Source organism: Ictidomys tridecemlineatus, chromosome 6 (assembly GCF_052094955.1).
Source record: "Ictidomys tridecemlineatus isolate mIctTri1 chromosome 6, mIctTri1.hap1, whole genome shotgun sequence".
NCBI classification, from domain to species: domain Eukaryota; kingdom Metazoa; phylum Chordata; class Mammalia; order Rodentia; family Sciuridae; genus Ictidomys; species Ictidomys tridecemlineatus.
This window is the reverse complement of record NC_135482.1, coordinates 59,651,762-59,706,149: the sequence shown is the minus strand read 5'-3', so window position 1 is coordinate 59,706,149 and position 54,388 is coordinate 59,651,762. Positions and strand designations below refer to the sequence as shown.

At 34.1% G+C, this 54,388-nt stretch overlaps 4 protein-coding genes across 4 annotated transcripts; all 4 read left to right on the top strand.

Moving 5' to 3' along the window:
* The first annotated feature begins 11,203 nt into the window (after window positions 1-11,203).
* On the top strand, window positions 11,204-12,166 carry LOC101962172 (olfactory receptor 10C1). The gene has a single exon (XM_005341704.2). It carries the CDS (start codon window positions 11,204-11,206, stop codon window positions 12,164-12,166), a length of 963 nt encoding a protein of 320 aa, XP_005341761.2.
* A 13,404-nt stretch (window positions 12,167-25,570) lies between these two features.
* On the top strand, window positions 25,571-26,509 carry LOC101961893 (olfactory receptor 6C74). Its single transcript, XM_005341703.2, has one exon. It carries the CDS (start codon window positions 25,571-25,573, stop codon window positions 26,507-26,509), a length of 939 nt encoding a protein of 312 aa, XP_005341760.2.
* A 10,411-nt stretch (window positions 26,510-36,920) lies between these two features.
* Window positions 36,921-37,859, top strand: LOC101959314 (olfactory receptor 6C74). Its single transcript, XM_005341696.2, has one exon. It carries the CDS (start codon window positions 36,921-36,923, stop codon window positions 37,857-37,859), a length of 939 nt encoding a protein of 312 aa, XP_005341753.1.
* A 13,340-nt stretch (window positions 37,860-51,199) lies between these two features.
* On the top strand, window positions 51,200-52,156 carry LOC101959023 (olfactory receptor 6C6). Its single transcript, XM_005341695.3, has one exon. The coding sequence runs from the start codon at window positions 51,203-51,205 to the stop codon at window positions 52,154-52,156; it is 954 nt and encodes a 317-aa protein (XP_005341752.2). The 5' UTR covers window positions 51,200-51,202.
* Window positions 52,157-54,388: the final 2,232 nt, after the last annotated feature.

The window sequence follows — 54,388 nt, the reverse complement described above, 5'->3', positions numbered from 1 at the left end:
TAATAATCCCTAGTGCTCTTTGCACCCAAAGTAGCTGCTTTCCTGGTATCTAATCCTGTATGTCAGTAATCCATGTTTTAAATTTACACAAATGAAGCAACATTGTGTTAATATGTTGTAAGATTATTTTGATGTCATTGCATGAAGTAGTAGGTAATTTATCCTCATAGTGGTAAAACAACAGTTCTTAAGGATCTCTTTGCATTCTTAAAAATTGGTGAGGACTCTAAATGGCTTTTGTCTATTAGATTATATCCATTGATATTTACCATAATAGAAATAAAGGCAGAATTGAAAAAATGCAAATATTAATTCACTTTAAAATAATGATAATAAACCCATTATTTGTAAAGCATAATAGACATTTTAAATAAATATGTTTTTCAAAACCAAAAATTGGGATAAGAGTGGCATTATTTTATGTTTTTTCAAATCTCTTAAATTCAATTCTGCTTCCTTATTCAATCTTCTGTAATATTCCTGCTATTCCACTTTGGTTGAATTATATAGTATGTCTCCCATCGATATGTAGTTTGGAAAGGAAAGAGAATTTGGATAGACTTTTGGGAAATTTACAGATATTATTTTTGGTACTATCCCCAACTCAAAAAATATTCATTTATTTTTTATTTTTAGAATAAATAAGTGAATTTAAACATTGTCAGTTATTTTTTCTAAAATTTTATTAGGTCATTTTAGTTTTAAAAATACTAAAGTCAGCATCATGATGAATAAGAAAAATCTGAAAGCATTTTCTTTAAAATCTGGACCAAGATAAGGTTGTCCACTCTTACCACTGCTATTTAATATAGTACTAGAAATTCTTAGCAGAGCAATCAGGCAAGAGAAGGAAAAGAAAGGGATACAAATCACAAAAGAAGAGGTCAATGTTTGCAAATGATATGATCCTATACCTAGAAGATCCAAACAGTTCCACCAAAAACTGTTAAAAAGTAATAAACAAATGTAAAGTAGCAATTTACAAAATCAATATAAAAATATCAATAGTTTTTCTATAAGTTAATCCATTAAGATATAAATCAGAATAGCAATTCTATTCTCAATTGCTTTGAAATTAAAACAAAATACCTAGAAATAAATCTAGCTAAGGAGGTGAAAGTTCTCCACAATGAAAATTATAGAACATTGAATAAAGAAATTGAAGAAGACACTAGAACATGTCCCATGATCATGAACAGCATTTTAGTGAGCTTTTGTATTGCTGTGACTAAAATAACCAGAATAAACAATTTTAATGAAAAAAAAGTCTATTTGGGGGCTCACCGTTTCAAAGGCTTCAGTCCATAGACAGCCAACTTCATTATTCAAGGATTGAGGTGAGGCAGAACATCATGGCAGTAGAGTTTGGTGGAGGAAACAGCTCAAAATATCATATCAAGAAGCAGAGAGAAATTCACCACATTAAAAAAAATTATACCCCAAAGGCACCTCTCCACCACACCCACATCCTCCAGCCATATCTCAACTATCTTTAGTTACCACCCAGTTAATACCATCAGTGGTTTAATTCTTGGACTAGTTTAAGGCTCTCATAACATAATCACTTCACCTCTGAATGTTCTTACATTTTCTCACACATGATTTTTCTGGGGGGAAACCCAATATGTAAAGCATAATAAGCAGAATTAATATTGTGAGAATGGTCATGCTACCAAAAGCAATATATAGATTCAATACAATCCTCCAAAAATGCCAGTGACATTCTTCAGAGACTAGAATAAAACTTCTAAAATTCATGTAGAAAAAATAAAAGACCTAGAAAATCCAAAGCAATTATAAGCCAAAAAACTAATGCTAATGGTGCTGGGAAATCTGGTCAGCCATATGTGGAAGAATTAACTAGACTCTCCCACCTTTACAAAAATCAACTCAAAATGGATCAAAGACCTCAGAATTAGAAAAGACAAGAAACTATGCAACTTCTAGAAGAAAATATAGTGCCAACACTCCAACATAGAGTCACACGCAATGAAAAATAGTTGCTTAACAAACAACAGCAATGAAACCCAAAGAAGCAATGTATATAACTGAAAGTAATAAAATAAATAGTCTGAAAGAGATAAACAAAATTGACATTGCCATTCCCAATAGGACCTGTAAAACTCAGGAAATAAGGGCAAGAACTAACAAATGGGATGATCTCAAATTAAAAACAAACAAAACAAAACAAAAAAACCAAAACCAAAAACTTCTGCACAGCAAAGGCAAGAGAGAGGAAGAGGGTAAAAAGAGAACTTATGGACTGGGATAAAATCTTTGCTAGCTACTCTTCTGACAAAGGATTAATATATAGAATACATAAAGAACTCAAAACGACTTCCGCAGTCTGACTGGGCACAAATCACGAGCCACTGAAGCAGGAACAAACTTTATTTCTGAACTCCACCAGCATGCTCCACGCACGCTCCACACATGCTCCCGGGAACTCCTCCTGAACGCCATGCGGCTCATCCAGGAACCAGTAGCCAGAAATATCCTCCAGAAATCCCTCCTTCTGCACTTCCCCAACCAATGGGAACTCTCCAGGAATCCTTGGGAATCCCCACAAGAACTCCAAAGTAGCGTGAGACCTGCAAAGTCGCGGCCAAGGCGGATAGTAATGCCTTGCCTGTCAATCAATATTATTGGCAAAATGCCAGAGGCCATTCCATCTCAGCTGTGGCTCTCAGCATCTCCCCCCCTCTGTTTAATTAAACAACAAGTAATGTGGCTTAGGGACCGTGCTTGTTAGGTTGTTCAATACAACATATGGTCCCTACCCGTCATCAGATGAGCTGACCTCTAGGCGTCAGCCTCCTGTCTTAGGTTGGTACCACTGCAATTGGATCATGCCCGTCACTGACTACCAGTGCAGTATACAGCCATACTTGTGGATAGGCCTATGCACCAGTGGGGGGCGCGTGAGGTTCTTTGCCTCACCTCTGTTGGCCCCCAAATTTGGCCTTGGTGCCAGTGGGGGAGTGAGGTTTTTTGCCTCACCTCTGTTGGCCCCCAAATTTTAGACCATCACTAGCAGAAGGGAGGAGGATACAGAAATGCCACAACACTAAGCCAATTGACGGCTCCTTTGAAAAATAGTACCACTGGTGACACCATCAGCAAAGATACTCCAGCATTACCACAATTTGCTGCACCAACAGATAGTTCACAATATATACAAGTGATACAGAGTCCAGGCAAGTTCTGCAAGCAGTTCAAAGCGGAGGAATCTATCAATATGTCCATTTCCTCCCAAAGTAAATTGACTCATTGATTGAGCATTACTTGTTGAGTTATTATTCATTGATGCATCAGTTTATGCAGTTTACTGTGATAGCTATCAAAGAAGCTGTAGTTTGGTTTTATCTTTGTCTTCACTGGCACTAGGATGAAGATAGAAATTCTGGCAATGATGGCTAAAAAAAAAATTATGTAACATTCTAACAGGCACTAAGAAAACAATTTTCTGAACAATTTACATTATCCTGAACAGAATTATTAAATATAATGAAAAGGAAATGTGAAAGTAAACAAACAGATCTGTAAACCTCCTTATTTGTTCACATATTAAAACAATCCTCAACAGCTGTTTACCCAATTTAAATTAAACCATTTAAATCGGGTGAATAAAAAAATTCAGATCCATTTTTTCATGAGCACTCCTCGTATATGAATATATGAACATATGCACATACAGACATACAACACAAAACAGAAGTGTGCACACATAACATAATATACACAACACATAACATAATAGTAAAGACCTTGTAGTTTTTCACAGGTGAAATCTCCATTGCAATGTTTAAAAACTCCACAGTCAAAAAATAAAACTGATTAGAAAAACATTAACCTAGGTCTGTATGAGCTCAAGAAATAAAATAGAACTTTATGATGTGGGAAAAGGCAATAATAAAATAGATATTGACAAAAGCATCCTGGTTAATCACTGTTGCAGATGTAAGAATAGCCAAGCTGGAGCTCTGGATATCAGCTGTTATGGATTTGAGCCAAATCATCTTCTTTTTGGTCTTTAGAAATCGCTTTGGTTAGTCTCTCTGGAATCCAAATCATCTGCTATTCTCCCTGTGGAAACACACAAACAGAACTCCAACTCCAGACAATCACTGGGTCAGGACCTTTCCATTGTCCTGTTAGAATATCCTTCCAAAGTACCTTAGGCTTATGTACATTTTTTGGATGCATATGCCTTTCCGCAGCACTAATCCCTGATGAGTCCAAATTTAAAAAGTTTAGAGTAAAAAGGGTTATTTTAAGTTTATCTTTGGGGATATATACCTCTTTTCAATTCCCTCTTTTTGATTTAATAAGTACATTTTAATAGTTTGATGAGTTCTTTCAACTATGCCTTGTCCCTTGGATTGTATGGGATTCCTATTATGTGAGTAATGCCAAATGATGAGAAAAATTGTTTAAAAGAGTTAGAGGTATAGCCAGGACCATTATCTGTTTTTAACTGTTTTGGAACACCCACAGTGGCAAAATTTTGTAAGCAATGAGCTATAATATCTTTAGTTTTTTCTCCAGAATGAAGGGAGCCCATCAAAAATCCAGAAGAAGTATCAACTGTAAATTGCAAATATTTTAACTTTCCAAATTCTGGCAAAAGTGTGACGTCCATCTGCCAAATATGGTTAGGTATAAGTCCTCTAGGATTGACTCCAAGATTAACTTGTGGTAAAAAGGTCACACAATTTTGACATTGTTTTATTATTTGTCTAGCTTGTTCCTTAGTTATTTTAAAATGCTTTTGTAAAGTATTAGCATTGACATGGAACCATTTATGAAAATTTGTAGCTTCTTCTAGTGTAGAGAAAATATGTATGTCATGTGTAGTTTCAACTGCTAAATCATTGCCCAAACTAAGGGCTCCAGGCAATCCTGTATGTACTCTGATATGTCCTATAAAGAATGGATCTTTTCTGTCCCAGATTAAACTTTGTATAGTGGAAAACAAAGAGAAAACAGTAGAGGAAGGGGAAATCCTACCAACATTTTCAAGAGATACTATAGCATTAACTATATACTGACTATCAGAAAATAAATTAAATACAGAATCTTTAAACATCATAAAAGCTTGTAAAGCTGCATTAAGCTCTACCTTTTGAGCTGATTGTTTGGGTACTAAAAATGTAAAAGTTTGATCAGGGGTAACTACTGCTGCTGTACCATTATTTGACCCATCAGTGAATACATTTGGAGCATTCATGATAGGGGTTTTTCTTGTCATTTTTGGAAAAACTACAGGATGCAAAGACCGAAAAGACAACAAAGGATTAGATGGTAAGTGATTATCAAATGAAACATTAGATTTACACATGATTATTGCACAAGTATTTAACTCATTAGCTAACTCATCAATTTGATCCATAGTATATGGAGTAATAATTTTATTGGGAGAAATTCCAAACACTCCCTTTGCTGCTTTTGTTCCTTTGAGTATTAATTGTCCTAAAGCCTCAGGATACCTAGTAAGAATAGTGTTAGGAGAATAAGATAAATGTATCCACAATAATGGACCTTCTTGCCAAAATACTCCTGTAGGAATATTTTTTGTTGGTATTACAATAAATAATAAAGGCAAACTTATATCAATTCTATCCAAATGCATATTTTCCATATATGTTTCAATAATTTTTAATGCATTTCTTGCTTCAGGAGTTAACATGCGGGGTGAATTTGGATCTGATGGACCTTTTAGGATATCAAATAAAGGTCCCAACTCTCCTGTTGGTATGCCTAGATAAGGTCTTATCCAATTTATGTCTCTTAATAACTTTTGAAAGTCATTAAGTGATTTGAGTTGATCTACTCATATTTGAATTTTTGGTGGATGGACCATGGTTGAGGATAATAGAACTCCTAAATAATTAATTGGAAAATTTAATTGTACTTTATCTATTGCTATCTCTAGATTATATTTTTTTAATAAATTTGTAAGTGTGGCATAACATTCTAGCAATGTGTTTTTATCTTTGTGTGCTAACAATACATCATCCATATAGTGAAATATTTGTAGTTTAGGATTTTGATTTCTAAGTGGCTGGATTGCTTTGTTAACATAAATTTGACACCTAGTTGGTCTGTTAGCCATCCCTTGAGGGAGTACTTTCCATTCATATCTCTGATCAGGACCTTCATAATTCAGTGCAGGGATAGTAAATGCAAAACGTGGACTATCCTCAGGATGTATTGGAATTGAAAAAAAAATCTTTAATATCTATAGCTAAAATGTACCAGGTTTTTGGTAAAGCAGACAATTGAGGAATCCCTGACTGAGCAGGTCCCATAATAACCATCTCATTATTAATGGCTTTTAAATCTTGCAATAATCTTTATTTACCAGATTTCTTTTTAATGACAAAAATGGGAGTATTATAGGGAGATACGCAAGGTTGTATATGTCCCTCCGCTAATTGTTGTTTGACCAGGTCATGGGCTACTTGTATCTTTTCTTTAGTCAGGGGCTACTGAGGAACCCATACTGCTGTTTCTGATTTCCAAGTAATTTTTAATGCTTCAGTGACCCCTTCTGAAAACCCAATCCATGTCTATTTATTCATTGATCTATTTGAATTAGTGCTGCTATACCTTTTTCTTGTTCTCCTAATCTTTTTTCTTTCCTGAAACCTTGTCTAGCCCTAATAGTGGGAGCATTTGGATTGATGTTATTTGTTAATGTCAAACCTAATTGATCTAGGACATCTCGTTCCCATAAATTTATAGGAAGATGATCCAATACATATGGCTGTATAGTTCCTTCACATCCTTCAGGATCCTTCCAATCTAATACCATTGCACTTCTATGGGGATTAGTTGCCACTCCTAGGCCTGGAAGCATTTGAGTGGCTTTTTGTAATGGCCAATGTTTTGGCCATTCTTAATGAGAGATGATTCTAAGGTCTGCACCTGTATCCAGTAGCCCATTAAATTCATATCCTTGAATATTTAGTTTTAGATTTGGGAGAGAATCTAAAAAATTTAAAGACAGCATAGCCCAATCTACACCTGTGGAGCCTAATCCCCTGGAACCTCTTACTATACTACTACTGGAAAATTTATCATGTAGGCTGGGTATTATTAATAACTGTGCTATTCTATCTCCTGGTGAAAGTACTGATATACCCTTTGGAGAACTAGATATAATTTTTATTTCACCTTCATAATCGGTATCAATTACCCCAGGACTTATCATAAGTCCTTTTAGAATAGAAGAACTGCGTCCTAACAATAAGCCTACTGTTCCTTGGGGAAGAGGTCCTTTTACTCCTGTGGGAATGATTTGAACTCCTATCTCTGGAGTTAGTACTGCTCTGGCGGAGGCACAGATGTCCAACCCTGCACTCCTCTGGTTTGTCTGATGAGAGATCTGATGGATAATGTGTCCTGGGCACTACCCTGATGGTGTTGCTGGGTTCCTCCATGGTGTTTCTGAGTTCCTCCAGTGCCTTGTACATTTGTGGTCATGGGCCCCGGAGCATTGGGCCCCCCTGTCCATTTTATTGACAATAAAGCCCGATGACTTTCTCCACGATATTGTGGGTAAACACCTGATCCTTGTCCGTTTTTTGATAAGGGAGTACCCTCTATGGTGGTTTGAGAATGACATTCATTAGCCCAATGTCTCCCTCTACAGCATCATGGGCAAATACCCGGTATTCTACTCCTTTGATACTTAGCTTTGTTAAACCCTCCTACTATGGGGCAATTCCTTTTAAAATGTCCTGTTTGTTCACAATTGTTGCATGTTTTTGGCCTGGCAAGAAAGGCTGTTATACTGCAGCTGCCAAGACTTGCCCTTGTTCATAAATGTCTCTATATAATTTAATATATGTGTTTAAATCTCCATGTTTCCATGGTCTAATGACTTCTCTGCACCAACGATGTGCTTGGTCATAAGTAGGTGTTTGAATAAGCCTATCTACAAATTCAGCATAAGGTTCATTAGCTTCCTGTATTACCTTAGATAATTGACCTTGTAAATCTCCATGTCCTTGTAAAGTCTTCCATGCCTTAACTGCGTCTGAAGCAATTTGTGCATATATAGCAGGATCATATTCAGTTTGTTGCCGTTGACCCTCATAAGGTCCTTTTCCTAACAACATATCTAGATTTCTTTGAGGGTAACTGGCTGCTGCATTTCACCTAGCCGTCTCCATGCAAAATTCCTCATTGGCAACCTTCTATAACAAATATTGTCCTCCATTTAGCACAGATTTACATATGCTAGCTCAATCTGCTGGCATCATGTCCAAGCTGGTAATGGATTCAACCATGCTTACAGTGAAGGGTCCTTGAGGACCATAGGTTGTTACAGCCTCCTTTAACTGCTTCACTGTTTTGAAATCTAAAGCACGGTGAATTCGCTGCCCTCCTGCCTGCTCAAGTACAGGGCATGCTAATCTTTGAGGTCCTATCTCAGGATCCCATCTATCAACTATGGGGGTTGAGGGCCACTCAACTGTCTCCATCGGTGGAGCTGTTGGTTGAATTACACCCTCTGGTGATAGAATGGTGTTGGTAGCAGCCTCCTATTGTAGCTTTTTCCTTAATAGCTGTTTCTTCTCTAAGCTTTCTTCCTTTAAATTTTCTTCCACTATCTGACTAGCTTGAGAGACCTTCTCTTTTACTTGATCTAAAATGTCTTTCTCCATGGTCTGAACCTCTAACAATTTACTTAACACTCTTTGGTTTGTTTTTTACTAATTTCTAATACACTATAAAGATAAGCAACCCAATAAGATAACAAAACAAAACCGAAACAGAATGAAACAAAAATGGAACAAAAAATCGTTGTATCAATTTTCCTATTTTCTTGACATGTGTATTTGTGGTCTATTTCTATCTCTTCCTCGGGGTGAACAACTTCAAACCTTGAGCCAACCATTTTTCCCAGTTTGCCTGAGAAAGTTCTAGGGATAGGCAGCTTAAAACAAAAACAAAAACAAATCAAAACAAGAACACATTGTTTTTTGAAATGGTCACCCATTCTCTTGCCTTCCCTTAGGGGCGAGCAATTTTACTTACCTCCGATCTTCAGGGATTCCCCACAGGAGCCACCAAATGCCTCAGTCTGGCTGGGCACAAATCATGAGCCACTGAAGCAGGAACAAACTTTATTTCTGAACTCCACAAGAACGCTCCACACACGCTCCCTGGAACTCCTCCCGAATGCCACGCGGCTCGTCCAGGAACCAGCAGCCAGAAATATCCTCCCAAAATCCCTCCTCTTGCACTTCCCCAACCAATAGGAACTCTCTTGGAATCCCCAGGAATCACCACAAGAACACCAAAGTAGCATGAGAACTGCAAAGTAGCGGCCGAGGTGGATAGTAATGCCTTGCCTGTCAATCAATACTATTGGCAAAATGTCAGGGGCCATTCCAACTCAGCTGTGGCTCTCAGCAACAACAACAAGAACAACAACAACAAAACCACAAAAAACAAACCAATCACTAAATGGGCAGAGATGAACTAAACATTTCTCAAAAGAATAAATACAAATGATCAACAAATATATGAAAACATGTACAACATCATTAACAATTAGGGAAACGAAAATCAAAACTACTGTGAAATTTCATCTAATTCCAGTTAGAATGGCAACAATCAAGATAGAATACAAATAAGTGTAAATGCTGGCAAGAATGTGGAGAAAAATGAACACTTTATACTGCTGGCAGGATTGTAAATTAGTATAGCCACTATGGCAATCAGAAGTAGGTCTTCTCCCAAGGCTAGATATAGATCCATCCTATGACCCACTTAGACCATTCCTTGATATTTATTCTGAAGAACTGAAGTCATCATACTCTAGAGGAACATGCATACCCATTTATTTTTAGCAGCACAATTCACAATAGTCAAACTATGGCACCAGCCTGAGTGTCCATTAATAAATAAGTGGATAAAGAAAGCATGGTATTTATATACAAAATAGAGTTTCATTCAATCAAAAAGAAAAATGAAATGATGTCATTTGCAGGAAAATGAACAGAATCTGAGTCCTTTATGTTAAGTAAAATAAGCCAAAGTCAAAGGTCAAGAGTCATATATTTTGTCTCATGTGAAAGCTAGAGAGAAAAAAAGAAAAAGAAGGGTGGGAGGATGAGTAGATTAGAGGACATTGACCAGAGAGAGAGAAGGGAAAGGAAATGAGAAGTACTGGTGATTTTTTTGACCAAATTATATTGTTCTAATGTGTGCATGTACGCATATGTAACAAAAATCCCACCATTATTTATATCTGTAAGGCACCAATTAAAACATGAATAAATGGGGGAAAATAGTTGCTAAACAAACAACAGCAACAAAAACCAAAAAAAAAGCAACTTATATAACTGTCAGTAATAAAAGAAATAGTTTCAAGAGAAAACAAAATGACATTGAGCATTTATTATTTTAAACATATTCCCCTTGAGACTAACTTAATTAAGCCATTCGGTACATATAATCCCTAAGGTCTCTAGTAAGAATAAAAATACTGCCTATGTCATTATCATGCTATGACTTGGAATCACAGAAGATCCAGAAATTCAACAAGGAGAGGAAAGATTAACTGTGGTTCTAGGTATATCCTCCTACTTAAAATTTCCTGTAAAATAACATTAAGGTTTTGAGAAACAGATTCTGTGGTTTTGGTTTTCTTTTGACCATAGATACCTCATTGGCTTCTTCAGTTCAAATCAAGAAAGTGAAACTAGGTACGTGAAAGTATAAATAAGTGACTGAAAATATACTCCTTTTCAGGCTTTTAAGTTTAGCTTTGAGGAAGTTTGTAGAATTCAGATGAGAATACAACCCTTTGATCTTTTCTTTCACATGTATGTTTATATGTTTATATCCAATAAAACATACTATTACATCTCTATGTTTAATTACAATACAGTTTTATATATAATTAAGATATTGATAAGATAAACTAAAAAAAAAATCAGAATATGTAACTTAAAGGTGTTTTTTTCCTCTAAATTTCTGTGAAAATAGCATAACTTCCCCATTCAAATGTGGAGGGAATATGCATCCCTTTTAATAGGGCAGTAATTTAGATAGATTTACCAAAGGGAATCCAGGTGTGTATGTTCTCAGGCCACTGATTCCAGAGAGCTCTTTGCTGAGGTTTGGTAGATGACTGTTACATGATTGGAGTCCTAAGTACTATCTGCCTTCTTTGTTTTCACAGATGTCTGGCTCTGAGCCCACAATGAGTGGAAACCAGTCTCTCTGCACTAAATTCACATTGGTGGCTTTTTCCTCTCTAGCAGAGTTACAACCTGTCCTCTTTGTTGTGTTCCTAATTGTCTACTTATTTACCATGTGTGGAAACCTCCTCATCATCTGCCTGATCTGGGTCACCCCTTTCCTGCACACCCCCATGTATTTCTTCCTGGTGAATCTCTCCATTTTGGAGATGTGTTATATCACCAGTGTGGTGCCTCAGATGCTGGTGCACCTGCTGGTGGAGACCAAGACCATAAGTGTGGGAGGCTGTGCAGCCCAGATGTATGTATTTGCCATTTTGGGACTGACAGAATGCTGTCTGCTAGCAGCCATGGCTTATGACCGCTTTGTGGCTATTTGTCACCCACTACATTACACTATCCTGATGAGCCCTTCTGTCTGTTTGAAATTGGCTGCAGTGTCTTGGATCACTGGGGTGGTGGTGGAGTCAGCTCAGATCACTTGGATCTTCACTCTGCCCTTCTGTGGAACAGGAGAGATTCAGCACTTTTTTTGTGACATCATGCCTGTTGTGAAGCTGGCTTGTGTTGATACCTCCCACAATGAGATTGTGATATTTGCAATTTCTGTGCTCTTTATTATGAGTCCTTGTCTCCTCATCCTGTGCTCCTATCTGCGCATTCTTGGAACCATCTTGAGAATCCCTTCAGCAACTGGCAGACGCAAAGCTTTCTCCACGTGTTCCTCTCACATCCTGGTTGTTTCTCTGTTTTATGGCACTGCCTTGTTCACTTATCTCCAACCCAAGAGTGCACATACTCCAGACACAGACAAGACAACTGCCCTCATGTACACAGTGGTCACACCTGCTCTGAATCCTGTTATCTACACTTTGAGAAATAAGGAAGTGAAGGAAGCCTTTCAAAGGGTGACACACAGGAACCCTCTTAGGCAAGTGGACTAATCCAGCTTTCATGGCTGAATCTGTTACTACCATGCAGGGAAGTTACCTAATACTTTGTGACTCTTCTGCCACCATTTATTGGCATCCTGGCATGTTAATCTGATATCCATACAATGCTTGAATTTGGTTTATACTTTTCAATGCAGTGCAATCTTTCAATTGTTTAATCATGCCTCTATCCAACTATATTTACTGGGTATCTCCTATATAGTAGCTATCATCTTCTTCTCTGGTGGTATAGGATGAAGGCCAGTACGTTTCACAGTATTTTACAAAGAAAATGAAATGTCATATTCAAGGAAATTTTTTAAAAAAATACAAATTAATGCATTTTTAGTATTGAATGTAGGTGTTATGGTTTAGATATGAGCCAAAAGGCTCATGTGTGAGACAAAGGAAGAAAGTTTAGAGGTGAAATGATTGGGTTCTGAGAGCCTTGATTTAATCAGTACATTAATCCTCTAATAGGAACTAAGTAACTATGCAGGTAGGAGGTCTGGAGGAAGTACATTAACATTTTATATCTGGTGAGTAGATTTTCTTTTTGTTTCGTGTTGGCCATGTTCTGAGAAATTTTCATTGACCACACTTCCCACCTTGATGTTCTGCAACACCTTGGGCACAGAGCAATGGAGTTGGCTGTCTATGGACTGAGTCCTCTGAAACTGTGGGTCCCAAACAAAGTTTTCGTTCACCAAAAGTTGTTTTAGTTGGGTCTTTTGGTGACAGCAATGAAAAAATTGACCAAAACAATAGGCTGATAGACTTTAAGTTCATAAATGGAGTATGCTTCCTTAATTACTCTGCTTTTCACATATATTCACAATAATACATCTTAAATAATCACCTGACAGTAAATACTACTGAGTGATATAGACTATACATGACTTTAAATATTTAACTAGTATATCCAGGAGACTATACATGACTTTAAATATTTAACAAGTATATCCAGGAAGAGACATTTATTATTTTTTCAAACCTAGGTTTTTTTTTCTTTGCACTTACCTATTTTTTGTTGTTCATATGAATAATGTTTTAGATAAACTTCAATCTGTGTGACTTTCATTCATGGTACCATATTGTGAACCCTGTTTAGATGTATTGGTTTGAATATAATTTTCTTTTCGCACTGTTCATCTATTTCAGCACATTAACTACCCCACATTTGACTCTTAGATTAATGAAGAAATAGACTTTTAAAGAAAATAAAACAAATAACTTTTAAACAAATATTTCCTTCTTATGATAACTTTAGAGAAGTGACAAAAATATTGAATGTTCAGTGACATTTTATAAACACAAGAGCTAACCTTTGACATGAAAACCTTCATGGAAGTGCAATTAATTTCATTGGAAAGGATTCAGAAGTGGAAAAATGATATCAGAATGGGAAGACAACCAATAAGTGTCCACTATGATTTCAGGTAGTATAAATGGCCCCTAAATTTAATTTTGTGGGGGAAATGATATAAAACAGAATCCTACAGCTTATTGACTTCTAAGGTTAGAGGGTTGAGGAATCTATATGCCCATTCTCATGAATCATTGCTGAAACTTTGATCCTGAGGAGTGTTGGCCCTGACATTAATGCTCTGTGGCTGACTGCAGCAAACATCTTGCGATGCCTTCATGGACAGATTCAGACATGTGAAAGCTGGAAAGGATCTAATATTGAACCTTGAAATTATAAGAATGTTTGAGGGATATAGATTATGTAAATAAATGTTACAAGTTTATAGAGGCATTTGGTCTACTTGTAGGTGTGATGTTGAAAAAGGATGAAGTATAGGTGTATGTGATACATAATTGGATAGGATAAAATTATATCTCTGTCGTTCTTTTCATGCCTCAGGGGATAGAAGTTTAATTTCAAAAGTTTAGACCTAGCACTATATATCACACAGACATTTTATAGGAGAAAATTATAAATCATCTATATGGATCCCATCTTACTATACCCCAAGTTTATCTTCAACAATTATTTTAGACGTCTAAAACTATAATTTTGCTCTGAGTGGCCTTCATAAATACAAATGTAATATTTTTAAATTAAGCAATGGATGAAAGACTGTCAATGAAAGTCGTAAGAACATATTCACATAGAACATGTTTAAATGTGGCTGATTTTTCAAATTTATGAGTGAAAATCTCCTCATGACCCATTAACTAAACTGAATAGCTTAGTCAATGTCACTCATTTATTTCTCTATTGTATCAACTTAATGCTGTGACTAAGTAATGAAATATACAATGATATTTTAGAGTATTTTTTCATTAGAAAAGTCAATATTTTGCTATTTTATAAGAGCTACTTATCTTGCTTTTAGGATTAAATATTCTAATTGTTTTATACACACCCACACCCCCATATATATATATATATATATATATATACACACACACATATATATAATTTTTGTTTTTAATATGCATTTATAATTTTTGTTTATATGTGTGTGTGTGTGTGTGTGTGTGTGTGTGTGTGTGTGTCTCAAATGTAACATTACATTCAAACCACTCTTGTTTTTTTCCTACTCCTATTGTTTTTGGCTGTGTAGTTTTATTGCTTAGAAGGACTTGAGTTGTGTATTAATCAACTTTTTGTTGTTATGACCAAAATGCTGACAAGAACAACTTAGATGAGAAAAGGTTTATTTTGGGCACATGGTTTCAGAGACTCAGTCAATGGTTGACTGACTGCATTGCTCTGTGTCTGAGGTGAGGAGGAACATCATGGTGAAGGGTATGTAGAGGCAAGCTGCTCAGCTCATGGCAACTGGAAAGCAGACAGAGAGAGGAGCTAGGGACAACATATGATTCCTCAAAGCCACACTCCCATGATCTACTTCCTCCATCCATGGCCTACGTGCCTAGTTGCCACCCAATAATCCATTCAGATTACTAATTCATCAAATGAATTAATCCACTGATTAGATTACAGCTCTCATAATCTAATAATATCACCCCTGAATATTCCTGCATTGCTTAACATGTAAGCTTTTCAGGAGACAACCTCATATGCAAACCACAGCATTCTGTCTTGTCCTTCCAAATTTCATGTTTATCTCACAAAGAAAAATGCACTTAATCCATCTCCAGGAGTCCCATAGTCTTAACTGTTCCATTATTTCATGGAAGTTCAAGTGCAAAGTCTCATCTGAGACTCAAGGAAAACACATGGCTCTGAACCCCTATAAAGAACATATACATATATGCAATAGACATTGACACAGACTAAATATTCCCTTCCAAAAGGGAGAATAGGGCCAGAGAAAAAAGGAATGAGATCAAAATAAAACTGAAACCCACTGGGAAAACATGTTCAGGGTGAGATGTCATGGTGAGATATGTTCTTCAATGCTGCTTTCATTTGCAGACATCATTCACTAGTTCTCAAAAAAGAAAAAAACATAGGGGTATGTGTATATACAAATGTACTTTTAGGTCTATGATAAAATATATTACTATTTATAAGTTTTTCCTTATTAATCTATTTTCAAATTAGGTAGATTTTTCTCCATTTTATTTTTTGCTTCTGTACTGACTGCAGAGTTATTGCCTTGTTAAAATTATTTCAATCAAATTGTCACTTGGGTCCTTACTTTCAGGATAGTGATTATCAGAACCTGGAGTTTTAATCAATGGAATTGCAACTAGAAAGGATATACTTGTAGATTTTAAACTCAGAGACCAAACAACCCTTAAGTGAGAAGCTGAGCATATAAATTTATTTCTGTGTTTACTAAATAATTTGAATGTGTGCTCTCTCCTATTGGGATGATGTGAGTGTTTATGATTGCACATGGAATAGTCCTTACCTAGGGTGAAGGAAAAGTTCAGAGTAGTCAGATGAATGAAGGCTCTGTAGGATTTTCCTATATAATAGCAAAACCTCATCATTTCCAAAGCTCTTTCCTAGTTGTTATTGAGATACATAGTGAGTACCATACAGGCACTCCCCCTACACACATACACAACTAGGCCAACAGCTGCCAGTCACTGTGGGGCATCTGATGTCTTATATTGTTTTGCTTTCACTTTTAAATACTTATTGCTTTGCAAAACCATTTACAGAAACTTTGCTGATTTCCCATTAAATTATTAAGAAATCAATAATCATGCCAGAAACAGTTATTGGATTTTCTCAAACCTCAATCCTCTGGCATTCCAGAATAGTACTGAATTCCCAGGAACAGAATTGAAAGAGATCTCTTTGACAAACTTGAATTAAATTTTATAAATATCCTATTGTAAAACATATGGGAGGGAAAAGATGTATGTATTTGTGGAATTAAAAAAAAGAAGTTATGGACACCAATGAGATGTTTTCCAAATATGCACCTATTTCTTTGAGAGGTGCCCAGAACTCAGTTTCTCCAAGTTAAGATGACTTGATATAACCATTTCCAAATCCAAATTAATTTTAAGAACAGAAATCTCCAGTTGTTAGAACTTCCACAAATCTCAAAAATTACAAAAATCTATTGTAATTTTTGCATGTTTTTGTAAGATATTAAAGCATTACTTTAAGAATCATAGAAATTCATGTTATATTCACTTAAACTATTGTTTAAAATATGTGATATGTGTGGAGTGAAGCTTTTCACTTATTAAGCAAAATAAGCTGGGGAAAAGGTTAAGAAGCATTTCAGGGATCATAACAGGGGCTAGAAAGAATCAAGGAGATAGGGAGAGGATGGTTAGTGAGTACTATGTTATAGACAGATAAGAGTATGAGGTTCTGGTGTGTCATTGTACAGCAGGGTGACCATAGATAACAACAAGGTTCTGTGTGTTGTGAGAAAATATTTTGATATTTTCACCATATAGAAATTTTAGGAGACAGATAGTTTACACTCATTGAACCATTATACAATGTATTCATATATGAAAACATCACATGGTACCCCATAAATATGTACTAGTTTAAAAAATGTTATGTACTGGTTTAGAAAATATTTAAAAAGGAAAACTTTAAACAAGTCTGAAAATGAACCACTAACAATTTTTTTTGAGTCTTCATTTTAATTTTTTATTAAAGTGTTAAAATATGAAAGAGTTCCAAGTCTCAAGTTCTAGGAATTTTTGTGAAGTGAATACATGTAAACAACACAGAAATCAAGAAATAGAATATTAACAAGTAGAAGATAACTTCATGCCTTTTTTCAGGCAAGGTTAACCATTTCCCTGACTTTCTTTTTTTTTTTTTTATTGGTTGTTCAAAACCTTACAAAGCTCTTGACATATCATATTTCATGCATTAGCTTCAAGTGAGTTATGAACTCTCATTTTTACCCTAAATACAGATTGCAGAATCACATCAGTTACACATTTTTACATAATGCCATACTAGTAAATGTTGTATTCTGCTACCTTTCCTATCCTCTACTATCCCCCCTCCCCTCCCTTCCCATCTTCTCTCTCTATCCCATCTACTGTAATTCATTTCTCTCCTTGTTTATTTTCCAATTCCTCTCACAACCTCTTATATGTAATTTTGTATAACAATGAGGGTCTCTCTCCATTTCCATGCAATTCCCCTTTTTTCTCCCTTTCCCTCCCACCTCATGTCTCTGTTTAATGTTAATCTTTTCTTCCTGCTCTTCCTCCCTGCTCTATTCTTAGTTGCTCTCATTATATCAAAGAAGACATTTGGTATTTGTTTTTTAGGGATTGGCTAGCTTCACTAAGCATAATCTGCTCTAGTGCCATCCATTTCCCTGCGAATTCCATGATTTTGTCATTTTTTAGTGCTGCATTATACTCCATGGTGCATAGATGCCACATTTTTTTAATCCATTCATCCATTGAAGGGCATCTGGGTTGGTTCCACAGTCTAGCTATTGTGAATTCTGCTGCTGTGAACACCGATGTGGCAGTATCCCTGTAGTATGCTCTTTTAAGGTCTTCAGGGAATAGTCTGAGAAGGGCAATAGCTGGGTCAAATGGTGGTTCCATTCCCAGCTTTCTCAGGAATCTCCATACTGCTTTCCAAATTGGCCACACCAATTTGCAGTCCCACCAGCAATGTACAACAGTACCCTTTTCGCACATCCTCGCCAGCACTTGTTGTTGTTTGACTTCATAATGGCTGCCGATCTTACTGGAGTGAGATGGTATCTTAGGGTGGTTTTGATTTGCATTTCTCTGACTGCTAGAGATGGTGAGCATTTTTTCATGTACTAACAATTAAGTTTAGTTAAAAGGTAGAAAAATTCCAGTCACTTACATAAAACTACTTCTAGACAAGGAAGACAGGGGAGGGCACAGAGCAGGCAGAACTGTGGTACTTGCAGATGTCCCGTTTCCACAAAGGGATGAGAAGGAGATGGGGATGTTATAAGTACAAAAAACTACTGAGAGGTCATCGAGGAGAATCATTTTTGAAGATTTTCATGGTTGTAAAAAGGTGAAAATGATGTATACTTCTCCACTTGGATGCCTTCTGAGTTGAGGAACCTGTGACCACTGTGGGTGCTTCCATCTGAGTAAAGTTTCAAATGACTTCTGTTTCAAGCAGAACTCACCTTGGTATTTGGGGAAATATGTAAACTTAATGATAATGACCATCTAATTATAGCTGTAAGTTTGAGATCACTAGAGGATTCTTGAAAAGCAGAGTTGAATAGGAATAAACAGTATTTTTTTTTAAACTACCAACTTAGGTCTAAATGATGAAATTATCAAGAATGATCTGAGAAAAACTACAAAACTCTGGTGAAACAATCAAGAATTAAATAAATGGAGAGGAATTACACACACACATACAGTACATTTAATATTTTTAGAGTGTTAGTCCTTCCCAAATTGATCTATGGAGTCTACATGATCTCAAGAAAATCCCATCAAGTTATTACTAGGACATTGACAAACTAACCATAACATTTATATGGAGAGGCAAAGGACCCAGAATAGCCAACAATATCTTAAAAGAGAAAAATTAATTTGGAAGACTCACTTTACTCTAAGACTTATTATAAAGCTACAGTAATCAAGTTGGTGAGGTATCAGAGAAAGAATAGAGACACAGATCAATGGAACAGAACAGAGGCCTGAAATAAGTCCCTATAAAAATAGTCAACTCATCTTTGAGGAGGGAGCAAAGGCAATACAATGGAGCAACAACAGTCTTCAAGAATGGTGCTGGAATAACTGGTGTTTTCCAGGGGTTGATGGAAGGAGAGAACTTAATGTAGTTCATGATTGCAAACATTGGGAATGTGCTCTATGCTGCAGAATGTACAATTTAAAGTGGTCAGTTAAAAAGAAGAAACTATGAGAACATCATCAAACAATATAGTCCAAAATTTAAGGAAAAACATTAGATAAAATTATAATAGTACATAAAATTTCTTTCTTTTATGACTCTAATAACTAAGTTTGCAATTTACTATCATTTGTATTCTCAGTAAAATTTATTTTTCTTCCTAATTTAGTATTTAATTTTTTTGCACTGATAAGTTTTAGTTGCTTTTTGAAAAGAATATAATCTAATATTGGAAAATTTAAGTACACTCTAGCACCTGAATCTGCGTCAAGCATACCAGGCAAGCACTCTACCACTTAGCTACACTCCTTTTGGGTTTGCAGTTTTATTTGAAATATAATCTCCACAATTATAGGAAACATAAATTTCTTGTACCAGGAGTAAAAATCAACTAATTCTGATGGCTGGGATGAAAAATTATTAAAGTTATAATAGTGCTAGCAAATTAAAAAAAAATGAAAGTGAGAGTTTATCTAATGTCTTTGAATGTAATGAGGACATATCTGTACTTTTGGGGGTTAGCTTGGGAGGCGGAAACACTGAAGAATATATAAAGAACTGTGGAATCATTTTGATGAGAAAATTAAGTCTAATGATAGCAAAAAATGTTAAATGAAGGAACAATGTAGGCAAACATATAACCCAGCGATAAATATTTGTACTGTCAAAAAAATACAGAGTACAATTTTATTTATAATTTTTATAAAAATTATTATGAAAAAGAAAATAAAATACAGAGAAAATGTATATACGTGGGCTTGGAGGTATAATAAAATCAAAAGCTCATCTTCCATATTTAAAATCCAATAATTAATCTGTAAGTGGAAAATTTAAGAGAGGGAGAAACCCATTAATAGTGAAATTCATGAGTAGCAGAATTTATGATGGGGGAGGTCCAGAGCAGAAAGTCACTAATTTTCATTAATAGTTCAGGAATCTTTGACTTTTTGAGCTTGGAATACATTATAGCTTCAATATCATAATACCACAACACAACAATAAGCCTTACTGACATAAAAATAAACAGTAAAATCATATTTTAGGAAGGAATAATTAAGTCACTTTGCTCACACACAATTCTTTAGAGTTATAATGAGGAATTTGCTGGTTAATATGCATTCAGTTTCTCTAAGATGGGGAAAGAATCTAGGGAGCAATTGAGGATCATTTTGTTTAATGGTGATGAGATTAGTGCTTTTCTGACATAAAATTTGATGCATTATTATTATTTTAAAACACTTTACCTTAATATTATTTTCAAATGCTTATAGAGTTGCATGTTTGATTTAGTAATTTTTATATCTTGTTTTGCATTTCTAATCAAATCCAGGACTTTAAGCATACCAGGCAAGCACTCTACCACTTAGCTACACTCCTTTTGTATTTGCTATTTTATTTGAAAAATTGGAAGAGCTTTATTGGAAGACTTTTTTATGTATATGACATTCTGAATTGGATGTTTAAAAATTAGCTCATCATTACTACCTCCTCCAGTTGTTCTCCATGATATCTCCCAGGCTTCTTCTTGTTATGCTTTCTTAGTCAGTGGCATTGTTTTAATTTATGTTTCATTTTGTCCAGAATTTTAGAATAACCTTCACCTGTTCTCATATCCAAATAATTATTATTTTTTGTCTTTAAACACATACATATTCACTTCCCACTTGATGCAGAGATTATTCCAGATCTTAAGTATGTAGGGATGAATAATGAAACAGGCATAGCCTCTGTCCTGAGAATTTTGTAGGAGATTCAGATTTTTTTTTAATGTGAAAAAATGACATGTAAATAAATATTGATTGTGTAAAGAGAAACAAAATTCTGAGATAAGAGATCTAAGGAAGAGGAGTGTATTCTCAAATATATTCCCCCACATAAAACATTTCTTTTTGTGTGGAAATGCTATATCATCTGAGACCTGGTATTTGAAGGTAGAGTGAGGATGAAGATAGGGAGAGAGCTAACAAAGAGTTGGAGCAGTGGAAAGCCATTGCTACAATGGATAACATAGTACATAAAGAGTTGATAGACATACTGACATGTAGTTGGAACAGTTGGAATGTTTTGCTGACCAAATAAGCTGCATTTCAAGTAGGTTTCATGACCTAATACTAGTAAAGAAGTGGCCTAATATAAATTAGATTTTTAAAAATACAATTTTAAATTCTGTAGACAATGGATTGGATCTGTGAAGAAAGTAAAGTAAGGCTACGACAGGTTATTAAATTAAGGTTGTAGGTTCAGATAGATTGCATTATGATGAATTTAATTACATTAGACACAGCAATTTATTCCCAGAACCTTTCATGCTGGACCCATTTGGACAAAATATGCTGACCATTTTGTATTAGTCTGTCTATATAACTGAGCTCTCGTCAATGGAAAATTTGAGAATTATATCCAGGTCTAGCAATAAAAACCTCCCAGGTGATTCTCCATTATTTTCCTTCATTTGCCAACTATTGATCTATATATTCAAATTTGTTAAAATTGGCAAAAATAACTTGTTTCATTGAACTTAAGGATGGTAGTTAATCTTGAAGGGCTAATGACCAGAGGAAAGTAGGAGCATGATTCTGGATTAGTGGCAAATTTCTGTTTATTCATTTGCTGATCATTGAGGTGTATTCAGTTTGTGAAAAAAGACCAAGATGCATAATTATGATAATTGCATTTTCTGTTGCGTGTTATACCTCATTAAACTGTTTTTTAAATGTCTCATGTATATTGCCACAGTAATGTTCAAACTTATCTATTATAGTACCTTGTGGTTAAGTATTTATCAGTGGAAATGAAGGTGGGCAAATGTATTTGAAATATAATTATTATGTACAACCAACAAATTTTGTCTACGAATTGGATGTGGACAGGCAAAGGACAGAGCAAATACAGGTGACTTCCATGTGCCTGTCCTCAGAAACATTGTTGTCCTAATTTTCCTTGAATCCAAATCTCTGTGATTCTCTTAAATGTTAATGTCATTGCGCTTCCTGTTTTCTTTCTAGATCCTGAATCTGATTAAATCTGTTAAATTTTTCACTCAAGAGGGTGGCTTCAGAGGCTTAATGATTGATGTGCAGTATAAGCTCTTTATTGAATTAATTGAAATTTAAAATTTTGGATAATGCCCTTCAGTATTTCTACACTATAGATGTTATTTTTGTATTTTCTTGTTTGAAATGAGCATTTGTTATGCATATGTAAACTGAATAAGGTTCTGTTACCACCACCACCCCTGTATGATTTATAGCATATAGCCACCACCAAAAAAGAGTTTTTAATTTGTTTTTAAAATTAAGCTTGTAGATTGTAGTATTTTCTCCAGTCAATAAAATAATTTTAGTCTGTTCTTAACATCCTAGTACTGTAGTCTTCAGGGAATTGATTTCTTCTTTAAAAAAAAATTTAAGTCAGTTAATCCTCTTGAGAGAAGTGGCTCTGTATACAAAAGGATCACAGTTTTTGCCATTCTAAAAACTACAAAACAATCTCATACAGGGTAGAAACATCTCAAAGTCAACAAGCTCTAAATCTCTATTCTCCACCTTTCTGGACTTAAAAAAATATGTGAAACCCAAGAAAATATTCTTCAAATTTAATATAGCATAAGTTGGAGAATATTGCCTCTTTTAATAAAAACTGAGAAGTGACAAAATCTTAAAACTTACACATTCAGAGTGAATTTTGTTGGTAGTAATGTAGTTTTGGAGACAACATCGAAATAGAAATATGGGTTAAAGTAACATAAAGACACATTGGCTGTGAAACATTCAGAAATTGCCTGTGTTCTGGACTTACATAAAAAGAAGACAATTGAGAGTGAAATTCCTGAAGAAATTAAGGTTTGAAAAAATTATATATTTTAATCTTATTAAATTTATAGCATGAATCTAAAGAAAGAAAATTATTCTTTTTTGAATCTGTAATAGTAGGGCATGAATTTAGAACTAATTTTTTTATAATGCACACATTAAGCTAACCATTTTGGAACCTAGACAGAAGGAGTCAATTATGCTAAAAGAAAACCTGGAAAACTAATTTTGTAAGAATGAAATTTTGAACAGATATACAATTGTGATAGAGCTTTGATTAGATAAATGCAATTTTCCTCCTGATATTTATAACTGCTTATGCCTCTTGTTCATTTGGTAGTTATGAATATGACACTGAAAAGACAGATTTGTCCTGCAGTTGAAAGACTTTCTCCCATATTTATTAAGAAGTTATATTTAATGCAATATAATTTTAAATTTCATATAAGATTCTGTTTTCATATCTGAAGGAATCTCTTATCTCACTAATAAATTATCTAATATGTTACACATAGCTCTGGGGTTATAATGATAATTAGAAATGCATGACTCTTTTACTATCATCTAGAGAACATTTTATTATGTGATTAAGTAGAAAGCTAATGAGGTCAATAAGTTTTTTTAAATAGTTTTATATAATCTGTAATTTAAACTTACACTAAAATTTATTCATATATGAATTTACTTCTGACTTTATACTTTTGCAACCTCTATAATTTACCTTCTGTTAAATGAGGTTTTATTATGTCTTTTCTCCTTCAATGACTGTAAGTTTGAATTTGAATAAAAATCATACTGCATATGAATTGTCCTAAAATATCCAGAATATAGAAACATTGAAATTTTTAGAAAAATGACCAACTGAAAACAATGAGAAAGGAAAGAAAACAGTGAAAAAGAAATGAAGAGGGGTTATGACAAAAACTTAGTTATTTTATAATCATTTATACTTGTTGGAAATTTCTGTACATTTTTAAACATCAAAGGTGGAATATACAACACACAATAAGGTTTAAATAAATTAATGATCCAATGTTCCTCTTAGGATAGTATTGTCATTTTTTTGTTGAAATTTGGTAATGGAGGTTGTGGTTCAGTGGTAGAGCGCTTGCCTAGCATGTGGAAGGCACTGTGTTCGATTCTCAACACCGCATATAAATAAATTAATGAAATCAAGGTACTTCAACAACTAAAAAATATTTTTAAAAAACGGTAGTAGACTTTTCAGGTGATAAAAATGTGGAACTAAGCATGATCTAGAAGAAGAAAAAAAAACAAGAAAAAAGTAAATGTTAGCCTAATTCTTAATTGTTTTTTGTTCAACCAGAAAGAAAATTGAACAGGAATGTTAAAATCCAGAAGAGGTTACAATGGCAACATAGAGAAACTCACAGAACAATGACACTTAAGAAAATTATCAGGGATGCATAGTTAACATTCTATATGTAACATTATATTTTGTTTTGTAGACCCCTCCTCTGTCACTGCAAATATTCAGTAAAATATCTTATATCATTAACACAAGCATCATATGTGAGGATATGCTTTATATCTGCTTAGGTGTGTAACAGAGGAAAGAGAACAACCACCAGGGTAAGTGAGATGTATGGGTAAGTGATAGGTATACAATTGTGATTTGTTGATCAAAAACATATCAAAGTAAACCAACAAAAGAAAATATTTATAAGGTGAAAATATGGGAAAAATGCAAGGAAGACTCAGAAAGAGAAAGAAAATAAATTCAAGTCTTCAGTAAAACCAAGAAAGCAGATCTAAAAGTATTCTTGAACATGTAAATCTTGGAGAGTTTCCACAAATTTGTTAAGGATATTAAATCTTCATTGTTTATGAGCTAGAGATGTTGAAGTCAACTGTATGTTTCTTATAAAACATTTAGCAAAGAAGCATGATGCCAGATGAAGTAAAATAATTTAATGCAAAGTAAATATGTTGAGGAAAAATTTGAAATACAGTATAGAAAATAAAAGCTTAAATACTGTGATAATATTCTGATTTACTTTGTTTTTACATTTAAATAACTTTAATCAATGCAACATATTATCCCTTTGGATTGTTGTATTTATGGACTTTGAGAAAATAAAATAATTCAGAACCTTGTATTTATTTAGTGAAATTTTGAATAAAATTTATATGAGCAAAATAGTCTAGGTTACTACAGCTAATATAATATTGAAGGAGGTTGGGTGTGGGAGCAAAATGTTTATGAAATATCTCAAGAAAAAATGTATCTCATGCAGAATTCTCTTTTTCATTTCTATTTTTTTCTTCATTATGTATTTTTTTTTAAGGTGGAAATCAGCTATGAGAAACCACACAAAGGTCACAGCCTTTATTCTTCTTGGACTAACAGATGATCCACAATTACAGGTGGTGGTTTTTCTTCTCCTTTTTTTCACTTACATGTTGAGTGTTACAGGGAACCTGACCATCATTGCCCTCACCCTATTGGATTCTCATCTCAAGACACCCATGTACTTCTTCCTCCGAAATTTCTCATTTTTAGAAATTTCGTTCACAACTGTCTGTATCCCCAAATTTCTTGTTAGTATGGCAACAGGTGATAAGACCATTTCTTACAATGATTGTGCAGCACAGCTGTTTTTCACTATTCTCTTGGGGGCCACTGAATTTTTTCTTCTGGCTGCCATGTCCTATGACCGCTATGTGGCTATCTGCAAGCCTCTGCACTACATGACCATCATGAGAAGCTCAGTCTGCAACCTGCTGGTGTTTGCTTCGTGGGTCGCTGGTTTCCTAATCATTTTTCCACCAGTTATCATGGGTCTCCAGATTGATTTCTGTGCAACCAATGCTGTAGATCATTTCTTCTGTGATGTCTCCCCTATACTTCAGCTCTCTTGCACAGACACAGATCAAATAGAATTAATGATGCTTTTCTCAGCCATTCTGACACTCCTGGTTACACTGATGTTGGTAATTCTCTCCTACACACACATCATCAGGACTATTCTGAGAATCCCTTCTTCTCAACAGAGGAAGAAAGCCTTCTCCACGTGTTCTTCTCACATGGTTGTTGTGTCCATCTCTTATGGCAGCTGCATCTTCATGTACGTGAAACCCTCTGCAAAGGAAAGAGTGTCTTTAAATAAAGGTATAGCTCTGCTCAGTACTTCCGTTGCTCCCATGTTGAATCCCTTCATCTATACACTGAGAAACAAACAAGTGAAAGATGCTTTTAAGCACATGATCAAAAACATTAAAGCTTTCTCACGGAAGTGAACCATTTTAATGATTTCTTAAGGTTATGAGTAAACTAAGAAGAGTGGAGTGTGTCACAGAACTGTTCAATATCTACATTCAAAATCTCATGATCTTTTTCTTGACTGATAATTTTTATTGTGGTCTGCCTAATCTCCAAAGCCTAATACTTATTTCTATTTTTCTTCATGCTGAGAGCACATAAGAAAGACACTTTTTGGTTTTGATTAAAATCATTTGCCTTTATTTATTTTGTTGCTGTATTTATTTCCTCTCAATATTCTGTCAGAGGGAGACAAGTAGGAATTCATTTTTTCCATATTTCTTCTCAATATACTGGAACTCAGGGATTCAATTTGTTATATTTATTTATATAGAGTCTAATATACTTTCTAGATTTAATTACCCAGTGATCTTATATATAGTAGATATAGAACATGAAATATAATTTTTTAAAATTAAGTGTTTAGTAGAAACTATAAGGAAATCAATTTAATAACATTTTTTAACTACATAGTTCGACAGTTTCAAAATTTTAGCTATCCCTAAAGAGGTTATTTATTTTCAGAAACAGATAAAGAATTGTTATAAAGATTAAAACATCGCTGCTATGGCAGTTATCCAATAAAAATTATAGAAAGCACTTATGGATTACTTATAGTCTTTCATGTTTTTTGAAATGTAGAAGTTTCATCTCAAGACTTTGTATGACAGATATTGTCATGCATGTGAATCCATAAAATATATACAGCATGTAAGGCTTAGATAATCTGCAAATGACAAAAAATAAAAAAATGTATATGAATAGAAACACACTGATTCAAAAAAATGGTCACTTACTGTTCACAAACCTCATGCATTGTTAACAAAATAAAGTTGAAATCGCTCTGGCTTTATGTCACTTAGGATGCAAAATAACAGTAACCACCTTTCAGATACTCCATAGATTTAAAATATGTCATACATAAAATTAAGTCTATATGGCTCTAATAGAGTATATTATTTTTCAAACTAAGTGAAATGAACATTAAAATTAGATAAAATGACCAGAGACATTCATGTAAAACCGAATGTTTTTACTCTTTTCCTTTGAGTGTATCATATATCAATTTGATTAAAAGAATTTTCCCTAAAAGAGTTTTATAAGTTTGTTCTATAAATATTTGTCTATGTCTTATTTTTCACAGAAGATAATGCTGATCTTACAGAAAATTTCTTACTGGCTGGATTTTTTTGACTTAACAAATTGCTAAATAGATTCTGTCCCAAAATATTTAAAAGGAAATGTAATTTGTCAGATCTCCATGCACGTAAATGAACCTGAATTTAAAAACAATACTGAAAAATTTTAAATCTATGTAGCTAGATAAATATTCATGGAGGCATTGTGTATATTCAAGTATACTTTTAAAATAGAGGGCATGCTTATTCAGGGGGTTTTCATAAAACTGCAGTGCTTTAAGGATATTTCATTTGAAATAGAAGATGATTTATTAAATAAATACCCTTCAGTTGTCACTATTTCTCTTTGTTTGCAATCAGTAACTGAATTTAAGTGGCCCAAATTTTCTACCTTATAGATAACATCTATATTCAAAAGAAATTTTATTCAAAATCTTTCACATCTGACAAAACTTCTGATGCTAGAATATCTCAGATTTTCCTGTGAACACTCTTGCATGTGTGTTAATTTTTTTGTCAAATGTAATCATGTCAAGTATTTATTTTATATACTATATTGCTTAATTACTAAACTTAGTTTTATATTTAAGCTTTAAGTATGTTTAGCTCTTCTAAAGGTCTAATATAAAAGTAAATTCAGAAATAATTTCATAGAGATCAAAGAATGTAATTTCTCCCCCTTTTCTTTATGCGAAAAGAATTATCAATAACTGTGAAATTCAGGAATATATTTACTATATTTAACTACTTAGAATGCATAAGTTTTTTTTCTATTTCTAGACTATATGTAAGGAGATAATTGGAATACAAAAGAAAAAAATTATAGACCCAATCTACAATGAGAAATGATTAGTGGAAGAAAATCCCCACTTACTTTTAAATAACTTATGAATTTGTGAATAAATATTTGTATAAGCACCAGAGATAAGACTGAGTTATTTGAGACTGTGATGTGCAAACTATCCTAGACTTTAAAAAATATTAAAATCCTTATTGTGCACAATGTCTCTCATTTCTGAAAGAAAAAGCTATAGCTAGCATTTGTTTTCCAGTTGTATATATTGAGAGTAAGTGTTAAGAAGAGCTATACTCAAAGTATATCAATTGTCTCTTAAATAGCTTGTTTGCTTTGGTCTCTAATTCATTTACCTCGTTTCTATATAAAAAAACTTCCTAATTTGCAGTCCTACCAACAATGTATATATGTTCCTGTTATGATTTACATATGAGGTGAGAAAATTTTGGGGTGAAATGATTGGGTTATGAAAGCCTTAGCCTAATCAGTGCATTAAACACTAAACAGATTAACTGGGTAAACAAGGGCAGGTACGCTGTGGGGGACTACTTGAGTAACTGGGAGCATGCCATTGTTATGTGGTTCACACTTTTTCCTGATGGTCATGTCCTGAGCTGCTTTCCTTCACCATACCCTTCTACCATGATCTGCCTCACTTTGGGCACAGTGCAATGAACTTGGTGGTTTATGGGCAGACATGAAACTATGAGCAAAATAAACATTTCCTGCTATAAAATTGTTGTGCTTGGGTCTTTTGGTCACAGCTGAGTAAAAGTTGACTAAAATAGTTCCTTTGTACCCATATCCTCACCAAGCATTTATTATTATTGATATTATGTATGGGTGCCATTTTAACTGGGGTGACATAAAATCTCAAGAGTGGTTTTGATCTTCATTTCCCTCAATTAAAGTCATTATATTTAGACCGTGGCCAGCACAAGCTTCATAAATGAAGGTTCATCTACATGAGAAACCTGAAGGGAGTTTTGAATTAAAGAGACAGGCTCTAATTACCCTTAAACCAGCTCCAGGATGGCTTTTCCTAGCTCCAGCCTCCAGCTACCTATTAGAGTAGTGAGGTTTACTGAAGAGGGAAGAGAGAGAGAGAGAGAGAGAGAGAGAGAGAGAGAGAGAGAGAGAGAGAGAGAGAGAGAGAGAACACACGAGGGAGTGGACTTTTACTGGGGAACAAAAAATTCTGGGGAAAATCCCATCTAATGAAGATTAAGGGGGGCAGTGTCCCAAGGTCAGGTGCAATGATTGAGTTTGAGTCTTCTTCTTTAGTGACCATACATGCCTCCACATGGACAAGCCCTTGGACCTGAGAAGGGTGGGGAAAGTTCTGGACACAAGGATGTGTCTAATTGCCTCTTTCCCAGTCAGGGAGGTAACTCAAATCACATGCGATAATGGCCTCCAAGATTATACTGAAGTGATACATGCATACCCATGTTTGTAGCAGCACAACTTACAGTAGCCAATTATAGAATCGGTCTAGGTATTTCCCACAGCAATCAATCAATCAATCAAATAATAAGTAAATAAATAGAATAGAATTAACATAAAGACTGTGAATGCCACACATACAGGGGATATCATTCTAGATCACTCTAGGAGTCTTTGCAAGAGAAAGCTGTGACCTAAAGAGGTCACAATGAAAGAGAAATTCATGCAAACAAATGCATAAAATCTAACACAAGGAAATGAGAATATGAAAAAAAGTTAAGACAAACACCTTCTAAAGTTCATATTTTATTAGCAAAAGATGTTAAAGTAAATTAAATATTAGATAAGGAATTCAAAATAAAGGTTATAAAAAATGAACAATGAATTCTAAGAGAACACAGAAAAACAACTGAGCAAATTAAGGCAATCAGTACAGGATATTTATGAGACATCAAGAAGGAGCTAGATGGGGCTGGGGCTGTGGCTCAATGGTAGAATGCTTGCCTCACATGTGAGAGGCACTGGGTTCAATTCTCAGTGCCGCATATAAATAAATGAATAAAATAAAGGTCTGTCAGCACTAAACAATATTTTTTTTTCAAAAAGAAGGAAATAGAGATACTGAAAAAGAACCAAACAAAAAGCATTTGCCGGTAAATGGCTGGAGTTGGAGAATATCATGCTAAGAAAAATAAGCCAAACCTCACCCCAAAAAGGCTGAATGTATTCTCTGATGTGTGGGTGCTAATTGACAATAAGGGTGGGGGCACTAGGGAAGAATAGAGTTACCTTAGATTAGGTAGAGGGAAGTGAAAGGAGGGGAGGGGATATGGGAATAGGAAGGTAGAATGAAACAGACATTATGACCTTTTGCAGGTATATACCTGCAAGACTGATGTGATTCTACAACATGTACAATCAGATAAATGAGAAATTATACCCCATCTATATGATATCAAAGTGCATAAATGCATTCTACTGCCATGTATAACTCATTTAAAATAAATTTAAAAATGAATAAGAAAATTGGAAGTGGGAAGATGAAAAAATCTTGGAAATAAAAAACAATAAATCAAGTAAAATGTTCAACTGAAAGTCTTTATAATAGAGTAGATCATTCTGAAGACAAAGTAGTAGTGAAAATAAACAGGTCAGTGTTTGCCAGGCTGTGGTGAAGGGAGCTGCACACTTGTCAATGAAAGTCATCTGAGTCATGCGTTCGGATGAGTCACATGTTCAGAACATCTAAAGTTTGACAACCATTAGCATACAAGCTGCTCAGCAAACTACTAGCCTCCACCTCAGTCATCTCTTCCTGACCCATACACTCAGGTAAGGCAATATGGTCAATGAAAAGAGCTTTCTCCAGAAAGGAATTATCTCCACTCAATTAGTTCCTGGGTAATGGTCAAGAAATAGAGGTAGGAAGTTAAATGGACTGATTTTGCAAAGTCAAGTTTCCATTTTGATCACTCCTGGGAGTTAAGTATTTTTTTCTTTCCCTTAACAGCAAACCCAGTTGGATTTGGTTAGCATAGCCTCAGGGTTGTAATCTGGACACAAGGTAGATACTATTGTTTAAGTGAGTTCCACCAAAACCCAAGTGTTGGAAACTTAATTTCTCAATTTAGCAGTGTTAAAAGGTTGAGTCTGATGGGATGGATTTGAGCCATATTGCCAGAGACCTCATGAATAGCTGAATCCCTTTATCACAGAAATAGGCTTCTTATGTGGGCACTTAATTCTCTTTCTTCTCTCCTGATTGGCCCACTTGCTTTTCTGCTTTCTGTCATAAGTTTAATGAGTATGAGTTCCTCCCCTCCAGCAGTTATTTGATCTTGGACTTCCTACACTCCAGAATCATGAGCCAAAATAAATCTCTTTCCTTTAAAAATTACTCAGTCTTCAGATACTCTGTTACAACATCAAAAAAGGTACTGTGTGAAGTGTCTAAGGGACTCACACTTTATTTTAGCTAACTTTGATCAACATGACCTTGTCATTTATTTACCTTCCAAATGAAAGTTCTGATTTACTAAAGGTATGACAGAGGAAAAACCAAACAAGCAAAATAAAAAGATATAACTTTAACACCTGGAATTAATCTCCCACATTTTGTGGAAGTGGAAATAGAGTAAAACCTGTTGTAAGGGGACAGAGAGATGAGGATCTCTTAAGAAGATGTTAAGAGAATAGTTCTATAAAATGGCATTGTACCAACCCCCCACTGGCTTTCTTTACCAAAAAAGCAATCTGCCTGCAGCCCCACTTGGCCTAATCAGGGGCAAAGGCCAGGCAGTCAGTGTAGACATTGCTGATGGGTGTAAAGAGAAAATGAGGACCTGCTACCCAACAGAGGACAATGGGTGTCAACCTCTGTGATCATGCTCCTGGGCACTCTGGGTTGCTAATGATTAATTTCCATCTCTTGCTCCTTCCTGCCCTTAGACACATAGAGGGAGAAGAAAATGAAGGGAATAATTAAAAGGGGGGTTCTGGAATCTATAAAGGAGCTGTAAAGGAGTCTATAAAAATATAACTCCTCCCATCGACATCCAGCTTTGGGGCCCCTTTTCCTCAAAGAAGTCTGTCTCTATATTTTTTTCATTAAACTTGTTTTCTGGGCTTGCTTCAGTGTTTCTCAGTGTTTAGTCTTCAACACTGGGGAACAAGGACATGTTCCTTATCTCCAAGACAGGTATCACTCCTACTTGAGGAGTAAATAATTTAGACATTAGAGGTCTTGGGGAGAAGTACTTGCAATTTTTTTTTCTTCAGAGCTATCCCCAGATTTTGAAAAGACAAGGACCTAAATCCAAGGTTCAAACAACTGCGGATCAATCAAGAGATGTTAGCTCTGACTCCCAGCAAGAAGAGGAACCTTCAAAGGATGAGGGGAAAGAAGATGGCCCAGAGACACCCAATGGTGAAGTGACCCTCATGGAAGCTGCTGAAGAATCTGAGGCTGCAGGCTGAGCAGATGATCCAGCAGCAAGGAAGACCTAAGTCTCCAGCTATGGTGCTTGTAGCTCTGTTGAGCTGCCAGGATGTCATGCCTTCAGAACAAGAATTCAGGAACTTGTGATAGTGACTCATCACCTACTTTTTCAAAGAAAGAAGGGAGTTGCTCTGGAAATACACACCTTCAAGTTCTGAGCAAGAGATACTAAACAAGTATTGCTCCCTGTACCTCCTCTTGGATAATGAGGTGTGGCACCAGGAGTTGGCATTACCCGATGGGATTGAGTTACACTAACCTGTTCCTTTGTAATCCTACTCATTTGCCCTTTTTGGGATGGAATGTTCCATGGAACCTCCCCTTGTGTGTCCCCTATATAAGAATTAAGAATTACAGTGTCTCTCTCTTTTCTCGGGCCCCTAAGATCACAGGACCATTCCTGAATTTTGAAAAGATTTAAAAAAACAACCTGTTTCTGGAGGCTTCCTCTAGAAGAAAACTTCCCATGCAGAACTATCAAACTATTTCAAGAAACTTACATTTAATTGTTGGGTTGGACTATATGATGTCAGACTTAAATTTAAGTGTCTGAAGGCTCTTTTAGGATAACAGAGACAATAGGGGGCTACTCCATCTTCTACATGTTCCCCCAACCCACCCACCCTCCAGGCCAAACAGCACAGATATCCTCCCCAACACTATTATCTTTCACTAACTGGAGATGACCATGGTACATGATGAAAGGCTTGAAGAAATAGATTCAATTAACTGCATTCACTCACTGCCCCCCAAATTCAAGATACTGAATTAGGAACTTCACGGCAACCGGTCATCAGGGAAGTGATGCTAGAGGCATGGCTAAGCTATCATCTGAATAATTATGTGCATTTAGGTGGCTTTCTGAAGAAAAAAAATAAATGTTTTCTTTCCATAAATGGATAGGCAAACACATATTAAAGCCATCTATACTGAATTCACTGGAGATATATCTTAATCTCTTTTTCATATAAATTTTGTTTTTAAAAATGTAGAGTGCTTGGGGAGACTGCTTTTATAATATAAAACCTCTAGGGAAATGGTTCTTGGATTGCTTATCATCTTGAGAATTCTTCATAGTCTAGCTATTTTCATTCAGGGCATGGAAAGTGTAAATAGTCAAGGGATCAGGATTAATTTATTTTATATGGCAGTGTGGGTGATGTGTAGAAAAGGATTCAGTACATGAATAAATAAGTAAATTACAGAGAAGGGGAGATTTAATACACTAGTGATAATGCCATAAAACAACTAATTATATCATCTCCAAGAGTGCCGTTTTCAGGTGAGAAGAAACTATCCCAGATAAGAACATGCAGAGAGAAGTGGAATGTTTGCAAGCTCAATTCAGTATGGTAAAATTGTTAAATATCAAGGCTCAGATGATTTTATCTCAATAAACTTGTGTCTTTATGGCCTTAAAATACATGTGTTTCAGCTGGGTATGGTGATGCATGCCTGTAATCCCAGTAGTTTCAGAGGCTGAGACAGAAAGATTATAAATTTGAAACCAGCCTCTGCAATTTAGTGAGACTCTCAGCAACATAGTGAGATCCTGTCTCAAAATGTAAAAAGGGCCGGAGACATAGCTCTGTGGTAAAACACCCTGGGGTTCAATCTTCAGTACCCAACCCCACCACCGCCAAAAAATTTGTGTTTTATTTTGATGTTTGCATTTTAAAGATTTTTTGGGGGGCATTGCTTTAGGATTTCAAAAGATCAAAATAATTAACATTTTTAAGAGTTAAAATGACATTTCCAATTAGAAGTGTATTTATCATTAAATCATTTGGTTCTGTTCAGTTATTTATCATTGTCATTAATCTTTTTTGTAACCCTAATCTTTAAATTTTGATATAGGGAAAAACAATGAATATAGTCCATAGAATACCATGATAATTTAGTTGAAAAGCTCTTTCTGTTTTTAAATTCATCTGTTATCATGATAGTTAAGACAACTAAAAAAAAATTACATTCAGAGGCCTGACTTCGAATATGAACTTTCTCTTTCTAGTTTATGTTAAGGGATAATTTGTGAATGAGTGTTGAAGTTGAACAATGAAATGATTTGATATGATGAAATTTTAATTTATGTGTTTTAGATGTATGGATTTTGACAACTCTTGCCATTGATTATGTCATTAATCTGCATAAATGAGAAAAGTTTTATAATAGATTGTTCCAAAATCATATGAATATGAATAAATTTCTAACAAACATAACAGTAATTGCTTTCAGTTGTTTGTGAACATTACTAACATGCATAGTTTTAGCAGCTGAATTCTTTTTCTAATATATTAAAGTGTGCCTTTTATTTTCTGTTAGCTGACCCTCTCTGCTAAGAATATTTTGTCTCATTTCTTTTTCTCCCTTTAAGACCTACTTTAGAATTCAAATTTCTCCTGTATACTTCATTAGATATTATAACAAACCAGTTTTATTTGCCCTTATATGTCTATTTTTATTTGAATATATGCTTTCCTAATCCTAATGTATGCTTTGCAGGTTGCAAGTAATTACATGCACTATCATATAATGCCATGCCTATCATGAAACTGTAAATATTTTATGCATGTGATGATGAATATGCACGAAGAAACTTTTCCCTGGAGATATCATTAACTTAAATACTAGATCTCCAATGTAGTAGCTGTACAAACACAATTTTATTTCTTAATTTCACTTTCTCAATATTTGCTAGATGTAGAAAATATTTATTAATATCTCTTTGGCTGCCTGTTAGTTGGACATTTGAATATTCTCATGACAGGAAACTGCATGCTTGCCTATAATTTGTGTCAGTGCTGTTTTGTGATTCCTTATGTTTTGGAATTTATAAACTATTGTTTTTATTTTTAGGCCAGGGATGAACTCAAAATTGTTCATGTTTTCAATATCTATTTTAGACAAAGAACAAAAATGTAACTAAAATAACTAGAAGCATATGGAGATAAATTTTATTAGTGAACCTGTCTCCTATTTATTTACTAATATTTATTTACTAATTTATATATGTCTATCTTTAATTTTTTTCCCATTATATTCACTAATTATCTTAGGATAATTAAGCTCCTTATCTTATTCCTAAAACTCTTTCTTATGTGTCTAGGTTTAAATTTAGTTTTGTTTTCACTTCTCCTGGTTTACAGAGCTTCCTAAATCCACATGTATGTATTGCTCTTTGTCTGTATAGTCAGGTGTCTCACTATTCAATTTACTTGGTCCATTCTCAGAACCACAATCCCAGAGGAGAACTGCAGTGGCTTACTACACACACTATCAGAGAGTTCCTGTTGATTTGGTATTGGGGTACAGAGCAGGAAGGTTGGGGAGACCACAGATAATGAGACAATGCCAATACTAAGAGTAAATGGAATTATTTCCTGTGCATCATTTTGAACCTGGGTCTCAACTGTGGAAGTAAATGAGAAAAGAATTATGCCCTTAAGATTGTTTGGTTGAATATAATAGTGAACATCTCCTAGTCCTGTAGATGGAACTACAGGACTGTGTGTGTCTGTGTCTCTGTGTTTGTCTTAAGTAAAAGAGTACTCTTGCATTTCATTTGGTAGGCATAACTTTATTTTATTATGCAAAATTCTTGAATTTTATTGAGGTGAACTTCTTTAATTGAATAGGAAAATGACATGCCATTCCAACTCTTGTGTGTTCTCAAGAAAGCAAAAACATTTTTCTCTCTTTAAATTCTTTTAATTTTGTTTTATAAAATTTCCTTGTGTTCACACAAACAGAATGAACAGTTACTACCCTTATATGGATTATTCTTCAGTACAATTGCAATTGATGTATTTGTTCTCTGCCTGCAATTTGAAAATACAAACTATTATTCTTCCTGACAGAATCATCTTTAATACAGCAATGAAGATTATATTTTGCTCTCCATGAAAAACCACTGTTAATGTCACCTCCACACTAATTATTGCTGTTATTTTTCTGTAGAGATTATTATTATTTGTTTTCTATTCAGAACTGGTGAATGTCAGAGCACCATAATGAGAAACCACACAAGACTGACAGTGTTCATCCTGGCAGGTTTGACTGATGACCCAGAATTGAAAGTTGTGTTATTTGTCTTCCTGCTTCTTACCTACTTGCTGAGCGTCACTGGCAATCTGACCATCATCACACTTACCCTGGTAGATACGGACCTGAAGACCCCCATGTATTTTTTCCTTCGGAATTTCTCCTTCTTAGAAATTTCCTATACTACTACATGCATCCCTAAATTGCTGGCTATTATGGCAACTGGGGACAAGACCATTTCCTATGCCAGTTGTGTTACTCAAGTGTTTTTTGCCTTCCTACTTGGAGCATCAGAATTTTACTTGTTGGCAGCTATGTCCTATGACCGCTATGTGGCCATCTGTAAGCCCCTTCATTACATGACGATCATGAACAGCAAAATCTGCATTCAGCTGGTCCTCAGTTGTTGGCTTGCTGGCTTTTTTGTCATCTTCCCACCACTCGTCATAGGTCTAAACATTGACTTCTGTGCCTCCAACATTGTGGATCATTTCTACTGTGACACTACACCCCTCATGCAGATCTCCTGCACAGACACACAGCTCCTGGAGATGATGGGATTCATCTCAGCTTTGGTGACACTCTTGGTCACATTAGTCATGGTGATAGTATCCTACACCTATATCGCACTGACCATTCTAAGAATCCCTTCAACTAGTCAGAGGAAAAAGGCTTTTTCCACATGTTCTTCTCACATGATCGTGATTTCCCTTTCCTATGGCAGCTGCATCTTCATGTATCTTAAACCTTCAATCAAACAAAGAGTATCTGTTTCCAAGGGAATTGCTGTTCTCAATACCTCAGTAGCTCCACTTTTGAACCCTTTCATCTATACCTTACGGAATCAACAAGTGAAAAAAGCCTTTTTAAATTTGATACACAGGATTGTGTCTTTTTCAAAGAAATGAATATTCTACTTCCTCATTCAAAAGATATGTATAAAGGAGGCTCAGGTAGTTTCAGCAGTTTCTAAGAGATCATTTCTCCCTTTTCTACTTATTTCATTGCTTTGATATTCATCTTTATGTCTTTCAAAAAATATTTTTTTCTCAAAACTTTGGTCTGAAATGGTAGCTTTGCTTTGAATCTCCATTAAAACTCCCTTTTGTTTTTGACTTTGTTTTCCCTGTCCTCTTAGTTTTCTTTGTATGAACATGTGAAAATAGTAAGCTTCTACTTTCAATGTCTCTTTTGTCTTTTAAGAATGACAGTTATGTAGACTATAAAATTTTGTTCCATTTGAAATTGCATTTGATATATGACCTATTAAAACCGATGTAGAAGTAAAATTTAATTTCTATGCTTCTAATTAATTGATGTATATTGTAATTAAATAAATTAAAATTTTAGTAGAGTTTTTGATGTTCATCTTTGAGCACTGTTTATCTTTGAAGTGTATATTTAAATGTTTTAGATATTTGTGTATATATATTCACACATATTCATGTATATGTGCATATACTGTAAAGTAACAATCCTTAGTTTTAGATGTAAGATGTTACGTTTATGATGATTTTCATCAAAGAAAATGTGATAATCTTACTAATTTGGTTTTGAAAATCAATATTGAAATGTAATACTTATTTGAAATTTTCAAACTCCCCAAACTTCCTCTTCTTAAGTTGGGATACATCTAAATCAAATTCTAAATGATTTGTGAATAATTTTGAAATAAGAACAATGCTAATTCTTTTTGTTTCAAATATTATTTGTTTGACATATATGTCAGATCTAGGTGTGTATATGTATAGTACAGATATGCAGATTGATATAGACATACTTCCTGCCAGTGAAACTAAGATGGTAGAAGCTTCAAGTTCTAGCTTAGGAAATTCCAAGTTTAGGGCTGAATTTATTAGTTCTAAGAAATTTAAATTTTGTGCAATAAACAACATTTTTAATGAATCAAATATAATAGTATTTTCAAAGGTATGCATCCAATTTCAGATTTACCATATATTAAAAATATTGTACGTTAGATCAGATTGTCCTTTTTTTATTCCAGTTTTTAAAACTGTGTATATTGGTTGGAACAAAATATATTTGAAAATAGCACCCAAAGGGATGGTATAAAATATATCCAGGGAGAAAAATAAACATAATATATTATTAGACAATTATAGAATTTTCTGTAGATCTGTAGAATGAGTTGAATTGTAGAAAGTATATAGGTTATAAACATGATTTCAGGACAAAATTATTTAAACAATTGATTATAAATTGTTTATAGTCCTCCTTTTTATTTATGTGTACATGTTTTTTTTCTAACTTGCCAATTTACACCTAATGATCTTTGAGCATTATTTAATGTTTACAAATATTAACAGCACACAAATTATATATGTGCGCACACACATATATATATATACATATATATACACCCGTATGTGTAAATATTTTGTGGCAATGTAATAAAAGTAAAACCTAATATACTATCAAAAGATTCACTAATTTTGATTCTGTTATGTATCAGTGAGGACAAGTTTGCTTAAAGCAATATCGTGCTATTTAAACTGCTTGGCTAGCTGTCATTTATTTTGAAATACTTCATATAATAACATTTATGAGCCCTCTAAGTAGCCAGTTCAAATATCCTTTTCTTAAGTACCTGTTTATTCATTTCAAGGTAGAGTTATCACTAAGTCCTCTGTGCTAATTCATTCATAGTTTGTATAATATATATTTTTTTAGTATCTCAGTGGCACCTGTCCCTCAAAAGTCACTCTAATTTACCAGTTGATTTACCCATAAAATTAAGTATTTGAATTAACATCTTTCAAAATAGATTCTAAGTGTTATACACTTCCATTTTGATTATGCATACAGTCATATTTTATTCACTCATCAAACTAAGCTTTCTGAATTGAAAGAAAATATTTAAAGTGAAAGAACTTTATTTGTTATTCAAAATAAAACGGTCAAATAGAGGTACTTTGAATTAGGCATAGGGAGTGAAGGGAGGGAAGGGAGTAGGGGGGTAGAAAGGACAGTAGAATGAACCAGACATTATTACCCTATTGCATATATGACCACTGACCAGTGTGATTCTGTATCATGTACAACCAGAAAAATGAGAAGTTATACTCATTTAAGTATAATGTGTCAAAATGTATTCATGTATAGCTAACTAGAACAGATTATATATATATATATATATATATGAATAAAAAAGAAAATATAGATAAAATTTTATAAGAAAATTTACATACATATATATGATATCATAACTAAAAAAAAGAAAAGTGTCAGATATTCATTATTACCTCAAAACAAATATCTTTTTTTAATTGTTGGTTGTTCAAAACATCACATAGTTCTTGATATATCATATTTCACATTTTGATTCAAGTGGCTTATGAACTCCCATTTTTACCCCATATACAGATTGCAGAATCACATCAGTTACACTTCCATTGATTTACATATTGCCATACTCTGTCTGTTGTATTCTGCTGCCTTTCCTATCCTCTACTACCCCCCTCCCCTCCCCTCCACTCCCCTCTTCTCTCTCTACCCCCTCTACTGTAATTCATTTCTCCCCCTTGTATTATTTTTCCCTTTCCCTTCACTTCCTCTTGTATGTAATTTTGTATAACCCTGAGGGTCTCCTTCCATTTCCATGCAATTTCCCTTCTCTCTCCCTTTCCCTCCCACCTCTCATCTCTGTTTAATGTTAATCTTTTTCTCATGCTCTTTGTCCCTACTCTGTTCTTAGTTACTCTCCTTATATCAAAGAAGACATTTGGCATTTGTTTTTTAGGGATTGGTTGGCTTCACTTAGCATAATCTGCTCTAATGCCATCCTCAAAACAAATATATTAAAAATTGAATCAGTAAAATAGTAATAAAAATTCCCTTATCCTTTAAATAAATAATTTTATTTGTACATTTTAATGGAAATATTTCTTCAATAATTTTACTAAGTCAATATTTAACATTATGTTGGGATTAGTCTATGATAAGACCCTTTAAAAACTCATTATTATTTACACATAAAATAAACTCTACACAAAATTTTGAAATTTTTTTATGGGTAATCCAAAAGATAATTTTCTAAATTTTACATTACCCTTACTGTTCTCTTTCCCAAAACATGTCATAATTCCTATATTTAGATATTCATACAAATTTATATTCATTTTCTAAAGTTGGTCATTACTTGAAATTTTTAGTAACAAATTCTCTGTTTACTAACTTACTTATTGAGGTAATTTTACATTCCATTCACTATATTATTTATTCAAACCTGAATTGGGATTTCTATTGTGGTCAAATACTTGAAATATTCTGGCTTTTGTATTAGAGTGATAGATATCTCAGAGATCATGAACTTGCAAGTATTCCCTGTACTTCTGTTTTTTTCAAAGAGTTAAAGAATTGGTATTAATTCTTCCTTGAGTTTTGGTATCTTTATCTTCAAAACCTTATCTTGGACCTTTCTTTTTTAGGGGAAATTTTGATCACTACTTCAGTTTTATTTGTAATTAGTCTGTTCAGGCTGTTCTTTATTCAGTCTTGGTAGAGTATATATTACTAGGAATGTGTCCATTTCCTCTAGGTTATTCAATTTTTTGGCATGAATTGTTTCATAGTAGTCTATTATGATTCTATTATTTTTGAAGCATCTGTCATAATATTTCCTCTTTCATTTCCGATTTCATTAATTTTAATTTTCTCTCCTTTTATTTTTTATTTGACTGGGCTAGTATTTGTGATTTTGTACTTTGAAGAAAATAACTTTTGTTGAATAAAGTAAAAAATCATACATATTCTCTGAAGGTAGGGAAAAAACAACAAATCTTTGTGATTCAATAGAATTATTCTTTATAAAATTATGGAGGTTCTCACTTATTTTACTAAAAGTTTAATAAAAGTTCAATAAAAATACCAACAAGATTTTCCTTATAGATATAGGTAGAACACATTTTTTTGAAGAAATAATAAAGCAACTATGGCCTAAAGAATTTGTTCAGAAAATAAAACCTACAAGAAACTACAATTATCAGGCATTAAATAGTTAATGAAAATATTAAGTTGTAGAAGTATTAATAATTACATAAAGTGGAATAGAATGAAAAGATTGATATAGACTATATTATATGTGAAATTTTGTGTACAATAAAGATAGAAGATCACAGGGAATATATGAACTTTTAAATGCGTACTACGGGGCAAATTTTTACATAACTGGAAAGATAAAAAGATAGATCATTTCTTAAATCATACCTAAAAATTAACTGCAAATGATTTATTGATCTAAATATAAAAATTGAAACAGTATTAAAAGAAAATGTGGGTGAATTTATTTTTTTAATATTTAACTGATATATATAACATTAAGATTATATTTATGGAACATTATGTGAAGTTTTGGTGTGTACATTTTGAATTATTTAAGTAAGGGTAAACTTATATCTCCTCAAATATTTTTCATTTCTTCATGATGAAAACATTCAATATCCTTTCTTTCAGCTTTTTGAAATATACAGGGCATTTTTGTCTTCTGTATTCACGATACTGTGCAACAGCAAAGAACTTCTTACTCCTATCTAAATGTATCTTAATTCCCAATGATTAAACAGTCCCCGTCTCTCCTTCTTCCTTCTTGTGCCTTGTTCTGTTAACTATCATTCTACTCTTAGTTTTCATGAAACATTTTCAGATTCTGTATGAGTGATATCATGTAGTACTTGCCTAGCTTTTTCCACTTAACATAATATTCTCCAATTCCATCCATGCTTTTTAAATGACAAGATTTCATTTTTTCCCCGTGAGGTTGTGTAGTATTCTGGTGTGAGACTGTACCTCATCTTCCCTTCCCCCCTCCCTCTTTCCTTCCTTTTTTTGTACCCAGGGATTGAACTCAAGGGCACTTAACCACTGAGCCACGTCCAGGCCTTTTTTCTTTTTTATATTTTATACACAGACATGGTGTCACCTAGTTGCTTATTAACTCTGTAAGTTTCTGAGGCTGGCCTTGGACTCTGGATCTTCCTGACTCAAACTCCTGAGCCACTGGGATTACAGGTCTGTGCCACCAGGCCCAGCTGTACCACATTTTCCTTATCATCCATCAGCTAATGAACACTTAGATTGTTTCCATCTCTTGACTAATTTGAATAGTCTGCAATAAACATAGGAGTACAGATGTTCCTTTGATATACTGATTTCATTTTCTCTGAATATGTGACTATAGTGGGATTACTGGAGGATATGACAATTCTATTTCTAATTTTTGAGGAACCTTCATACTGTTTTAAATGTTAGTTTTAATTCACATTCCCACCAACATGTGCAAGTGTAATGTTTTCTCCACATCTGCACTACCACTTGGTGTCTTTTGTCTTTATGATGATAGTCACTTTTATTGGAATGAAGTGATACTGTGTTTTTTTTTTTGCAATTCCCTGATAACTAGTCACACTGTGGATTTTCTCATATTTGTGTTGGTCTTTTACTTTCATAAATATCTTGTTAGGTTCATTGCCCATATTTAAACCAGTTTTTTTGTTTTCTTGTTTTTAATCTTTATTTTATTTTCTTTGGCTAATGAGTTCCTTATATAGTCTAGATATTAATTCCACCTCACATGTGAGCTTTGCAAAAATCTCTCATTAAAGAAAAGCCAAGGACAGGACAGTTTCACTGTTGAATTCCACCAAACACTTAAAGAAAAACTAATACTAATTATTCCAAAAAATAAAGAAAATTATATTCTCACAAAATGATTCTGAGGTCACTATTCTTCTAATATCAAAGTTAGAGAAGAACACACACACACACACACACACACACAGAGAGAGAGAGAGAGAGAGAGAGAGAGAGTAAGCACAGAAAGGTATATGCTAATGTTCTTGATAAATACAGATTCAATATTCTTGACAAAATACAAAAATTTTGAATCCAATGCTACACTCCAAAATTATTCATCATGATTGAATGTTATTCCTCCTAAAGATGCAAGAATTGTTCTACATGTGAATTGATAAATGTGATACACTATGTCATCAGAAGGAAGGACAAAAAAATGGTCATTTCAATACATACAGAAGAGATATTTGATAAAATTTATTATCCCCTTATGATGAAAACAATGAACAAATTAGGGTTTCAAGGAAAATAACCCAACATAATAAAGGTGGTGTACAAAAGTCAAGAGCTACCATCATACTGAATAGGAAAAAGCTGAAAACTTTCTAAGATCTGGAACAAAATGAAGATATCTACTTCACCAATGTTATCAACATAATACCGGAAGTTCTAGTCTGAGAATTCTGCAATGAAAGAAGTAACGTGCATGCAAATTAAAAAGGAAAAAGTAAAATTGTCTGTTTGCAGATGACATGATCTTCATAAAATTTTCACCAAGAAACAATTAGAAGTAATAAATGAATTCAGCAAAATTGCAGGATATAACCTCAATATGTAATATCATTTGTATTTCTCTAAGTCATTGGTGAATTACCTAAATATAATGGGAAAAATCCCACTTACAATAGTTTGAAAAATATAAAATGCATAGGGATAATATCACAATAATACAAACATTAAAGAAAGAAATTAAAGATGAAAGACAGAAAAAATAAGACATTCCATGTTTTTGAATTGGAAGAATCAAAAGTTAAGATGTCCATACTTCCCAATGTGATATACAGACTCAATATAATCTCTATCAAAGTACCAGTGACATGCTTCACAGAAGTAGGAAAAAAAATTCCTAAAACCCATACTCAACCACAGAAGACCCTAAATAACCCAAACACTCTAGAGTAAAAAGAATATAGCAGGAGGAATTATATTGCGTGCCTTCAAAATATACTATAAAGCTATAATAATCAAAAAGCATGGTATGAAAAGCCAAATGTTTCTCAGATAAGTGGATGCTAATACATAATTAGCATGGGGGGGATATGGGATAAGTGGAGCAACTTTGGATTGGCCAAAGAGAGGGAAAGGAGGGGTGTGAGCATGGGGATAGGAAAGATGGTAAAATAAGATGGCATCACTACTTTAGGTACATGTATGATTGCAGGAATTGTGTGATCCTACATTGTGTAAAAGCAGAGAAGCGAAAAATTGTGCTCCATTTGTATATAATGATTCAAAGAGCATTCTGCTGTCATGTACAACTAATTAAAACAAATAAATGTGAAATATTAAAAAATTAAAAGCCTGGTATTGAGATGAAAATGGACACATAGTCAAATGGAACAGAATACTAGACATAACCCCACACCTCCATAGCCACTGTTTTATGACAAAGATGCTAAGATAGGAGAAAACATAGTGTTTTCAATAAAGAGTGCTGGTAAAATTAATATACAAATGCTGAGAAATGAAGCTAGATCCCATCTCTCACTAGTTCCAAAAACTAGCTCATAAAGGAGGAAATACTTAAATGTAAAAAGTTAAATTATGAAACTACTGGAAGAAGATAGAGGGGGAATTTTTAAGTCATCAAAATAGGCAAGGATTTTTGGACAAGACCCCCAAAGCACAGGACACAAAAGCAAAAAAGAAAAAAAAATAGAATGATATTAAACAAAAAGCTATGCAACATTGAAACAGTCAATACTGTGAATTTCTTTTCATCTTTGATATGAAAAAAGGTTTCTAGATGTTAATCAAATACAAGCACAACCTCATACACAAAATCAAGTCATGGTCAAACTAGGAGGAAATATTTATAATATAGCAAAGATGAAAAATGATATTAATGATAAAAAACAACTCTTAAGAGGTATAGGAAAATAAAAACTCGATAGAGAAAATTAGCTAAGCCTGTATATAGACAATTTATAATTGTATGGGAAATGGCTGCTTGATTTGTGAAATAATATTTAATCCCATATGTAATTACAGAAATTCAAAGTAACATGATTCTCAGTTACCGTGTTTAGTCCTCACGATAGCCAACATTTTGTAACTATCAAAATCTACCCTGTTGTTAAGGTTGATGAGAAACAAGAACCCTAATAATACACTGTTGATGGGAACTGAAATACTGTATAGAAAACAATTTAACATTGCTAATTGAAAGTGGGTTTGCTGTTGATTTAGAAATCTCAAGTTTAGGAATTTATAATATATTCTATAATTTTTATTTTATTAAAAAAACTTACAAAAATACATATGCACAATTTTATTTGTTGGTGCACTCTAATTGTCAAAATTGGAAACAATTTCTTAGCCAAAATATGAGAGCAATTAAATCAACCATGACACATCCTTATAAAGAGGGATTATGCAGCCATTAAAAAATGTGAAATATTTCCTTGAGTTGATGTGGTGTGTTTCTGACAGGATGTTGTTGTTTAGTGAGGAAACCAAAAGGAAAAGAAGTGCTTGTAGTATAACTATTTAGCCTGAAGTCAGCTGGCCTATAAGATGCTATGTTTTCCACTTTGCCTGCATCCTCCCAGAGCGGTCCTATCTCCTCATACCTAGCATCCAGGGAAACACACCATGCAACCAGGCTGGGGCTGGGGCTGGGGCTGCTGCTTCTGGCACTGCTCCTACCCACGCAGATTTATTCAAACCAAACAGCTGTTGTGACACTTTCAAGTAACTCCTCACAGAGTACCTCTGCTGCTTCCAATTCAACTAATGCTACACCCAGCACAGGTGGCAGTGCCCTGCATTCAACAGCCAGTCTCCTTGTGATTTCTCTCTCTCTTCTACATCTCTACTGTTAAAGACTCAGGCCAAGAAATGTCTCTACTTCCCCATCTTCTAAATGTCTCTACTTCCCTCAATCAGAATGAGGACTAGAAGTCCAGTATGTCAAGGAAGAAGCTGGTCTGCATCAAATCTACCAATTCCACACCTGATTTTATTGGCATAGAAAACGTTGAGAATTCCAAATTGATTGGTTTGAAGGACATGTGAAGGGTTTCACAAGTGATGAATGCCAATATTCAATCTGCTGCAGTTTCCCGTACAAGATAAAAAGAGAAAACATCCAAAATTAAGACATGATTTCTTTGAAGGAAGCATAAAAAATATGGACATTTAAAACTCTATTTGAAAACAAGAATAGATTTTGTCTACAGATAAAGGATGGAATGTGGAATGGAGATTTCAGTTTTCATTTGGTTCATGAAATCTATAAGGCCATAAAACAGGTAATATAAAAAGCTTCCATGATTCTATTTATATGTACACTAGAAGGAAGTTCCAGGTGTTACTCTAAATTCTCAATGTATTGTTTCAGCTATACTAATTTAAGGCTGATATATTCTAGAAAAAGTTACACATTGTTAAGCTATTTCTGTTGCTTTGCCAACTAAATTCTTTCCTCTGTGGTTTTTGGATTTGACATTTTGTTTGAACTTTTATGTAGTAATTGACATGTGCCAGGGCAATGATAGATTGGAATTCACCCCAAATTCAGGCATCCTGAGTAAATCTTGCTTGTCCTCTGAAAGTCAAATGGTAGGCATCTCCCATCTCATGTTTTCATTCAACAAGAGTGCCAGATTCCTTTAGCTAAACTGATTCCAAAGAGTAGAATTGCATTAACATCAACCAATTTCAAAATGCTGCTTTTTATTTCTACATTTGTTGAATACTTTTCACAATTGAAAATGGTCTGCTTTGAAGGTAAAATGGCAAATCTTGAAATGAGAAAGCCAACTAACTATGTGAAGAAGCCAAATTTATAAATCAGCATTCGGGGAGTGAAGACTGGAAGCTAGCTTGCATATTAAATTCACAAAACTTTTATGCTTTTTCTGTAAATACTTTTTATAAACTGTGGATCAGAATAGCCACATTTGGAACACTTCCTGTTTATCAGTCAATATTTTTAGATAGTTAGAACCTGATTCTAAGCTTAAAAGCAGTCTTGATCCTCTAAATATTTTACAACTGCCTTGAAACACAGAAACCTTTTGAAAAATATACTCCCTGAAATCCATTGTTCACATGGTCACACACTGATGCTTACATGTTCCAGTATCTAATATGGCCACCATAGTCTTGATAACCCAAAACATTTTTTTCTCATCTTTAGAAACCTACATGGAAAAACCAGATCAAATAGATCTAAAGCTACTGTGTGTGTGAATGAACACGCCCCTTTGCTTCATATCTGAATGCTGTACATCTATTTGGATTGTATATTGTGTTTGTGAATTTATGCTTTGATTCATAGTAACTTCTATGGAATTGATTTACATTGAACACAAACTGTAAATAAAATAAATAAATGCCTGAAAGAGCAAAAAAATGGATGCTATATTTTTCCATCCTATATTCTCAAATTTTATCAACCTAAAAAATATTCTTCTTTCTCTCTACTTTTAAACCCTTAACTATGTATCTGGGACTGAGTATGTGGTAGGCAATCAACTAGTAGAGCAACGTGTTCTAACTATGCTTCTTTGAGCATAGTTAGAACATGTAGAAATGCGTGTGTGTGTGTGTGTGTGTGTAGAAAAATTTCTGTAATTTAATTTGTCAGTCCCTTAGGAAATGATATTCTTAGATGTCATTTATCCTGAGAATTCTTAGTTCTTGTTAGATTTTTTTTCCTGTAAGACAAAAGACATAAATCCTTTGTGGTATCAAGAGATGGTTAATTTTCATATTTTATTGCACATCACATTTAGCAAGGGTTACCAACACTCCAGAAAAGTGGGTATAGTAAATTTTAGAAGAGAAGGTAATTTGATAAATTTTGTAACAACAGATAATAAATTAGTCATAAATAATATTTCTAAAATGACATTTAAATTGATCATATTTTTATGTAGAATTAAGTGCTTAGGGAGAAGAACTGATCATTAGCGTTCTCTGCTTACCAGGATGATGAGTTAAGTATGAAAGTGCAGAAGTTTTGCCCAAATAAGTGTATACAAATCTGTGTTAAACTATTAAAGGTTAGTGTTTTAAATACTATCTATACTTCAGCTTGTAGATACTGGAGAAATTGATAGACAAAATAAAAAAAATTAAAACTGACAAGGCTTTTAAGTTTTAATTTTTATGTGATATTTACTATTTTCAACAAAACTGTGTATAATTGCAGTATTGCCCTGCGTTCACATGATCCTATGTTCCCTCGCAGCACGTGTTGGACAGACACATGGTATGTATGCTTGTTGAATCAGGACAAATCGATAGTTTGAGATGAGGAAATTCTAAATTCTTATATAATTAAACATTTATATCAATGATGCCATTGGGATGACTTGTGTAAATGAGACAATTTTATAATAATGATTTCACGATACTCTGAATATGGTAAAGAACTCTAGACATCAGCCACTGCTCTTTCCAGTAGTTTATGCTTTCATTAGAAATGATTAAACATGGGAACTCTAAATACTGTTTTCAACCAAATTGTGTTGGAGCCATTTCTTTTCTTTGGCTTATCCTGCTTCATCTCCTTAGCATAACTTGTCTCATCTTTTCATCTCCTTCTAAGGCCTATCTACAGATGCAAATACTCAGGATATCTCTTTCTTTAAATTCCTGTAGAGAACATTAGGGAGACCTTTTATTTTTTGGTTAACTTTTTATATGCATTCTACTGTTTTAAGAATAAATTATGCTTTAGAGGTAAAAAATAATTCTGTAAATATTCTCAATGCAAAACACAAGATTTTACCTAGCAACCATTTATAATAGGTTTAAATATTTTGTTATGATTGTAAAAACACCTAAGAAAAAATTGTTTAGGGGTATCACTAATTCTTTTTAGAAGCATATTTTCACAATTAAGCTTCTAGTTAAAACTTATAAAAAAATTAAATAAAGCTTTTAGAAAACTGTGCAAATGTAAATCCAGGACTTCTGAAAATAACCTCTATTAACCTGACATCTTGCTCTGAATGCAAGCCTGAGCACATATTTTTTAAATGTTTAATTTCATTTTGTTCCACATAACATATGCAGAGCACCAAGAATAGTAATTGTTGCATATAGAGTTCTCAATAGGCACAATATTATGGTTATAGATTTAGTAGCTTATTTTCCTGACATTTGAATAGCATTATATGTCATGCTACTTTGCAACATCTTCATCAAGAACTGTCATGCCATCTCAACTCTTGTATATTATGCAAAAAGGTGTATTCTCCAAGCTTTAGGTGTCTTCTAAATATTCATATAAATAATCAATACTCACTATATTTATAGAATTATAATCTTGCTAGAATATGTAAAGTTTTAATTTCCTGTCAAGATATTCTGGAAATACAATCTATTTTTTCTTACCTGCATACTACCTGTAAATCAAGAATGAGCATTGAATGATTCTACCTAAAATATAATTTTGGTAATGTAACTTAAGCACTAGTTATCCCTGTTATTCCATAGATCTTCCTCTCTAACCCCCAACATTCAGATCTGATAAAAGACAGAAAATGGTAAAGGAAAACCATACAGTAGTGGCAGTGTTTGCCATAGTGGGTTTAAGTGATGACTCACATGTGAAATTTGTGTTATTTATTTTCATGCTTCTCAATTATTTTCTAAGCACTGCTTTGATCTGATACCTTCATGTTCACCCTGCTGAATACTCACTAGATCCTCATTTACAATTTCCTCCTTAGAAATATCCTATACTCTTTTTTGTATCCCTAAATTTTTAGTTATTATGGATACATGAATAATACCTATTTTCTATAACCATTGTGTCATTTGAATTACAATTTATTTGAAATATTACCTAAATTCAGTAATTTAAAATTTTCTTAAAAAATGAAGCCAGGCATGGTGGCACATGCCTGTAATTCCAGGGCTCAGGAGGCTGTGGCAGGACAATCCAAGTTGAAAGTCAGCCTCAGTAACTTAGTGAGTCCCTAAGCAACTCAGTGAGACCCTGACACTAAATAAAATACAAAAAGGGACTGTGGAGGTGGCTCAATGCCCCAGAGTTCAATTTTGGGTTCAAAAAAATATCAAATATTTAAATAGCCTATATTGTAAAGCATTTGAAAGATTGGTCATAGATTAACACTAATAAAATTGAAGAGCTGCATTTTTCAAATGATTAAGTGTCCTATAAACTGGCAAGGAGGACCTACTCAGCTGCTGACAAGAGAAGGATTTCAGTGTTCTTATAAAGATGACAAATGATGTGATGGATATGTTCATTGTGATAAACTCTAAGCTGACTTGAGAAACACTTGTGAATTGGTAAGTTTCTGAAAATGGAAATTTTATATAGCTGAAAAGAAAGAAATAACTTCTTACTCATGATATTAGTTTTTATTTTCTATAAATTTGATAGGACAAAAGAGAAATGAAGAATCAATCATTGGAGATAGAGTTTATTTTGCTTGGACTCACAGATGACCCTCTGGTACAAATTATGATTTTCCTGTTTCTATTTTTCAATTATATCTTGAGCCTGATGGGGAACTTAATCATCATCGTCCTCACCCTGCTGGATTCCCGTCTCAAGACTCCAATGTATTTCTTCCTTCGAAATTTTTCCTTCTTAGAAATTTTGTTTACAACAGTCTGCATCCCACGGTTCCTGATAAGCATTCTCACTGGAGACAAAACAATTTCCTACAGTGGTTGTGCAACTCAGTTATTCTTTTTTTTCCTGTTAGGGGTTACAGAGTTTTACCTCCTGGCTGCCATGTCCTATGACCGCTATGTCGCCATCTGCAAACCTCTGCATTACCCAGTCATTATGAACAGCAGAGTGTGCTACCTTCTGGTGCTCAGCTCCTGGGTAGCTGGATTCTTAAACATCTTCCCCCCTTTGCTCATGCTACTCAAGCTGGATTTCTGTGCTTCCAAAGTGATCGATCACTTTTTGTGTGAATCTTCTGTCCTCCAGATCTCTTGCACAGATACACGTTTCATAGAATTGATGGCTTTTGTCTTAGCTGTGTTGACACTTGTCATCACATTGTTATTAGTGATCCTCTCCTACACATTCATCATCATAACTATTCTCAAATTCCCTTCTGGTCAACAACGAAGGAAGGCTTTTTCCACCTGCTCCTCACACATGGTAGTTGTCTCTATTACTTATGGAAGTTGTATATTCATGTATATGAAGCCATCAGCAAAAGAAAGGGTGACTTTAATTAAAGATGTAGCTGTGCTCAATACCTCTGTTTCTCCTTTACTCAACCCTTTCATTTACACCCTTAGGAACCAGCAGGTGAAAGAAGCTCTTAAGCATATGCTCCAAAGGTTTTGTTCTTTTCAACAAAAGACAGTGTTTAGACATAAATAACATGCTGTTGGAACATGAATGAGAAATTTTTTAATCTGTTATATTAGTTTAAATCTATGCCATATCTTCCCTTGACTATTTAGATCTTACTAGATTCTCTAAGTCTATCTGCAAGTCTCTCTGCTCTTCTTTGTAAGTGGATTTTCCTAATCTCTAGGAATAGATTGTCTTCTTCAATCCAGAATATAAATTCTATCTTTACCTAGAAATGTTATTCTTCTAAAGGGTAGTTTTATATACTGAATGCTTTTTATATATCTTTATTTTGTTTATTTATTTTTATATGGTTCTGAGGATCGAACCCAGTTTCTCACATGTGTGAGGCAAGCCCTCTGCCACTGAGCCACAAGCCCAGCCCTACTGAATGCTTTTTGCAAGTGAACCTTTCTACATATACTTAGTTTGATATTGTGATATATGTGTTAATTTCTAAGCATTTCATCTGCTCTTAAGCATTTTGCATTTCTAAAATTGTCAAAAACACACAACATGACAATTTATTATGTAATGTAATTGATGTTGTGATAGGAAAAAAGTAGAATATGTAAGCAACTTCAAAGTTCAAAGTAAACTTCCAAGAAGAATCAGCATTGATGATGAACTTTGAAAGATGAATAAGGGAAGTAACAATTCAAGGGTGTTGGGGGAGAGCTATAACATATAAAAGGAGAGGATATTCTATTGAAAAAGTTTTTCCTATGGAATTGTAATAATTAAGAATAAGTCATATGTAAATATAAATAGTTGTCATTTGTGGTAAAAATAAGTTAACTCCAGCCTTTGGTTCTTACTTGATAGTTTCTCAAGACTACAGGTGACACTAATTCATGATAGAAATTCAACCTACAGTTCATTTATATCTTGGTTGGAGGAAATATTTATATATTTAAAGCATGTATATAAAAACACCTCCATCAGCCATTGAATTAAAGGATGCACTGATGATCTTTAGTCAGTGTAGATTAGTGCCTATTCTGAAATTTCACATAAGTGACACCACACTGTTTGAATTTCATGTCTGACTTCTTTTGTTCAGCATAAAAAGCTCACACATGCTATTGCATGTATCCATAACTTTTTCCTTATGCTGATGTGATTTAGCAGCATGTCTCCTCTTTGGAAATAGCCAGTTTTTCCCCCCTATTCCAATACTTTGGTATTTTATTGTCTGAGGGATATCTCCACAAAAGTGCATCATTTCTTTGAATAGTGTAAAAAGTGAGTAAATTGAAATGCCAATCTGAAAGTTTTTATCCTTCTATATGTCTTTTTGAAATAAAATTTGCCATAGTGGAATTAATAAGAATGGACTATCTCCTTATGTCTTGCTGATTCCATTCCTCAATTCCCATAATCCAGGCAGGGAAGCTTAAGAAATTAACCCTCCTGGAAAAGAAGAAGGACATCTGTAGAGGAACACATTCCATGTTTTGTTGCTCTCTTTCTGGGCCCCCATAAGTTGAAAATAAACTTGATATCTGTAATTCAATAGACTCAAAGACTCAACTTGCTTTTGAAGACCTGAGGGAGCCAAAAGCCAAAGTGTGATGACAAAATGTTGAGAAAATTAGTACTGAAGATTTTAGGTTGGAGCCAGCAGAGTAGGTGCAGGAAGTATAAATGGGAAATGGCACTGAATTTCAGTAATTACTGAGAGAATGTCTACCAAAACCTTAGCATCAAAGTAGGGAATTCTCAAACATTTAGTGAGAAGATACTCTGGATGTCACATTAGCTCAGCAGCCTGACTATAGCACCTCTGGGGAACAATAATCTTTGCTTCTCTGCCCACTTCCATGTTTTGTACAAAGTCCTCTCCTGGTTTTAATTTACCATACTGAAAAGGAAACTCTGGGAAATAGCCTCTCAGTTGGTCCTCTGTTCTTACAGAACAAATAGACAGATCATGTGTGATGTTGACTCAGCTACATGTTATTCAATGAAGATTCTATGAAAATCAAATCATGGTATCACAAATCACTGCTTTTATTGCTGGCTCTACTCAGAGTAATATCGTTATGGATAGGTTGCAAGAGATGAGATGTATTTTTTCAAATTCTCCTTCAATTTAACCCCATTATATAGTATTGTTTGAAGTTTCTGGCCGTTTTGAATGCTTAGTTCCATGAAATCTACTCATGTTATGTTAGATGCCTTTGATGTCCTGGTTGGTTTTCAACCATTTCAAAGCATAGTAGATGATTTCTGATACAGGGAAGAGTCAGGAAAAAG

Bases quoted from the DNA above. Each gene is read 5' to 3' on its own strand.
- LOC101962172 (XM_005341704.2), top strand. From the start codon at position 11,204: ATGTCTGGCTCTGAGCCCACAATGAGTGGAAACCAGTCTCTCTGCACT.
- LOC101959023 (XM_005341695.3), top strand. From the start codon at position 51,203: ATGAAGAATCAATCATTGGAGATAGAGTTTATTTTGCTTGGACTCACA.
- LOC101961893 (XM_005341703.2), top strand. From the start codon at position 25,571: ATGAGAAACCACACAAAGGTCACAGCCTTTATTCTTCTTGGACTAACA.
- LOC101959314 (XM_005341696.2), top strand. From the start codon at position 36,921: ATGAGAAACCACACAAGACTGACAGTGTTCATCCTGGCAGGTTTGACT.